Below are 72,089 nucleotides of genomic sequence, written 5' to 3'. Positions count from 1 at the left end.
GACCCTAATAATTCACAGTACTGCCCTTGCCTGATTGTTTGTTCTTCTCCCTCTATCACTCTCTCTTTCCCCATATTATTATTATTTTTGGCAATTTTTGGTGAATTAAATTCAGGGATTAGTATTCAGGAGTACTAGTCACAAAAGCAGAGAATCTTAGCTCACCAAAGGAAGAAAATAGAGAAAAAGTATAAATTATATGAATACACACACATACACACATGTGCCAACTATATGCTGCACTTCTCCAAAATCTATTCAGTATCTGCACATTTACTGTATATTAGCAGTAAGACCAGAAATGAGCGTAACGCTCTGTTTACAAGGCACAGCAAACAGACCCAAATATGGAAATTACTAGCAATGAGAATGGGGAAGAAAGACTACAACAAGGAATGTAGATGATATTTTTGTTTCCTAGCTATGATGCCAAATATTGAACTTTCAACATGAGACAAGGAGGCCATAAAAAGTTGTATTAGTTTCCTAGAGCTGCCATGACAAAGTACCAGAGACTGAGGAGGTTAAACAACAGAAATTTACTCACTCACAGGTCTAGAGGCTAGAAATCTGACATAAGGTGTCAGCAGGATTGATTTCTTCTCAAGTATCTCTTCTTGCTTTGTAGATGCCATGTTTTCCTTTTGTCTTCACATGGTCTTCTCTCTGTGCATGTCTGTGTCCTAATATTTTCTTTTTATAAGGACACCAGTCATATTGGATTAAAGCCCACCCATTTGACCTCATTTGACCTCAGTTACCTATTTAAGGGCCTTATCTCCAAATACAGTCATATTAACAGGTATTGGGGGTTAAGACTTCCACATATTAACTTGAGCAGGACACAATTCAGCTGATAATAGAAGATAAGAGTAATTTAAGCAAGTGAGTAACTATTGTTTACAGTGAGTTGCTTAAGGATATGAATTTACTCAAGAAAAACAGGAAGAAATTACATAACACTGTACGTTATACAAAGATATTAAATTAATCATCATAACATCCTGTGAGATGGGCGTTAAATCAGACTAAGCAAGATGAAGCAACTTATCCAGAATTGTATAGTTGGTACTTTCCAGAATTTAAACCAGGTATTTTCCCAGTTCCATTCTACGTTATATATTCATTTCATTATTTGAAATGAATTTTGAGTCTTCATTTTGCTTAGTTTCTGAAGTTACATGGGGATAGAATGGAGTTGGATATTTTCAGTGACATTCACACATGGGGAAGGAAATTGAGTCCAGAAGCTTCAGCAATGTTTCCATGGAGAACACTAACAACAGAACCAGAAACACCGTTATCCTTTTGGTTCAGTGATCTTTCCTGAAGCACTACAAGAATCAATTTTAAGAAGCCCAGTGTTTTCCAAACTTTCACCAATGGGCTCTGTAGGGTCCTCTAACAGTATCTAAGAGACTAACTAGTTTCACATCCCAAGCCACTTAAGACAAGGAGTTCTGATTGTTCTCTGTGAGGAAATCAAGTGACAATCATAGCTGGTGATTTAGGATAGTTTCTTCAGGGCCCAGGCAAAACCTAATACACAGTAATAATCAGTTAACTGCATCTTTGACAAGGATTAATCAGGTATCAAAGAGGTCTATAAATTGGGAGAAGTTATGATCAAAGAGAAACATAGACCACAGATATTTAATTAATGCTCAATTTTTTATGAGTTTAACTTTGGTTAACCTAATTTTCCTTCTTCTAGACAACTTCCAATTCGTCTCCACAAAGAGACCAGAATAATCACCTTCCAATACACGATTTATTGTGTTGCTTTAATTTAAAGCATACAGTGACTTCTACATTCACTCCACCAAGTTTTGCCAGGAGAGAAAAGGAGACGTGATATTTTGTCTTGAATTAGATATGCCACCATACTTGACTTAGCTCATCCTACTGGAAGCTCTTTGAGGGCAGATTCTACAGTCTTGTCTTACATCCTCTACGGAATCAAGCCAAGGGAATCACACACAGTTACAGCTGGAAAAACATTTGTTCTGGGTTAATACTTTTAGCCTTTACCACCAAGACTTTATCACCAAGACCTATCTTTACAGTCTCGAAACAGGAGACCTTCTTGCCTTCCCTTTTCATATTGACTAGGAAGGTAAAGGGAAGAACTGAGAAGTACCCAAAGTCAGCTAGCAGCCAGCACAGATAAATCATCTGTGGAGATAGTGTTTCTTTCAAAAGATATAAACATAAGAGGAAGTCCTAGTGTTTGAAACAACTGTGCATAATAAAATTCCATGAAAACCTAGAAATCCAGATGCAGATCAGTAACATATTGGTTAAATAAGCTGTTATGTTCATGCAATGGACAAGTGTACATACATTAAGAAGAACGAGATACTCTTTTCTATGAGATTCTCTTTTCACTGAACTCATCAGTGCTGCAAACACAATGTTACATAATACTTCTTCTTTAACATTACATCAGGCATCCTCATCTTGTCCTGCATTTATTGCCAGTGTTACTAAAGTCTATCACTTACCTCTTTCTCTTTTAGACATATAATTTCTTCTTATTTTGGAAGCATTCATCAATCCCTATTTTACTGTTTCTTTTAAATTACAAATGAATATTGAATTTTATAAAATATCTTTTGGGGGATATTTCAAGTGATTGTATACTTTTGCTCTCCTTTGACCTTGTTATATGGTAAATTATATTTTCTTATTTTATATTATGCTATTTATTATATATTGTATTCTGTTTACTAATGACATTTATTATATTATAATTACATTATTTTTAAGGTAGCATTTTGTTTTAGATAGACAAAACAACCAGTGGAATAGGAAGCATCTTAAAATTAGATGCAAGAGTATAAGGGAATTGAGATTAAAATAAAATTCACATTTTGGATCAGTAGCAAAAATTATTCAACAAAAGTGGGAAAATATGGCTATCATAGGATTACTAAATTCTAGATACAGCAACCAGTTAAAAGTTAAAAAATAATGAAAGTATAAAAGTATCAGAAACCCGGGAGACTTGAAATAAATTATTCATGAGGAATACCTTTCTAAGATACAAAGAAAAAAGGATACATTTAATTATATAAGAATTAAAATTTTCCTCATGGCAAAATGCACTATAAAGGTCAGAAAACAAGCAAAAGAAATTGGGAAATATATTTAGAAATGGATATGCCTTCTTTACGACTTTTGAGAGAAGCACATGTTTCTTTTTCCTTTAACCTGTTATGTGGGTATTAATCTATAATGTAAGTGCATGGTTCCTTTCCTTTAACCTGTAATGTGAGATTTAATCTATATGTAAGTGCATGGTTCCTTTCCTTTCATCTGTAATGCGAGTGTCAACATGGGGCACTGCTTCCAAGCACAGACTTTGGATGTTCCTGTACTGGTCCCGTCACTGACCATCCACAAAAACTTACAAATGTTGCTTTAGTTTCCTGGGGGTTAGCGTCTTAGCTAAGAAATGGAAGCAAAATAGAACTTTTCCCCAGGGATGATAGAAGGTTTAAAGGAGTAAATATGTAAGTGACTTGGCACAGTGCCTAGTACAAGAGAGATCAATATAAGTACTTACCAATTTGTTAAAGAGACACATGAAAGAAATAAAATGTGGTGATTTCAATCTATTGATATATATTCTTGACATTAAACTACATTGGATGACCTAACTTGCTCGTGCTTTTTCTTACTCTAGTGAACTTGGGTAGCTAATATCATAGTTTAAAATTTTTCCTTTTATATTTACAAGTAAATTTGACCTGTAAATTTCTTTTTCCTTACAGTCCTAATCTATTTTCAGTATTAGGATTATATAGACTTCATAAGATGAATAAAGGAGCATTCTTCCTTTGCTACTCCCTAGAAGTTTTTCTTTGTTAATATTGATGTTATCTGTTTAACAGAAGTTTGATAGAATTCACCTCCCAAATGATCTGGCCGGGTCTGGTATTTTCTTGGTGAAAGCTTGTAAACTATTGACTTAATTCCTTTACTGGTGTAAGAACTCCAGCTACAAATTTCCGCTTGTGTCAGTTTTGGTAAACTTCAGGAGCTAGGAAATTGTCCACTTTACAGAAATGTTCAAATTTACTGGCATTTCATATATTCTCTGTTTGTACTCTCTGCTATAACATTGTCCTGATTCTTTCTGTATATTGTTTACTTACGTTTTTGTTTTGCTTAATCAAAGTTTGTTTTTTTAAATCTTTTCAAAGAATATTCTTTTGACTTACTAAATCACCTCAATTTTATACTTTTTTCTGTTTTATTAAGTTCTGCTCATATCTTTATTGTCTCTTTTTCTATGTTCTCAGGGTTTATTGTTTTACTCTTCTGATGTCAATTAAAACACTTGGTTATTAATTTTAATAAATCTTTTGACTTATAAACAGTTGAACTTTTTGAAGGTTCCAGCTTAGTTGTACGTATCTAAGGGTCAGCTCCTCCTCATAGTTGCTGGCCTAAGGCTTAGTTCACCCTATAGCCATGTATATATTGACATTTTTTCCCCTCGACTTTCTGTGTTTTGCTACTTCTCACTTCTCTTTGCAGAGAAGCCCTTTGAAATACCCTTAACTTATTTTACAGCCAATAAGTCTTTAAAATACTGTGTATTTTTTAAGATAAATCAACTTATATAATTAGGCAGGAAATCTGACCTGCCATATTTTTAAAAACAGCATAATTTCACTCTTCTCCACGATTAATCTGCTGTATTACACGACCTTCGAGTTTTTAGCTTTAACAATGACATGTACTCTAAAAATGTTTGAAAGATCCTACCCAGTCTTTTAAAACATCCTTGCTCCTTGTTTCAGTTCTAGTTTTATGTATATTTTCTGCCTGGCACCTGATTATTCCAACATCTGATGGATGGCCTTGGGAATCTAATTCTGCTATTGATTGTTTTTGCTGATTCTCTCCACTTGTAGCTGATTTCTTCATTATTGTGTAAATTTAGATCATGAGCTCACGTTTAGCTAAACTTTATCTGTGGGAACGCTATAGGCCTGTGTTGAAGGTCTACCTCTCCAGAAAGGGTTTAGTTTTGTGTTTGGAATACCACCGATTTGGGAGCATTGTAAGTTAATTTCTTAGCTTCTGTTTGCAAGACCGCAAATAAATTTGCAACCCAAACACTGTGAACACAGATCTGCGGTTCAGAATTCTCAAGATTTCCTACCTGTTTCCTACCCAGAGCAGAGGCCAAGAGAATTTGCTCTTAGTCTCCCTTTGCCAGCAGATATTTTTTTCTCCTGGCACACCCTTTCATTAAAGGTGAAGCCAGGGATAGATAGCTTTAGTTCTAACTTCCCATCTAGTAGGGATGGAGTCTTACCTCCTGCCTCCCATGTGGTCATGGCCATTTAAAAACAAGTCTCTATACCAGGTGTGTCATTCAACTATGGCCTGTATTCCAAATCCAGACAGCTGCCTATTTTTTATGGCCTATGAGCTATGAATAATTTTCACGTTTTAACTGGTAGCATTTTAAATGGTTACCTAAGTACCTAAATAATATCCTCAATTTGGCCTCTTTGGTCTACAAAGCCTAAAATATTTGCCATTTGGCTCCATAAAAACAGGAGTTCCAGCTTCTGTTCTAAGCTATCAAGATCTTCAATCCACTCTTAATAGAGCTATCACTCTCACACATGGACCACCCTTCCTTCATGGGTCCTGGACATTTCGACTGCACACTTCCAAAATCAACCACGCACTTAAAAATAAGTTGTGTACATTTAACCTAGCATACCTAACCCTTTTCTTTTAGGAGAGTTTTTCAAGTAATCTTGCCCACCATATTTTTCAGAACTTCATTAATAATGGCAAAAAACTGGGCTTACCTGGTGGCGCAGTGGTTGAGAGTCTGCCTGCCGATGCAGGGGACACGGGTTCGTGCCCCGGTCCAGGAAGATCCCACATGCCGTGGAGCGGCTGGGCCCGTGAGCCATGGCCGCTGAGCCTGTGCGTCCGGAGCCTGTGCTCTTCAACGGGAGAGGCCACAACAGTGAGAGGCCTACGTACCAAAAAAACAAACAAACAAAAAACAAAAAAAGGCCAAAAATTAAAACAACTTAACATTCAACAAAAATGGGAAATGTTCATAACAATTATAGAAGCACATACAGTAGAAAACTATAAACTGTTATTGAAAGAGTGAGACATAACCTTTTATTCTTGGAGAACTATGTTTATTTAGGTCCCTTTTGTTTAAATATTTCTGTGTATGTATGTATACAGTCATGTATTTATATACACATACATTATTTGTACATTTATATAAACATATGAAATACATACCTATACACATACCTTTGATTTATATTTGTATACATACACAGGAATATAATTATATATTATATATTTATATACATTGAACTGAAAACTGGTAGTATACATATATATCATGTATAAACGTGTGTCTATGTGCATGTGTAGAAAAGCAGGTTGAGAGATATGGAAGCATGAGTTAGACAGGGTTCAAGATTTTAAAAGTAGTTATGTGTAGGTAGTGAGGTTAAGGCCCATTTGATTGAAAATATTGCATATTTTTACATCAATTGTTATGATGACCAGATTCCTATGTAAATAAAATTATAAATAGCTATACATACTCGTATGTGTAATGTATAACCAAAAGATATATAGTTTTATATATGTATTATATTTATATTATATAATACAATTATACTAATACATTATATATTGTGCTATATAGAATATATTAACTATAATGTATTATATCAGATAATAATAATTATATATTTATATATTATGATATAATTGTTTTATAATCAATATTACAGGATATATCATATTAATATTATGAACATATTAACCATAGAAATACATTTCATTACTCATATATTTTGTCTATAATATATGCTAGGCAAAAATATATATTAATATAATACATAATTGTTATACACTAATATAAATATTAGTATATTACATTTATACATCAATATAATATTTAATATTGGTATATTTATATTATTTTTAATATATACATAGCTAATGCTCTTTAAAGCCATCTGCTACAAGTAGAATAAGACCAGGAGTATGGCCAAAGCAAATTGTAAAAATATTAGATTCTTTATATTCATTTATATGTCATTCTCCTAGAATCTGCATCTGGCTATTAGAGAGGACACACAGCAAAATCAACAAAAAGTGCCCAGGACATAGGATCCTTTCTTCATTGGAACCTCAAAGGAAACACAGTGCTATTTAGTCCCCCTTCAAAGAGCCAAGAGCAAACCTTGAAGCACCCAGTAAAAGCCAATTCAAACAAAAAAGCTTTTCCACTTAAACTGGAAAACGTTAAGTTCCCAAGAGGCCCCCTACATCAACCACTGAAGCTCATTTGGCAGTAAAAACAATAATGTTCACCGAACAACAAGAAACGCAAAACAATAGGTGTTTTACCAAAAACACAAAAAAGCAGCTAATTGGTGTCTTTCCTGTTTGAGAGAAGGGGGTGAGAAGTGGGCAGAAGACCTGATAGGAAAGATAAAAAGAAAAGGAAAAGGAAAATAACAGTTTCCAGTTTGACACTCAAGCTGTCTTCTGCATCCATTTCGTCAAGACCACCAAGGCAATGTGGAGGCTTTTTCCGCCTTCCCTTTTCTTTTCATGAGACCGATCACAACCAGCACTGCAGATTCCATCCAATTAAGGAATGCTGTTGCCTACAGGTGTGAATGAGCTGTGAGTAAAGTACTGAAGTAGAGGACACCTAAAGTGAAACGATTTCATGAATGTCCACGTGGCTGAGCAGCAAGTTAACCTTCCATAGATGTGCTAAAGAAGAAGAGTTGGGTTTTATTTTATTTACTTTTCCCTGGACTGTGTTGAATGACTATCATCGACAAGTTCAGGCTACTTTTTGCTGAGGATTAATGCACTGGGAGAGCTGAGAGAACACTCAACAGTAGAGCTGTCTTTTTCTTGACCAGTTCACCTTAGTTTCCCAAACTCTAAGTCTTTCCCTAATTCTTTCTCCTTTTTATTGTAGTAAAATGAACATAACACAAAATCCACCATTTTGATCATTTTACAATTCACTGTACCATTCAGTGGAATTTACTACTGTCACAATGTTGTGCAACTATCACCACTGTCCAACTACAAAACATTTTCATCACCCCAAGAGGAAACATACACCCATTTTGAGGAGTCATTCCCTATTTCCCTCTCTTCCAAACCCCTGGAAACCACTAATGTATAATATTTTCCGTGTGTATGGATTTGCCACTGCTGGACATTTCATATAAATGGAACCATACAATATAGAGCCTTTCGTGCCTGACTTCTTTCACTTAGTTGCATCCATGATGTAGCATGTATCAGTAATCCATTCACTTTTATGGCTGAATTCCCTGATCCTGTTTTCTTCATACTGTTTGAATACAAAATTTAAAATAAGTTGAGAGTGAAGCTCTGTTTGAAGGGCACATCTACGAGGCCAACTCTTTTAAAAAAGGTGAAAAGGGAGATATTGTTGTGAAATGATAATCGTTGAGAAGCCTCAGCCAATTTGATAATGAAAAGTTTGGGAAATGTTGCAAAAAATTATCTGCTTTATATTAAAAGCCTTTTAAGCAAGGATTCAGGAGATTGTCTGTTTCTTGCAGGTAACTTAAATGAGTCAGAAGGAAATAACTGCGCTTTAAAACAGATTTTGAAAGGATTCTATTTATTCTTAATAGACAAATGGGAGTACAGGTAGTTCACATCCAATATGGACTCCCTGTGCAAACACTGTTTATCGTTTTAGCCACCACTATCAAATTATATTTCTTGAGAGTAAGGCAGCTCAATTCCTGCATATTACTTTTTTTCCTGCATATTACTTTTTAAAATTCATCTATCAAATTATCAGATTCATCAATCCATTAATACAGTATAAACAAGAGATGTTCATGTTTCAGTGCAGTTCAAATATCAGGTATAAAGAACCACCAGCAAGAAAAAGAATCCTATATCTCTTGCCAGAATGTGGTCAGTTCTGGGGTGCTTTGCTAGCTGAAACACACTTTCATTGTTAAGAGGATAGAGGCTGTTTAAGAGGGATGAGAGCCAAAAAATGTTAACTACGTGTATGTGTTAAGAACAGTGCTAGGTTATCTCATATTCTATATCAGCCAAGGCTCACCATTTTACATATGTGAAAAGCGAAGTTAAAAGTGTTTTAGTAGGGCTTCCCTGGTGGTGCAGTGGTTAAGAATCTGCCTGCCAGTGCAGGGGACGCGGGTTTGAGCCCTGGTCCGGGAAGCTCCCACATGCCACGGAGCAACTAAGAGCATGCGCCACAACTACTGAGCCTGAACTCTAGAGCCCGTGAACCACAACTACTGAAGCCCACACACCTAGACCCCGTGCTCAGCAACAAAGAGAAGCCACCACAATGAGAAGCCCGCGCACCGTAACAAACAGTAGCCCCCGCTCACCGCAACTAGAGAAAGCCCGCGCATGTCAAGGAAGAGCCAACGCAGCCAAAAATAAATAAATAAATCTATTTTTTTTTTAAAAAGTGTTTTAGTAACTTACTAAAAGGCACGCAATCAGTAAATCTGAGCAAGAATTCAATCCCAAATCTGTCACACTGAAGTTTAAGCTAATACATGAGATTAATAAAAACAGCATTAAATTAAAAGTTCAGAGATATTTTTAATTTCATACTCTTTCACTAACGCTCTTTGGAGATAAATCATTTCTTTTATATGGGCCTTAGTTTTCACAACTATCATAGTTGGAAGCTTGACTAGATGATCTGTATGTAGTCTTCCAATTCTAAAATGTTCCACTCATTTGGATTCCTACAATAATTGCCCTTGCAATACATGCATGCTGCCACCAAGTAGCCGTAGAGACTATTACTTCCTTTTATATCCCTAGTGGGGAGTGCATTTTGACATCAGACTTACCAGTCAATAGTACAACCTGTTACTATAACTATAAAATAACAAAATAATCTGGTATTATTTCCTGTAAAGCAGAAGCTTTACATTGTCTGTGCATCATATCAGAATCACCTGTAGGTTTGTTTGGTTGTGTTTTAACATCTTTATTGGAGTATAATTGCTTTACAATGGTGTGTTAGTTTCTGCTTTATAACACCTGTAGGTTTTTAAACATAGAGGAAATCCATAACCCATTGAATGAGAATCTTCAGAGACAGGACATGGGCATCTGGATTTTTGGGCTCCCATCATCCGTTTATTTTATTTTATTTTATTTTTTGCCTATGTACAATATTTGTCACATCCTCTTGAATCTTTAAATGTTTCTTTTTGTTTTAAAATTTTAGAATATTCCATAATCTTCACCTACTTTTCATAAGGTGTTATCTGTTATGTTTATTCGATCTTCTGCTTCTCCTGGTTGTCTTCTTTTTTTCCTTTTTTTTTTGGCGGGGGGGGGGGGCCTGCCTCATGGCTTGCAGGATCTTAGTTCCCTGACCGGGAATTGGACCCCAGGGCCCCAGCAGTGAAAGCGCCAAGTTCTAACCACTGGACCACCAGGGAAGTCCCAAGACTTCTGTTTTAAATGACTTTTTTTCCCACTCTAATTCATTCTTGCGATCAGTTTCATGTTTGAACATTAAACCAACCTTGCATTACTAGAATAAAGCTACTTTGATTGTGATATATGATTGTTTTACATACCATGGATACAGTTTGTGCTTCTGTTTACACATTTTGCATGCATGTTCAAAAGAGAAACTGGCCTGTGATTCTATTCTTGTAATATTCTTTTTAGTTTTGATCTGAAGCTTATGTTGGCCTTATAAATATTTGAGCAATATATACTTTTCTGTCTCCTGGAAGATTTTTATGTAAGATTACCAATATTTCTTCCCTAAATATTTGGAAGAATTTACTTGGAAAGCCATTTATCCCTGGCAATCATTTTCTGTAAAGGTACTTAATTATACAAACAACTTTTGCAGTAGATATAGGTTTTTGAGATATGTTTTCTTTCTTGGGTTAGTCTTGTTAGCTTGCATTTTTAAAGAATTTGTCATTTTCGATGAATTTTCAAATTTATAAATATAAAATTGTCATAATTTTAACAGCTTTATTGGGATGTTATTTAAATACCATAATTTCAACACTTTAATGTATACAATTCAGTGGTTCTGAGTGTAACCACTAAAAGACTTGGGTAAGCATCACAACAATCCAATTTTAGATTTCTGTCCCCCCACAAAAAACCCATTACACATTAACAAGCTTTTTTCAATCTCCTCAACCCTCTCAGCCCTAGGCAACCACTCATCTACTTCCTGTCTCTACAGATTTGCTATTCTGGGCATTTCATATAAATGGGACCGTACAATATTATCTTCTGTGAGTGGCTGCTTTTACTTTACATAATGCTTTCATGGTTCATCCATGTTGTAACATGGATCAATAGATCATTCCTTTCTATAGCTGAATGCTATTCTATTGTATGGATATTCCACATTTTGTTTATTCATTTATCCAGTTGTCATTTGAATTATTTCCACCTTTTGTTTTTAGAAATATGCTTCTATGAACATTCACATACAAGCTTTCGTGCAGACATAAGTTTTTATTTCTCTTAGGTATATATTTAGTAGTGGAACTGCTGGGTCATAGGGTAACTCTATGTTTAACACTTGCAGGAACTCTCAAGCTGTTTTGTAACATGGCCGCACCATTTAACATTCCCACCAGCAATGTATGTGGGTTTCAATCTCTTCTTTTACAGCCTAGCATGTCATCTATGCTGGAAAACGTTTCACATGTAGTTGAGCAGGATGAGTATTTTACTCTTTGGTTGAGTGTTCTGTAAACATTTATTAGGTCTTGTTAATTCATAGTCTTGTCCAAGTCTTCTATATCGTTGTTGATCTTCTGCCTAACTGTTCTATCCATTATTGACTGTGGAGTACTGAAGCCTCTACCCAATGTTGTGCAATTATCTATTTTTTCCTTCAATTCTTCATGGATTTTGGTATTTTCTTCTTCGTGTATTTTGGTTTTACCTTATTCAGGGCAAATAGGGTAAAGATTTTTGTATCTTCCCTTTCTTTATCATAAAATGTCCCTTTTCATATCTAGTAACTTTTTTGTTTGTTTTAAAGTCTATTTTTTCTGGTATTAGTATAGCCACTTCAGCAATGCTTACGGTTGCTATTTGCATGATGTATATTTTTTCATCCTTTTACTTTGTACACATTAGACTTTTGAATCCAAGGAGTGTCTCCTATAGAAAACATTTTTTAATACCCAGTTCGACAATATATGCCTTTTGATTATACTGTTTAATTCATTAACATTTAGTTTTTATTATTGATATGGTAGGATTTATTTATGTCTATCATTTTACCTTTGGTTTTCTACATGCCTCATGTTTTTGCTTTTTTGTTATTGTTCCTCCAGTTTCCTTTTATAGTAAGTAGATATTTTCTACCGTAACATGTAATTCCTTTAATGATTTTTAACCACATTGTTTGAGTAATGGCTGCACTAGGGCTTATGTAATACGTCTCAGAATCTCTTCAGATTTTTGCTAGGTTCATTCCAGATAGAAACAGATACTGTACTTTTATAGAGATGTATGCCTTCCCCTCTTTTTTGTTTTTATTACATTTATATATGTTACATACTTAACAACATATTATTATAATAATTACTTCTCACAAGCTTATTTTTTCAAAGAGCTTAGAGAAGAAAGTTGAGCAAATAAATATTTTTGAGTTTGTCGGGTTAATCTATTTACCATTTCTGGTTCTCTTCCTTTCTTCCTGCGGATTCAGCTTATGATCTACTGTCATTTTTATTCTAACACAGCTTTGTTCTCACTGCCTTCGTTGTGCCATATCATCAAATATATGATTTTTTTATGTTATATAGAGAACAATCCAAATATAGTCATATTGTTTAGACACTTACTTTTTAAATTAGTTAAGAGAAGAAAGGAGAAGAAATTTGAAATTACAGTATCTTTTATAATTCTCTCCACAACTGCTCTAGTCAGCATTCTTTGTTTTGTTTGTATGGCTTGAGTTACTGTCTGCTATCATTTGAAGAACTTCCACTAGTATTGCTTGTGAAGCCCGTCTGCTAACAATGAACTCACTCAGTTTCTGTTTCTGAGTTATGGTGAAGTATTGATGATAAGTTGTGGAGTGGTAGGAAAAACTAAAATGCGATGTGCTGTATGATGTATGTTTCACTGAAGTGTCTTGGTCAAATTCTAATGATTTATGATAGAAATCACATAAAGCAAGCATCACAATTCTCCAGGAATGTTCTGTAGAATGCTAATGTTAATGATGAATATGTGATCCCAAATCTTTCACTTGTATTGACCTTATCTCAATAATTCTTCTCCCAACACTGCCGTAACTAGAGTTGAGTTCTAAAGTGTACCTTCCTCTTTTCCAATAGAAATGGTCCCACAATTTCAGAAAGTTCTCAAAGGTGAAAAAGTGCACACGGCGTTTATCACGTTTGCAAATGCCAATGAAAATGCTAAGGTAACACTGTCCAAAATGCAATATTCTTCTGTGAGGGCACCCAACTTTAAACAAATACACATATTCTAAATACAGCTTAGATCTGTGACATGTTTTGGCCAAAGAAGTGTGAGCAGACATGATGGCCTTCAATGAGCAGCAGAGGCCTTAAATGGGCTTGTGCACTTGGGCTCACCTCTTATGTTTCAGTGAACTTTGTGAGAAGACAGGGCCTGGGAGCTGCGGCCTCACAGTTGGGCTCCAGAGGAAGATGTGTGTTACAGACCTCAAACTGACCCAAAACACGGAGCAAAACCAGCCATCTAGAGGTCTAAATAAGAGACACTGCAGCTAGCCAATAGGTCCAAGAAAAATAAATTCTTGTTTATGGAACTGAGTTTTGGGTCGATTTGTTCCAAAGCATTATCACAGCAAGAGCTGACTAACACAACATCCTCCAAATCATTGTTATGTAAATGGCTGCCACCATGCCTACAAGTAAGGCAATTGTGTACTCAAATTGTGAGAGTTCTTGAACTCTTGGTGCCTCTCCAACACAATGTACATGGCTAAATTTCCACAAATAAGTTCACTAATATACCACAAAGATCTCCCTAAGCTTTTATTAAATGTAATGCAAAGTTCTTTCTTTTCATTTTCTGCTTCTACGTAGTTAAGGTGCTTTTTATCAATGTAAAATGGCTCTTACCTTTTGGCTTCTGTCGTGAGAGTCTTTTGAACTCTGAAACACTGTAGGATATCACCTATAAATGGAATCTAAAACATACAACAATTGAACGAATATAACAAAAAAGAAGGAGAGTCACCGATATAGAGAACAAACTAATGGTTGCCAGTGCGGAGGGGGAGGAGGGGGCAATACAGGGGTGGGGAAGTGAGAGATGTAAACTACTGGGTGTACGACAGGCTCAAGGATGTATTGTAGAACACAGGGAATATAGCCAATATTTGGTAATAACTGTAAATGTAAAGTAACCTTTAAAAAGGATATAAAAATTTTTTAAAAAAGAAATCATACTTAAAATTCGAAACAATTTAAATGTCCATCAACAGGAAAATGCACATATAAATTATTGGATTTCCCTACATGGGAATCCTACGTAGCGAGGAAAGTACATGAACTAGACAGATCTTTACGTGTCAGCATGGATGAACCTAGCAAAGATAACGCTAAATAAAGCAAGTAACAAGAGAAAACAAAATAGAATACGATATGCAGTTTAAGAATACTTAAACATGTAGCCTACATAGAAAGACATCCATGCCACTGATGGAGACCAAGTTCAGAAGAGTGGTTACCCAGGATCAGCTGGGGAGTGGTTGTGTTTGGGAAAGTGGTCACACCAGAGACTCTTCAACAGGAATGGTAATGTTTCACTTCACACGCTGGCTGGAGGACGGAGGAGTGTCTGCGATGTTATAATGTGAGCACGCTACATGTAAAAGCCATTGCTGACCACATCTAGGGGAACTGATGCGTGGGAGCTGGTAGTGGGTGGAGGCATCCAGAAGGTGGTGGTAGAAGAGGAACGTTGTACACGTAACGCCTAAGGCCTGACCAGAGGACGACCACCGCTCTAGAAACTGGACACAAATCCAACTTCTACGGCCAATCTTAGAAGACAAACTGAGGCATATTTAAAATTTTAACACTTTATGTGCGCAAAAATAGATTCAATTCACGCACCACAAAGCGGAAGAGGTGAGGAGCACTCCAGCCACAGGAGCTGCAGAGATGTTTATTTTAAAAGGGCAGAAGCAAAGCAAGGAAACGAGTGATTTGCTATGGCTTTAACGCCTAGTTGGTGGTTTGTGACTGGGTGTCCTCAGCGGTGTTCGTCACCCTGAGGCGCTGACAGGCTTCGATTTGGGTTGGTTTAAGTAGGCGGCCGCATCGCTAGAGCCACCGCAGGCTAACGGCCTCCTTGCAGGGTTAATTTACTAACACCAGTTGTCTGAGTCCTTCCTCTTACTCAGTCACTTCACTTCCTACGCCTCACTTTCTCTTCTGCAAAGTGGATATTCAGTAGTAAATTCTCTGTGGAGGTGTCAGTACAAAACAAAGTGATTATTAGGAACCACGATCATGTCCTGAATGCACGGAACACGTCACCGTTTGCCAACCACCGTGTCAAGTCAGCAGAAACGACAGAAATTAAGAGCTCTCCGCAGAAATTCACACACCTGTGCACCAGGTAAGGGACCACAGGCAGACGTTCACTCAGCCTTTCCTGTGTCCCTCACGGAGTTCAAGCTCTCTCCTGGGCGGGGCAAGCACAGACACTTAGCGGGAGTTTAACTACTTTTAAAATGTGCTGATACAACCAGTCTCACTTTTGTTTGGATCAATCAGCAAACGCTTTTTGGAAACCCAAATTCTCCACACCTCCTACCTTTCGCGCTGCTATAGGCTCAAAGCTGCCGACACCGCTCCTCAGGCCGCGTCGGCAGGGGAGGCGGGTCTGCGTGCTGCTCCTCAAGCCGCGTCGTCAAGGGAGGCGGGTCTGCGTGCGGAAGCACGGCGAGCTCGCAGAAGTCCTCGAGCCCCGCCCCCACGGGCCCGCCGGGAGGCTTAAACCGCAACCGCGCGGCTCGGGAGGGCGTTGATGCCCGCGCCAACACCAGGCCGCGCGTGGGCTCCGGAGCGAGGCATGGAGGGCCCGGCCTAGCTTGGGCCCGTGGCCCTATATCTTCGGGCCGCAGCCGCTGGGCGGTGGGCGCCCGAGGGGCCGGGAGGCGAGCCGGGGCCCCCAGGCGGGTGTGGGCATCCTGTCTGCAGCCAGCGTCCCCGAGGCCGCGCTCAGGCCGTGAACACTCGGTGAAGCTGCGCCCGGACAGCGCGGCCGACTCCTTCTCGCGCTCTGAGGACCTGTGCGCGCTGCAGGACTCGGTGCCTCTGCCCTCCGTGCGGGCTTCCCTGAGGGAGGGCCTGCTGGACTTAACGCCTTCTGCCTCCGCGGGTAGACTGGGCGCCGCTCCTGAGCACCCTCTGCCCCTGATCTGTATCCAGAGCTTCTTCCAGCCACGGCTTGTCGAGACAGGTTTGTACTTCCCGCTTCCAGGGGCCGTCGTGTGGGCGCTGAGAAGCGGGGTTTTAAATGGTTAACGGTGGAGGGTGGGCACTAGAACCGGTGCCCAGTGACCGGGTGTACGTGCACTGGACGGGGCGTGCGGCCTCGGACTCCTGCCAGCTCGGTGACCCCGGCCGAGTGCCTTAAGGCTTCAAGGTCTCAGTGTTCTCATCTGTAGCATGGGCTTCACAGGACCCAGCCTCTGTGGCGGTTACAAGGATGCACTGTGTTAATGCTTCTAGACTCTACAAAGTAGAACACTTAGCACAGTTTGGAGTATCGTTAATTGTTGCACAGATGTTACCTGGTCTGTTGAATGACTTTGCCTGGTACACACCAAAGCGGTTAGGAAATGGATATATCCCAGCTTCATTTCGTTTCCATTCAAACAGGGCTCAGGAAAAAAAAAATTTTTCCAATAGGTGTATCATATATAGTGGAAAGAGCACCGGTGTCAAGGCAGCTTAGGGTTTGAATTCCAGGGCTTATGCTCTCTGTGGCCTGGACAGGTTTCTTTTGCACTACAATCCCCACACTTGTAAAATGACATTAAAAACCACTCTTTCTGTGGGTTCTTAGAATTAATTAAGCAGGTTATGTGTGTAAAGTATCCTGGCACTTGAATGAGATGTCAGAACCAAGGGCTGCTGGAGACGATGCTTCTGCCCTAGGTAATCTTCCCTTCTGCTGGGCAGCAAGTAAACACAAGCACAGGAGTCAGTGCTCTGGAAGAAGTGAGTTCTGCTGCTACAGAGCACAGAATCTCTTTTTTCTTTGATTTAATTTTTATTCTATATTGGAGGATAGTTGATTTACAATATTGTGTTACTTTCAGGTGTACAGTAAAGTGATTCAGTTATACATATATCCATTCCTTTTCAGATTCTTTTCCCGTACAGTTTGTTACAGGATATGGAGTAGAGGTCCCTGTGCTATGCAGTAGGTCCTTGTTGATGATTTTATATATAGTCGTGTGTATATGTTAATGCCAAACTCCTAATGTATCCCTCCCCGCCATCTTTCCCCTTTGCAGAGCACAGAAACTTGGAAGGGAAAGTTCAGGGTAGGATTCTTGGAGGAAGGGCTGTCCTCTCTAAGGATATGTAGAAGCTCCTGGGGTGGCAGGAGAAAGCAGTGTGTGTTGAAGTTTGAGAAATGTAAGAAAATATGGCAAAACTAATGTACAGGGCTGGAACTCAGGGTTTGGGAAAAAAATGAGAGTTAATACTGAAAACTTAGTGGGGCCCAACAGAAAGGCGCCTTGTTTGTCCTGTCAGAAGTTTGGATGTTTATCCTGAAGGCTGCAGGAAACACCAAAGAACAGTGAAATGGAATTCTGGTTTAGAGACTCACTTGGACCTCCATGTGGAAGGCAGTTGATTGGGTGCAGGGTGAATTGTAATCTAAGGGTCCCACTTAAGTTATAAAAGGTGGGACCGGGTTTTGCAGATCTGAGAGAGAATGGGTGAGGCCTGGTGACCAGTTAGAAAAGGGAGGGCAGCAAGCGTGGGTGACAGTTCACAGCTGCATCTTTTTGAGAGATACAGAGCACAGTAGAAAGGGATTGGGGGTGGTGAGAGGATCTTCCTTCATCTTCAGTGCTTTAGAGGGGCCTGGTAGACAGGTCTGGGCCCAAGGTACAGATGTGGGCTTTTGGGAGGACAGGTGTTTGAAAGCATGGTAGAGACTTAGGTTAACCACAAGAATATCCAAAGGATCATAGGTCTGAGAGTTTTTTTAAGTGAGTATATTTGAGGATGTTTATAAGCTGAGAGAAAGTAGCCAACAGAGGAAGGGTGTAAAGATCTAGGAGAGGAAGTGATTGTTCATTTGTTTTTGAAAAGCTGAACACTTGTCGTGTGCCTGGCCCGTTTCTAGGATGTGGGGTTCACACCATCTGTTATCTCTTCTGCAAGGACAGTTCAATTCATGCCCTGGTGAACAGAAGTCAGATTATTCTTTGCATCCCATCCAGGTGTAAGAACTGTTTTGTACCTCGGAAGGGAAGCAAGCTCTATCCTTTGGTCACCTGCTGATGATAATAGCATTGGCTGAGACCTGACCATTTACAACGAAGGCACTTCTGTAGGTAATAAGTTCCAGGAGGGCCCGAACTGAGTATGTCTGTTTCAGCATTTAGCATGGTTTAGCATCTGAGAGGCCGGTACATTATTGGCATATAGTATACTTAAAAATGAATATTTGTGGATTGTCTGAATGAGTGGATGTGTGTGATTCACCTCCTATTTGCAGGTCCTATGCCCTGCAATGGATTTTCAGTGTCAGGTTGTGACAGTATTTATGACGGGGATTGGCATTGTTCCCTATCTAATGGATAAAGATTACACATGAAAGGACTTTACAGTGACATCTCAAAAGCCTCATAGGAATTACTTAACAAAAAAATAAAATTGGATTCTGTATAATTTTTAATTTGTAAGCTGGCCAGAACACTGGTATTTCAGCCAGTCCTCTGGTAGTTCCGATGACGTCCCCATGATCACCCAGGCATAATCAGAATGGCTTTAGGATTTGAGAGCCAAAATGTTCCTCAGTATTTACGGCTTTGCTCGTCCATTTAAGAAAATGGACTATTGAAAAAATAGCTTCAGACACAATATGGCATTTTATGATTTAGCATGAAATCTGAGAAATATAGAGGTTATCTGAAGCCTGCAATGGTAAAGTTCCCTCTGCTATTGAAGTTATTGTCTTTAAACAAAGATTCTACATCACTAATGCTATATATATATTTTTTATGATATTCAGGTTAATTTCCTGTTCTCTCTAAGGAAGTAATTGGTTGCTTGGTATGAGAGATGGTGTGGCTTCCAAAGGTGAAAAGTATTATTTTGTTGTAATTTCTGGCTACCTAAGGATGGGAGAGGCCCAGGACACTGCAGTCAGTATATTATGTGGAGCAGGTTATATTGTGGTTTATTTATGAACTTTTACATGTTTATTTTCTTCTTTGCGGTACGCGGGCCTCTCACTGTTGCGGCCTCTCCCGTTGAGGAGCACAGGCTCCGGACGCGCAGGCTCAGCGGCCATGGCTCACGGGCCTAGCCACTCCGCGGCATGTGGGATCTTCCCAGACTGGGGCACGAACCCGTGTCCCCTGCATCGGCAGGCAGACTCTCAACCACTGCGCCACAAGGGAAGCCCACATGTTTATTTTCTATGCAAGTTTGTGTGCTCCTTTTTGAGTTTTGGTAGATAAGTGTTTTGTAACTTTGGAATACTTGGAGTTTTATATATATATATAACTTATATATATATATTTTTTTAACGTAGTAGTTAAAGCCGTGGAGAGTGTACTAGTCTACCTAGGTTCAAATTCTGGCTTTACCCTATGAATTCCCTGTGGCTTCCTCTGCTCACCTATTAAAATGGAGGATAATAAGACTGCTGTGGTGAGTTACTTACTAAATGCTATTTAAGCATTTGCTATAATGATCCTGTATACTCGAAGGCAAGGAACTTGCCCCTTGATTGTCTCTGTATTCCTAGTGCTTAAGAATTCCTAGTGCTTTCCTAGTGCATTGTCTTAGGATAGAGATAGCTCAGTATAGTTCTTCTCACTATAAAGTACTGTTACGTTGAAAGTCTTTGCTTATGTACTAATAATCTATGACATATCTGCTGAGGACAAGGAAAGGAATAGTTTTAAAACTGCAATGGATAACAAAAGATTATATGATGTAATGCCTTTATTATGTAATTATAAAACTAACAAATGATCATGGTAGAAAATTTGAAAACTCCTAAACAAAAGAGAGGTCAACAAAATTTGGAGTAACTTTCAGAGTGTAGAGTTGTCCATGAATATTAGTGCTTTCATTTTTTCTAGGACTTTAAGTCGACTGCTTCTTAAGAATGTATTCCTGATATTTTACTTTAATGATGTTTTCATCATGGGGACACACACACACACAGAAATCTGTCAAAAAAAAAAAGGCATGTAAATCACTGATGTTTCAGATAGCCACATGAAATAAAGTGAGAAAGGTCAACAAGCTGAAAGAATGTGGAGTAGCATCTCCTTAATTGCTTACATAATTCTGATAATTACCTCTTTGTGGATAAAGTAATTAATGGGGAATCTAATTCAAGAAAAATGTATGAACTTCAAGCCTTCTCAAAGCCAAGTATTTCTTTCCACAAAAGGTTACTTTCCACGGCCGTGCTTCCTTATTACCAGACAGGGAAAGAGTATTGTATGGCAAAGGATCTTCCTGAAGGAGGGTGCTTCCCACACTGATTGTCATAAATGACTTCGGAATTACTGTTGCTGTATTACCAAAATCTTAAACTAGGATATTTTTGACAAATGCGGTCCTTAGTTAATTTTTAGAGCTACAAACTGTCAGATGGCTCTGAAATAACAATTGTCTGGCTATTCTTCAGGGTGATCACAATATGGTAATGACCTTGAGGTATCATTAAAAAGCAGGAAGGTGTGAGTCTTCCTTTGGTGCCAGAGTGAAATGCGAGTTGGAGTTGGAAAAGAGGCCCACAACCAAGTGATAGAGAAGGAAATGTGAGGTCATTAGTGAAAAACCAGGTTGAAGTTAAGGGGAAGAGGCATGAGGAAATGGTCAACTGTTACAGTATTACAAAGATCATCAAGGAGCATATCCATGAATGTGGTTTGTATTGCAATCTGCTGAAAAAGAGACAAATATCCTGGCCTGGCCTTCATGGAGATTATATTTTGTTGATTCTGATAATAGATTATTGTTGAAAAGGGCCTCCTATAAATTATAACCATGCAAAGGCAGCAAGATAAATTTATTTTTCTTTATGTATGTGTTTCTCATTCCTACTCACTTCTCTCTTAGGTGAAGAGAAAATCACACACACAAAAAATGTCAAGTCTCAGGTATTCCTTTTCAAAATAATTTTTTTCCAAATTCCAGTGGAGGCAATAGGTTAACTGTTAAGATTTGTAAGCCTCAAAAAGCTAGATTTTTACAAAGTGTAGCAAAATTTTATTACATAAATAATAGATTTGGAAAGAATATATGATGAAGAAAATTTGGCAAAAGCTGGCTTTTCTTCCGTGAATGACTTCACTGTGTTGGGAGAAGAGGCAGAGAAGAAATCAAAGTAATTAAACATGGGGTGAGTTTTCCTGATAGGGGACTCTAGTGCTTTAAAATAGACTAGATAATCCTAGAGATAATCTGAGGGTAGAACAGACCAATGCCTCATTTCCAATGTGGTACCCTGGAAGAAAACAGTATATTTTCTTTGAGGTCTTGAGAGGTTTTTCTTCTGTTTTGTTTTGGTTTTGGTTCATTTTGTAATCAACCTTATTAAGGTATCATTTACATACAATAAAATGCAGACATTTTTAGTCAACGGTTCAGTGACTTTTAATTAATGTATACATTTGTTTAACTACCACCCCCATAAAGATAGATAACAATCCTAAAACCCTAGAAAGTTTCCTCCTAGGCTTTTGCAAAAGTATCCCCATCTCCCACCCCAAGGCCACCACGGATCTGTTTTTTATCTTTAGAGATGACTTTTGCCCAGTTTAGAATTTCATGTAAGTTGAATAATACAGTCGGTGCCCTTCTGATCTGGCTTCACTTGCTCAGCATATGGTTTTTGAGATTTATTCATGTTGGGATGTTTTAAACCAGGACTTTAGCCTGGGTGGCTGATGTTGTCTGAAGGCACCTATAGGTACATCTGAGTCTCTGGCATTGTCACTGTCTGTTCTTGGCTCCGTATTTTCAACTTTACTAAAAAGCACAAGGTTGAAGTAAGGAAGATCATTGTCAGTATAATGGAGGTGAAGTGGGTTCTGTTATATAATATTCTCAGCATAAATTGACCTGCTTGGAATCATTGTGTTGGTAATCAACAAGGATACTCTTCCTCCAAAAGCCTTGATACTATAAAACTTCTAAAGGACGCTGTCGTAGGACTCTTTTAGTTTTCATTTTTTGGGAAACATTTCTGGAAAAATCAACTGCTCGCAACCTGAAAGAAGCAATTATTCACCTGAAGGCTAACTCTGCTAAAGTTGAGTTGTCCGACCTCTACATGCTGATAGAACCCAAATAGCCTTGCAAAACAATGCTCTCTTATTGGATATAAGCATATAGATTGTTTAAGATGGACGTGTATATGCAGTAAAGTGAAAAAACAAAGAATCTTTGAGTTTCCCTTGCTGGTTTTTTTTATTTTTTCATTTAAGTTTCTATAGCGTATGCTAATAGTTCAGGGAAACCTCAATTTAGTTTTAGGTCCACTCTACATAAATGTTGAAGTACTCCATACCCACCTTTTTTCTACCTTCCTTCTTTTCTTCCATCTTTCCTTTCTAACTTCTTATAATCCATTATACTTAATCCTGCATTTGCTGAGGTGGCAATTAGTGTAGGAAAATTGAAAGCACTGTGAAATTTTGCTGTTCAGAACGCATGTTGACCAAATTCTATATTGAGAAAAGGTCTGAATTTACCCAGAGTAACCCTTTCTCAGCGTCTTTGAATAAAGGCCATAGAAAGTGGGCTATATATAATATCCTGACAGGTATGTAGAACTCATAGCAATTGCCCTAAAGAGCTTACCTAGCGTAGATGCATATGAATGCATTTAATGATTGCTTTATTGGCAGCAGTGCCAACCTACACAGTCTGTTTGGTTTTATATCATTCTCATTACCTGCTGTTTACCACTGTATACATTGCTAATGGCGTGGTTTCTATGGCTTGTGAATTTCACGGCCAAATAATATGTAATTTATTGCACACTTCAGTGTAGAAGATGGAGACTCCATAACTTTTCATGTGCTCTTTGCCACTTTGGAATGTATTACGCTGAGATCAGGCAAAGTAATAAATTTATTTCAAATGTGCGTGATAGCTAAACATCAATTAGGACTGATGGGCAATATTTCTGCTTCCAGCAACATAACGGTTTTTAAAGACTAAGCCATTGAAGGTGGAGTTACTGAACATGGGACTCAGTTCACTGGGATCCTTCTTAGAAAAATAAAGGACAACTTGGATTGGATATGTGTGGCTTATTCAAGTAGTAACTAATCAGCTACATCTTGGTGAACTTAATTTGTCACAATCGTTTGGTATTTTATTAACTCACTTCCCCTTCTTCCCCCGACTCTCACGAGAACGGATCATGAGTATCTTAAAACATACTAAGTCGTCTTCCATCCCTGTTAATCTAACTACAGAAGCACACTTTCCTTATCGAATGCAACTTACTGTCTTTTAGAGTAGCTGTGGTTTTAATTCTCTACAAAATTAAAACCAGCAAAGAGAAACATTTTCAAGGAGCCACAGATTGTAGAGCTTTAGAAAGAAGACTTTAGAATTAAGGGCAAATATATCGATTTATAGCTAAAGCACCTGAGGCCTAAAGTAGGCAGGTAACCATCAAGGTCAGGGAAGGGGTTGAATATCAGGTTTCAAGCTGAGAAAGAGTCTACAGGGCCTCAATCTGAGCAGGTCAAAAACCGAAAGGAGATCACGAATGTTCTGGGAAGGCTGGCATCTGGCCTCCAGTGTGGGATTCAGATGGGGAGTGGGTCCTCGGGGAACTGAGCTTCTGCAGTAGGCAGAGAAGTCCACCTCCCCTCCAGAAAGTGCCACTGACATCAGGGAGTTGAGGGGAAAGAGCAATGAATTCCAGTCCACCTGAGAAAGCAGGCCAGACTGATTAACTCTGAATTTAGGCTTATTTCAGATACTTCTTGAGAAAGAACTTGGACAAGAGCAAGCCCCACGCAGCCTCTTTTAAATCCATGCCCAGTATTTTCTGGTGGAGCTGCTTAAACCCTCCAAGTGACTCCAGTATTTTAATTTCACTCTGTATTTAATTCCGACAGTCCTATGATTGATTATTTAATGGGAAAATAAATAGGGTCACAAAAGAGTGTGAATGTATTTTACAGGATGAGGATGGGCGGAGTGGAGCAGTCTGGAACAGGACACCAATAAAAAGGGATCTTGGTAAAGAAGAACGTCTATTAGAAATGGAGAGGAATTCGCAAGGAAATTAGTGCCTGACACCACGCCCTTCTCTCTGCATGTTTAGAAGCTAGTTTCTAATTTTATTTTCATAGGAGATGTCCCTGTGATGAATTGTCTTTTACCTCCACACTATTTATCACATGGACATATTGTGAAGTTTGTGTGAGAGAAAGCAAGTATTAGAATTTGTCTTGCAAGCAGCTATAAGCACTGCCTGGAACAATCTAGGGTAGAAGGAAAAGGAAAGGAAGGTGGAAACAAAGGAGAAAGACAGCTAATGATGCTGGAGTCTCTCGCTAGGATTTGTGGTATCTCGTTTTGAAACTAAGTACAGAAAGTCAGAACTTGACTGATTGTTTCTTGATCACGGTTTGTTTTCATTTTTGCTTTTCTCTTGCTCTCTCATCAGTTATTCCAGCCAGTGCCATGTCATTTTCAGTTTCAGTAAGCATGCCTGTCTTGTTTCCATTTGTATTATTCATGCAAACGTTGATTAAACTGATGACCCCGAGTTATCACGGAAACATTAGATGCACTTGTGGATACATTTCTTAATTTTAGAAAAAAATTCCCGAGTGAAGGTTAAAATAACTCCTCTTCAATTTGTCAGTTAAAAAAACTTCTCCTAACATACAATACCTCATTGCCTAACAATGCCAGATAAATGAAGAATTCCTATGTATTCATGAATGCAGGCTAGTCTGTATATCTTTTGGCAGGTATGACCGTTACCGAGGGTAATGGCCTTGTTTGCTGGCCATGTCCTGTCTCCTAGAAAGTTGTACTTTCTGTTGTCTTTCAGTTGGTCCATTGGATATCAGAGGTGAATTTATAAAACTATACTTCCCTTTACACTTACTTTGTTTTGTTTTGTTTTGTTTTACTTGAAGTATAGTTGATTGACAATGTTGTGTTTCAGGTGTACCGCCAAGAGATTCAGATATATATATTTCTTTTTCAGATCTATTTCCTTTATAGGTTATTACAAGGTATTGAATATAGTTGCCTGTGCTATACAGCAGGACCTCGTAGTTTATCTACTTTATACATAGTATACACTTACTTTGTGTGATCCACGCTGGTCAGACCACATAATTATTTTCACATCTGATATAATTTTTTCAGGTCCAACCTCAAATCTTTGATGAGAAGATATTTTAAAATAAGTTTAGCATGTGTGTGCTCTAAATCCAACAGTAGTTATTAGAGATATGATTTTGCACTAGGTATTCCTCTCTTTTTTGTCCTTGGCCAACCCATTGAAAATTAGTTTTTATTTTCTGGTTGGTTTGCTAGATGTTTATGACTATAATAAACGTGTTAAATTTTCTCTTATATCTTAAAGCACAATCTGAATTAGCAATGGATATTGTGCTATACATAGGGGCTGTGATATAAATATAGTTTCTAACTTCAAAAACATATAGCCTAGAAGGGAACACAGACACATATGCAGCAATTATGACAACTGCATTTGTTTACTAAGTGAAATAGTACTGAGATGGATAAAGTGCTAGCAAGCCTTGAACAGGCAAATCAGCTTCAAAAATAGATGCGCAGTTCTTTAAAAATATTTTTAACATTTTTCTGGCTACATGTAGAATATAACTTAGCATAAAAACGGTATGGGTTTGAGGATATGGGGAGGAGGAGGGTTAAGCTGTGACAAAGTGAGAGAGTGGCATGGACACATATACACTACCAAACATGAAATAGCTAGCTAGTGGGAAGAAGCCGCTTAGCACAGGGAGATCAGCTTGGTGCTTTGTGACCACCTGGATGGGTGGGATAGGGAGGGTGGGAGGGAGACAAAAGAGGGAGGGGTTATGGGGATGTATGTATATGTATAGCTGATTCACTTTGTTATATAGCAGAAACTAACACACCATTGTAAAGCAATTATACTCCAATAAGGACATTTAAAATAAATAAATAAGTAAAAGAAGACTGACTCATGCAATTAAAAAAAAAAAAAATTCTCTTGTCCTGGATTCAAGAGAAGGGATGAAGTAAAAGGATGAGGAAGAACAAGAAGAGGAAATGTGAGTGTGGAGAGGGTAGGAGGAAGAGCAGAAGGCAAATAAGTGTATGTGCTTCCCTTGCCATCCCTGACTTTTTTTTTTTTTTTTTTTTTTGCGCTTCAGGAAACCCAAAAGCCAGAGAAGAGCACGGAGGTGGTCACCACTGCATGTGAACAAAAAGGTGGAGAGAAGAGAATGGTGGTAATCTGCGCAGGCAACTGGAGGGTGACCTGAGTGCATCTCACCAGGGAAGAATCCCGGTTCCGTAGAACCCCTGAAGATGCCAGGCTCTTATGTTTAGATGGGGGGCCGAAGGCATCTGTGGGGTCACCACATACATCACTCCTGGAGGTGTTGTTCACATTGTGTTCTTTGTAAAGAGTGTCCCTGGTGAGGTTCAACATCTCCCTCTGCAGGACCCAGCCTTGCCCTCCCAACCCGCCGAGGTCAGCAGGCAACATCCCCAGTAAATCACCAGGTGTGGTGAGATATCTGAAGTGGCCCTGGTACCCCCCAGTTCAGGCGTCCTGGGGAAAGGGTGAGGAGGACAGAGGCACCGGGGCTTCTTCTCACGCAAGCAGACAGCTCACCTGGCCCAGCGCTGCTGCATCCCTGTGGGCACGCGGTAGCCCTGGCATCCGGTAGGGGACACTGCAGGATCCACACCTGGCTGGGATTTGCCCACCCCCTGGGGACCCCTCAGCCTCTGTGGAGCCCCACTGAAGGGCCTGGGTCACCTCATGGCACCATTTCTCAACCTGAGGTTCTATAGATTTTCCATAGATGTGTAAAAATTGAATACAACACACACACAAAATGAAGGCAATTCAAAGCAATGCTAATTTAGGATGAGTTAAAGGGCCAGGATTCCAAGTTAATTATGACCTTAAAATTAGATAACAAATACATCTGGTTTTATTACACGCTGAAAAGCAGTGTCTTCTACAAACTTTTCATGTTGGGATACAGCAAAGCTATAGAATTTATGATTCTATGACCACAGCATCAGGATATTTTTAAATTAAAAAGCACAGGCAAGTTTGGCTGGGGTGTTAAAGAAAGAAAAATGATTCTTAGGGGAAAAGGGAACATTGCGGTTCTCTGCCCACTTCCACTGTGCTGGTCTCATGATGGGCCGTGTTGCGTGTGGGCTGGAGGGACAGGGTCACTACTCTCACCTGTGTCATCAGACCTCCCACTCCTCACAGCGCCCAGGTGGGAGGGACCCACACTTTTTACCCTGGAGCCCCAGAGCCTCCCCTTTCCTCTGCATCACTTTCACTGTTCAGGGGACCAGTCACTTGAACGCCGCCCGGCCAAATGCCCAGGTTAAATCGCCCCTGTAGGACAGGTCTCTCTGCTACCAGAACACACTTGGCAAAGAGCAGCAAAGAGGCCCCAGTGCCCTGGGGATGTGAGCCCTGGGGATGTCAGGGCCCAAAGTCACTTGCAGGGTCTGAGTAGCCCCCCTGGGTCCCACACACCGACCCCAGGGAGCCCACCTCTCCACTGACTCCAGTCCCTGCCTTTGTGTGGCAGGTTCTGGTCTGACACCTGTGAGGACTGTGACCTGGAGGCCTCAGCCTGAGACTCAGAGTGGATGGAGCTTGTGCAGTGTCTGGCAGCTTAAATGAGACACGAGGCCAAGGAAGGAGGGCCGCCTCTCTGCTCCCCCTCCGCTCCTGAGTGAGCTAGCGAGTGCCGGTTACTTCCTGTCGGAGCTGTACAGATTTAGCATAAATTTTAGATACATGTCTTACTTTTAACAGTGAAAGGCTGTTACATCAAGCAAAATTGATCTCCTCCTCGGTTTTTTCTTTTTAAACATTTCTATGTAAGATAACACACAAGTATAGAAAAGCACCCTCCGCAAAGGGAGGGCTCAGTGAATTACAGTGGGCGCTCCACTCTGGGGAGCAGTAGTTTTTCCCTCTGTGAAAGCCCAGATGCTTCTGAGAAGCTCCTCTCAGCTTCCTTACTCTGGCCCGACCTCCACAGCGGAAATCCCAAAGGGACTGGATTCTCCCAGCCCTCCAGCACCCTCCACTACTTTCTGATTGTGCTGCCACACTCATTTTGAGTTATTTGTGTGTAAATCACTGCACTTGGAATATACGTGGAGTAACTGATTTCATTCTTATAACCGAATAAGTTAGCACTTATTCTTCTCCCCTTCTACAGGGGGCAGCCAGGGTGCTGGGGACGTCCTGTATATTGAACTGGGTGTTGGTAACAGATGTGTTTATATTTACAAGAAACCATAAAGCTCTACGCTTAAGATCTGTGCCCTGTACAATACACCAAGGAAACTTCAATTAGAAAGAGATGCCAAAAAAATTTCCCCACAAAACAAACTTCAGGGCCCGGTGGCTTCCTCTGATTTCTACCAAACATTTAAGACAGAAACAATGCCCGTCTCCTACACACTCTTCCAGAGAACAGATACAGAGGGAACACACCCACACTGCTTTCATCGGACCAGGAGAATACTGATGTCATACCAGTAGCAGATATTACAGGACAGGAGAAATTACAGGCTAAACACTTCTGAATGTCGATGTCAAAATCCAAAAGCAAATATTAGCAGTCTAAATCTAGAGGTTTTCAGAAAGGAAGGAAACTGGGATTTCGTGGCGGTATTTCCAGTGGTTGATGTGAACAGGATCACTGGGTGTTTGGGCGCTGCCTGGGAACGTGGAGAGAAGGGACAATGCCATGGGGTTAGTGGAATGAACATTTGGTGACAGAGATTAGGAGGGCCTGGGTCATCCTCAGAGACAGTCCTGGGATGGGGTCTCTAGGCTGTGGCTATGGAGGGGTCCCTCTAGAAGGGCATGGGCCTCTCTCCTGTGCCACTGCAGGGTCTAGGGATGGATGAGGAGTTTGTAGGGGCTGGATTTTGATGAGGAAGGATGAGCAGGGAAGGTGCGCCCTCAGAGCCAGTGCAGCCACGGCCCCTCCCCAGCCAGGCCGTAGCCCAGGCTACTCCGACAGTTGCTCACATCAATAGTCAGGCGACAGTGGGGCACGCCAGCTTCACCCACTAAACCACCAAGCACAGCCCAGCAGGCCACTGTCCTCATTAATCAGCACTACCTGTGCATCCAGGGCTGGTTGTTGAAGACCAAGCTAATTTGTTAGAGACGTGCCATGTGGGCAACTGGCTTGGAGAGACCAGGGCTCTGAGCCACGTGGAGACAAGCCGACCACTGGTCAGACCACCAGGAGGCTCACCCAGTGTGTGAAGACGCTGAGGGAGGAGGGACGTAGATGGGACCCCCTGATCCTTCAAGGGACCTTCTTTCAGGGATATTTAAGAGCTGTGGGGTCAGGGATCAACATGTAAGGGAGGCAGCGGGTCAGGCATGGGCCCTCCTGTTGGCTCAGACCCCTCCTGTCGTTGGAGCAACCATGGGGCAGGCAGGAGGATTGGGGTCATGGAGGGAGGAGAGCCCTGGGCTCAGGGGTCCAGAGCACCATCTAGAGGATTCAGGAGTTCAGGGATTTCTGTCCCAGGGAACCAACTACATTCCTGTCCCACATCCATCTGTCATCAGCTTTGCGACTCCGGGAAAGTCACTTAAAATCTCAACATTTTCGTGCCATGTACCATAAAATATGGTTCACAGCACCTGCCATGAGTTCCCCACGGGGCTGATGTGGGGATCACAGGAGGTGATGACAGATATTCTTCACAAGCTCTAAAGCATCACACCCATAACCTTCCCCACTCCCCTGCCCTGTGGCATCCAGGTCCCCTCTCTGGAGGCAGCACTACCACATTTCTTGCTTATTCTTCCAGACATTTAATATTTGCACACTTAGGTAGCATTTATGAAGTAACCATCATTTTTCATCAGGGTCTACCTGATTTGCTGTATTAAGCTTCATCATGTAATACTAATAAGTGGGCCCTATTGACATTTCCATTATCACAGAACAAGGAACTGAGGACACAGGGTCTGCATAACTTTCCCAGGTTCATGTGGCTTCTGGTATGATTTGAATCCAGACCATCAGGCACCAGCCCCCACTCTGTCGGTCACTATGCTGTGCTCCCTTTCTGTATTATCTCACTAAATAAAGTCATGTCCCCGTGCAGTCAGCCTGCTGGCTATTTTAAGTGCACACCACATTGCAACACCCTCTTCTCAGCCCAGCTTCGATTCACTTGACTCCCCTAGACTCCCCTAGGAGGCTGGTGAACAAAGAGAAGAGATATGTGACCTGGGAATGAATTGACACCTCTGCATGGTCTTCTCCCAGCAACTTATCATTAGTTCTCTCAGTTTTTGTTGTGTTTTCCTGGATCATGACTCGGGTACCAAGAAGAAAAGGAAGATTATAAAGGAGTCAAACACAGGATGCACAAGAATATCATCTGCGATCAAGATAATCTGCTGGCCATCTGCAGCGGTGGTTCAGGCACATCAGAATCAGCATCTGGCCAAACAACAGGGTAGGGACACAAATAGCACCCCCACTAACCACTCCATTGAAGGTACTGTGGAAATAATACCAGCAAGTAGATTCAGGAGCAATGGCTGTAGTTTGTACAGCAGAGCCTGGATCTGGTTGAGGGAGGATTGGGCAGGGAAGGTGCCCACTCAGAGCCGGTGCAGCCACTGCCCGCTCTTAGGCAGGCCTTAGTCCAAGCTGCTCAGATGATTGGTCAGTTTCTAGTCAGTGAGACCCTGGGGGCCTGTAAACCTCATCTGTTAAGCCACCAAAACACCAGCCCAGTAGACCCTGTTCCCAGCTAATGAATATTAACTGCTCATCATCCAGGTTTGATCAGTTGAAGATGATGCTAATTCTCTGTGCAACTGTCATGTGGGCAGTTGGTTTGGACTGTCCTGGGTTTTGAGTCAGTTAGGGAGTCAAGTAGACTACTGGTCATTCAGGGTGGTCACCTGACCACCAGGAAGTCTCACTGCAAATCAGCTGCTAGAATCAAGTGCTGAGGGGGAAGGGAGGGGAGATGCACACATATTTGGATACCCCGGTCCATCAGGGGGTCTGCATTTGGGGGAAAGACATTGTATTTGGGATCAGGGATTGAAACGTAGAGCCAGGAGGTAGGTCCAGATTTGAGCCATTCTCTTGGGCCAGGCACCTCCTCCGAGTACCAGCTGTCTCCCTGCAGCATCCTTGGGGCAGGAGGATGTGGGAAAGGGAGCGAGGAGAGCTCTTGGTTTGTGTATCCAGGGCATGATCTCATGTCCATGTGTTCAGGAATCTCTATCCCTCCCCTGCCTCAGACCCATCACTCATCAGTGTTGTGACTCTCGGCAAGTTACTCAATCTGTCTAAATTTCAGTGCCCTGAACCATAAAATATGGGTCACAGCCCCTACTCTGCCCACCCCACAGTGCATCACAAGAAATAATATTCTTTCCATGAGCTCTAAAACTTCTTACTCATGTCATCAATGTGAAAAAGTAGGCTCTATCCTCCTGTTTGTAGCCTCCTAGGTGCCCTTTCAGGAGACGACCTACTTATTCTTCCAGGCATTTAATACTTGAACATTTATGTAGGTAGCACTTATGAAGTACCCATCATTTTTCTTCAGGCTTTGTATTTACTAATTTTTAGCCTCAGAACATAATACGAATAAGCAGGTCCTACTAATATTTCCATATCCCTGGCCAGGGAACTGAGAAACAGAAGGACTAAGTAACTAACCTTCCTAGGTATACGTGGCGTTCAAATAGTCTTTCTATCTATCTATCTATCTATCTATATCTGGATATGTCACATTTTCTTTATCCATTCACCTGTTGGACACTTAGTTGTTTCCTAGTCTTGCTTTGCCTATTTTATTTTATTTTTTTACACACACTGCATGACATGCGGGCCTTAATTCCCTGACCAGGGATCAAACCCATGCCCCCTGCAGTGGAAGTGTGGAGTCTTAACCACTGCACCACCAGGGAAGTCCCCTGCTTTGCCTATTTTAGAATCAGATTATTTGTTTTTGTTTGTTTGTTTGTTATTTGCTATGGAGTTGTTTGAATTCCTTATAGATTTTGGATATTAACCTCTTATCATACATGTGGTTAGCAAATATTTTTTCCCATTCCTAGGTTGCCTTTTCATTTTGTTGATTGTTTCTTTTGCTCTCCAGGAGCTTTTTAGTTTGATGTAGTCCCATTGGTTGCTTTTTGTTTTTGTTGCTTGTGGTTTTGTTGTCATATCCAAAAAATCATCACCAAGACCAATGTTAAGGAGCTTTCTCTTTATGTTCTCTTCTAGGAGTTTTACACTTTCAGGTCTTACATTTAAGTCTTTAATTCATTTCAAGTTAATTTTTACAAATGGTGTAAGATAGGGGTCCACTTTCTTTGTTTTGCATGTGGGTATCCAGTTTTGCCAACACCATTTACTGAAGAGACTATCTTTTCCCTGTTGAGTATTCTTGGATCCCTGTCAATTAGTTGCCTGTATGTGTGTGGATTTATTTCTCGGCTCTTGATTCTGTTGCATGGTGTATGTGTCTGTTTTCATGCCAGTACCATACTATTTTGATTACTCTAGCTTTGTAGTATAATTTGAAATCAGGAAAAGTGTTGCCTCCAGCTTTGTTCTTCTTTCTCAGGGTTGCTGTGGCTTTTGAAGTCTATTGCAGTTCCATACGAATTTTAGGATTGTTCTTTCTATTTATGTAAAAAATGTCATTGGAATTTTGATAGGGATTGCACTGGATCTGTAGATTGTTTTAGGTTGTATGGACATATACTCTCTGAGTGAGATGTGCATGTAAATGATTTGCCTAAGACTTATTAAAGCAAAACAAAAAAAGTCAAAGAAACTGATACATTAGAAAATACTAAACGTGTAGAGTATGGGCGGCTGGTGTGTGCTCGGGATGACCCAGCCCCCTCCAGGCCAGAGAAGTGGGTGGGAAGTAGCAATTACAACAGACAAGGATGACCCTCCCTGTTTACCCCTCCCTCTGGGCCCATTTTATTCCAGGCTGCATCGTTTAAACTCAAAACACACTTTTAATATAGGGCCCTTGTAGCCATCTTGTTGTGCTACTCTTCACAACCCATGAGCAGGGTCACAGGAAACTGTCAACAGGTCTGGCTTTCCATGTTACCACTCATACAAGCCAGTGCTTTTCCACACTTGATCTACAGATCACAGACACGTGAGGATTATGCAAAAGAACAAGAACAAAGCTTTATTGTAAGTTTCACATCGAAACAGGGTCCACACGAGGCCCAGCCTGGGAGGAGGTGGACACTGATGGCCTCACCCCAAAGTTATTGGCTCAGGCCAACTTCCTCCTCTTAAACCCCAAGGTAATGAATCGCGACCTGGAGGAGAATGACTTGGTCGATGGCCCAGTGGTTTTTTGTCCAGCCAAGCCCTGGGCAGGTGATGAGGGGGCCCTAAGAGCAAGGCTGCACCTTGCTGTGCCCACTGCGGAGCTGAGGCTGATAGGAGTAGAGGCTGGATCCGACACACCCCTAAAGTCAGCCTTGGCTGGGCATGGGCTGCGCCCTCTGCTGGAAGTAGGGGGGCCCTGCCTGGGTGGGCCCCCAGGGATGTGATGTAAGATGGGGGCAGTAGTGCCTCCAAACCTAGGCTGCTTCTTAGGGCTAGGTCCCATGGTCACCGTGGGGTGGCTCTGGTGAGGCGGGCCCCAGGAGTTCAGGCCCATGCTGCCCCCATTGCTGTGTGTGGTGCTCGGGGGCCCCCTCTTTCTTGCCGTAACTCTGAGAGCTGCAAACATGCAGCTCAGATCTGCGGGGCCGCCCAAAGCTGGGGGGCTTGGAGCAGAGGCAAAGGCTGGAGCTTTCCGTTTCCTGGGGAAGAGCTGGGGAGAGCTGCCCAGGTCCCCGATGGCATAGGTCTCATCCCGCAGCGCACTGTTGATGCGCCGGAACGCTGCTTCCTTCTCCGAGTCTAGGTCTTCGGCGGTGACCCGGAAACCCGGCTCAGGGGCTGGGGGCAGCCTCAGAGGCTCCCCTCGCCTGTGCGGCAGCAGAGGAATCCTGCGTTTTCGGGGCCTGGGACTGTCAGATGTGCAGGAGCCCTTCCTCCAGGGCCCTTTCTGCCCTCTTGCTGCCTCTGCATTTTTGTCAGGCTGGCTTTTCCTCTGGTAAACCACCGGAGCTGCAGAGGGCGATGGAGGGCCCTCCTCGCCCCCTGTCTTCGCAGACTTCTGGGGCAGCCCTTGCGGTATGGCGGGACCCCTCCTTCTTTCCACTAGCGGGAAACCTCGGGTGGAGCTATATGAGCTCGTGATGGCGTTTCTTTGGGGGCAGGAACTCACACAAGAGGTCTGCTGTTTCCTGGCGGATCTGTCCTCTGCCCACTTGGCGTGGAGGTCTCTCTGCAGAGGTCCAGGCCTGGGCACGAAGAAAGAGCCCCCCAGGGGCGTAAATGCAGATCGTGCGCCCCCGGTGTCATCGGGGCCGCTTCTCTGGTCTTCGTTCCTCCCTGTGATTGTGGGGACTTCCTCCTGCTCGGCCATCCCTTGCCCGCTCTCCTCCAGGGCCCTCAACACCGTCTTCTCTGTGCTGTAGTTGTAGTTCGGGACACAGCTGGGTGTCGTGGCCGGCACTGGCTGCCCCTGCGCCACACTGACAGTGACTGTGTCCACTGCGGACACTGAGCTGCGGGACGTCGTGGAGGTGCGAGCACCCATCTCTGCCTTCTTCCGATGGCCTCGCCTGAAGATGGAGATAAGGATCCCCATAAGGAGTGCAGCGTCTGCGGGATGGTAGAATGGGGTCTCAGAGACTCTGTGGCAAAGCGTAGATGCAGAGTCACTGGACACTTGTGGGCTGGCCTGCGAGTGGATAGCCGGCCATAGACAGCTGGGTGACCCGGGCCGGCCACGGGAAGTCGGTGGGCGCGGGGAGCGGGCTGGGGGCAGCCGAGCCCTCCTGGCAGGTGCTGGTCCCCCAGTGCCCGGTGTGAGGGTGAGGGGCAGGGCCTACCTAAGTAACTGCTCCTAGAGAACATGGGTGAGGTCGGTCCGTGGATAGAGAGGTGGGCTCCGAGCACTCTCCTTCAGCTGCCAACTCGGCCAAAAGCGGAGTGCGCTCTCTTTGGCCTGTTGCCTTTTTATACTCTGAAACCTGTGAGCGAACAATGGGCGTGCGTTGGCGGGGCGCAAAAGTTTAGGGAGGGGTGGCGCATGTGCAGAGTACACGTCAGGCCCTGGGGCGCACAGGTGAGGATGCGCGCCCCTGGACCGTCTAGCGCTTCTGAATCTCCCCGGGGGTCTGAGGGCTGGAGGTGTTTGCCTTGAGGGTGATGAGCTTCTTGGCAGGACAGCTGGCCCTTCTCCCCTGGCCGTGCCCCAGTGCTGTCGGGGTAACTAACTGTACTGGACGGGATCCCCGCCCAGCAAAGTGGGGCAAGGTCGCTGGCTGTGCAGCTCCCACAAGAGGCGGCAGCTTTGGCAGCAGCGCCTCTGCGTCCTCCTGCCCTTTCCCCTGGCGGCACTGGAGGGGAGAGCCGCTAAGAACGGAAGTGCCCACACCATCCAGATCCTGCTGGGGTGACACCTGAAGTGGTGACCAGGGCTGGCTGAGAGGGCCATACTTACCATATGACCCAAAAACCCACTCCTAGGCAATTAACCAAGAGAAAAACTTTTCACAAAACACATATGTGAATGTTTTAGCTATCTTGTCCACAATTCCTAAATATAGGACTATTGAGGTTATCCAATTTTCTTGAGTTTGTCATTTTTTAATTGTTCTTGGAATAACACTATGTATACGTATTGTTTCACAGTCTAGAGTTAATATTTTACCAATTAAATAAAATTCAGAAGGCTTACATCCATATAGATTCTTTTACCTTCCACTCTTTGTTATAGCTGTCATATGTGTCACATTTATATGACGTCAACGCCACCCTCTGAGACTGTGGTATCCTTTTTTCATACATATACAGGGAATTCCCTGGTGGTCCAGTGGTTAGGACTCAGCACTTTCACTGCTGGGGCCCCGGGTTCAGTCCCTGGTAGGGGAACTAAGATCCCGCAGGCCACGCAGGCGTGGCCAAAAAAAAAAAAAAAAAGTCATACATATACAAAATAATGTAAGAGGATAATTTTTCCAGATACTTGCCATTTTTGTTGCCCTTCCTTTGTTCCTGAAGTTGCAAGCTTACTTCTTTCTTGTGTCATTTCACTTCAGCCTGAAGAAGTTCCTTTCATGTAATATTGTTATAGCAAATTGTCTGGTGATGAATTCTCTTAGTTTTCTCTCATCTCCATCAGACTTCATTTTGGCTTTTGTTTGACTTTCAGTCTTTAAGGATATCCTTGCTTTAAGGATATCATATCCTGGTTGGTCTTTTCCTTTAATACTTTAAAGATGTTATTCCATTCTTTTCTGGTCTCTGTTTTCTGATGAGAAATCACAGTCCTTCAAGTTGACATTCTGTGATGTATAACAGGTCGGTTATACAAGATTATTCTTCACCTTGGCTTTTTTATCAGGTTGTGTGTCAGGGTGAAGCTTTCTGAGCTTAGGTCTGTGTCTTGAAATCAGTGACGTTTTCAACTATTCTTTTCCTCATATATTTTCTTCTGCACCTTTCCTTCAGACCCTCCAACGGCACAAAAGTTAGAACTTGCAATATTGTTTCACATGTCTCTGAGACTTAATTTTTGTTCAGTCATTTATCCCCCTTCAATTGTCACCCAAGCAGGATCTGGTTGGCTTGGGCACTTCTGGGTTTTTTTTTTTGTTTTTTTTTTGCACTTCTGTTCTTAGCGGCTCTCTCCTCCAATGTCACCAGGTGGGAGGGCAGGCGGACGCACAGCCGCTGATGCCAAATCTGCCACCTCGGGCGGCGGCTGCTGAGCCAGGTACCCTGCTCTCCAGCTTTCCTGCTCTGGTGGCCGGGGACCCATCCTGTACAGTTAGAGCCGGCCGGGGGAGAAGGGGCAGCTGCCCTGCCAAGAAGCTCATCACCCTCAAGGCAAACACCTCCAGCCCTCAGACCCCCGGGGAGATTCAGAAGCGCTAGACGGTCCAGGGGCGCGCATCCTCACCTGTGCGCCCCAGGGCCTGACGTGTACTCTGCGCATGCGCCACCCCTCCCTAAACTTTTGCGCCCCGCCAACGCACGCCCATTGTTCGCTCACAGGTTTCAGAGCTGCATCCCAGCAACAGGCCAAAGAGAGCGCACTCCGCTTTTGGCCGAGTTGGCAGCTGAAGGAGAGTGCTCGGAGCCCAGCTCTCTAACCAAGGACCAACCTCACCCAAGTTCTCTAGGGGCAGTTACTTAGGTAGGCCCTGCCCCTCACCCTCACACCGGGCACTGGGGGACCAGCACCTGCCAGGAGGGTTCGGCTGCCCCCAGCCCGCTCCCCGCGCCCACCGACTTCCCGTGGCCGGCCCGGGTCACCCAGCTGTCTATGGCCGGCTATCCACTCGCAGGCCAGCCCACAAGTGTCCAGTGACTCTGCATCTACGCTTTGCCACAGAGTCTCTGAGACCCCATTCTACCATCCCGCAGACGCTGCACTCCTTATGGGGATCCTTATCTCCATCTTCAGGCGAGGCCATCAGAAGAAGGCAGAGATGGGTGCTCGCACCTCCACGACGTCCCGCAGCTCAGTGTCCGCAGTGGACACAGTCACTGTCAGTGTGGCGCAGGGGCAGCCAGTGCCGGCCACGACACCCAGCTGTGTCCCGAACTACAACTACAGCACAGAGAAGACGGTGTTGAGGGCCCTGGAGGAGAGCGGGCAAGGGATGGCCGAGCAGGAGGAAGTCCCCACAGTCACAGGGAGGAACGAAGACCAGAGAAGCGGCCCCGATGACACCGGGGGCGCACGATCTGCATTTAGGCCCCCTGGGGGGCTCTTTCTTCGTGCCCAGGCCTGGACCTCTGCAGAGAGACCTCCACGCCAAGTGGGCAGAAGACAGATCCACCAGGAAACTGTAGACCACTTGTATGAGCTCCTGCCCCCAAAGAAACGCCATCACGAGCTCATATAGCTCCACCCGAGGATTCCCGCCAGTGAAGAGAAGGAGGGGTCCCACCATACCGCAAGGGCTGCCCCAGAAGTCTGCAAAGAAAGGGAGCAAGGAGGGCCCTCCATCGCCCTCTGCAGCTCCGGTGGTTTCCCAGAGGAAAAACCAGCCTGACAAAGATGCAGAGACAAGAGTGCAGAAAGGGCCCTGGAGGAATGGCTCCCGCACATCTGACAGTCCCAGGCCCCGAAAACGCAGGATTCCTCTGCTGCCGCACCAGCAAGGGGAGCCTCTGAGGCTGCCCCCAGGCCCTGAGCTGGGTTTCCCTGTTGCCGCTGAAGACCTGGACTCCGAGAAGGAAGCACCGTTCCGGCGCATCAACAGTGCGCTGCGGGGTGAGACCTAGGCCACTGGTGGCCTGGGCGCCATGCAGCCTTCCTGTCCCTTTCTGCTGCCTGCTGCAGGGGCTGCTTCTCCGCAGAAAATGTTTCATAGTTATTTCTATTTTAATATGATCATGGTACATTAAAATGTATTAGTGCTTGCCTGTGAACACTAAGGTCACTTGACTTGTAATTTTCTATATTGTTCTATATTTTTGTGACTAAAGGCATTACTTGGGGTAATTAAAAGAATATCTTGAAGCGATTTTGGCTTTTGATCTGCCACTAATTGCTATTTAACCTTAATTCAGGGGTCGGATTCTTTGACCCAAGGAAACAGAATAGTATAAAAAGAAAGAATGTGAGTGTCAGATGATGGCAGTGATTAAGTATAGCAAGAGACGCCTTTGCAAAAGTTAGTGTTGGTCCCAGAAGACTCTCACTTAGCTGTGTGACCCTGGGCAAGTCACTTCACCTAAATCTCTGAATTATAGGGCTGTACTGATGATTTAAAAGTGACTGAGCACGGTGGACACTCGGAAATCCTGGGTTCTCAATAAAGCCACTGCCCTGCTCTTTGGTCCTTTGGAATTACTAGATTAGTAAAATTTATACTTGACAGTAATTTTCGCTTAAAGTTTATTTTGTCTATTTCATCTCAGCCTTTTGGCTAAGATCAAGTGTAGTATCTGTTCTTGTCAATTTAAATAGCAAGAGAAAAGAAAGGAAAATAACGGGCATGCCCCCACACTTTTCAGACAATAGGAGCCTCTTAACCTGTTCCTTTGTCCAGAGACACAGGCCATTTCTCAGTGAAGGCCTCTGCCATCACTGAGGTTGCAGGGGAGATGTGGTAACTGGGAAGAAAAAGACCAATGGGGATGACCCCCTCACTCCTCAACATCCAAGCCCCCCACTTTCTCACTTGTCTGGCTAGAAATAAAAGGTTGATCCCATGGTTTTAACTTTCAGCTGTTGCTGGACTTTGGGTGCCTTGCGTAAACTGGGAGACAGAGACAGGAAAAAACCCCACCATAATCAACCTGTTATGGGCTGTTATTCAACTTTGGACTTCCAGGCCCCATCTGCCTGTTAGCGTTCACTTCTTAGAGTTTCAAGTGCATGCTGTTTGTCCTCTATCTTGCCCCATGCGGCTCTCAAGCCCTCGTAATATGACCACATTTCTCGTGCCACATGTAAGAATTCTAACACTTTGCAGATACTGAATTAAAAATCTATTATTTACATTGACTTCACCATTTTCATTTTCCTGGTGTGTTCATTAGAAAATTCAAAATTACATAAGTGCCTGGCATTATGTATTTTTTGGTGAGCAGTGATCCAGAGGATGGAAATGTATGCCTCCTTCGACTCCTTAAACTTAACCCCACTCTGGGGCAATGTCCCAGCCAGGCAGAAACTGCAGTGTGTCTTGGAGAAGGTCTTTTGCATTGAGATAGTAGGATGCACTTTTAGCTTCAAGAACTTGGATGTTGTTGAGTTTAACCTGGTATAAATTCAAATTAGAGTGTTTTAATTTTAGGATATTAAAGGTAATCCCCATGGTAAACACAAAGAAAATAGCTATAGAATAGTCCCAAAAGGAAGTGAGAAAGTAATTTAAATATTTTATTGTAAGAAATCAGCTAAACACACACAACGAAAGATAGGAATGCAGGAAATGAGGGGCAAAAAAGCTTTGGGCAGATGGAAAAGAAACAGCACAATAGCAGAAATAAGTCTTTTTTTTGTCAGCAGTTACTTTAAATATAAATGGATTAAACACTCCAATCAAAATACAGAGATTGGCGGAATAGGTAAAAACATATGATCCAACTATATGCTGTCTACAAGAGACTTAATTGAGATCAAAAGACTCAAGCAGGTTGAAAGTTAAAGGATAGAAAAAGGAATTCCAACCTCAGTGAGAAAACTCAAATAGTAACCAAAAGAGAGCTGGAGTGTCTATACCAATATCAGACAAAATAGACTTTGAATTTAAAATGGATGAAAGAGTTAAATATAAGAGTTAAACTATACAAAGTTCTGAAGAAAAAAAGAGGTAAATCTTCATAGTCTTGGATTTGGCAATGAACTCTTAAATATGATAGCAAAAGCACAGGCAACAAAAGGAAAAAGAAATTGGACTTTATCAAAATTAAAATCCTTTGTGTTTCAAAGAACACCATCAAGAAAGACATAATACAACCTTCAGAATGAAGGAAAATGTTTGCAAGTCATATATCAGATAAAGCCTAGTATTCAGAATATGTAAAGAACACTGGCAACTCAATAAAATGTCAAATAACCAAATTTTAAGAATGAGAAAAAGAATCTGCATAGATACTGCTCCAAAGAAGAGACACAAATTGCCAATAAGCACATGAAAACATGTCCAAAATTATTAGTCAAAATCATGCAAACTGAAACCACAGTGAGATACCACTTCATACCCAGTATTGTGCCATATAATTTTTTTAAAAACAAGGGTTGGCAATGATGTGGGGAAATTGGCACTTTCAAGCATCGCTGGTGCAAATATGAAAAAGAAAATAGTTTGGCCATTCCTCAAAAAGTTCAACACAGAGATACAGTATGGCCCAGGAACTCCACTCCCAGGTATATGTCCAGGAGAAATAAAAAACATATGTTCACACAAAAACTTGTACATGAGTGTTACATTGTCGTATCATTATTCATAATAGTCAAAAAGTGGAAACAACCCAACTATTCACCAACTGAGGAATGGAAAAATAAAATGTGTTATATCCATACAATGAATATTATTCAGCCATTAAAAGGGTGAAGGACAGATACATGCTACAACCTGGATGCACCTTGAATACATTTTGCTTACTGCAAAAGTCAGACACAGAAGTCCGCACATTGTGTGGTTCTTTTCATATGAAATGTCCAGCATAGGAAAATCAATAGGGACAGAAAGACCCAGGGCTGGGGTGAAAGGGGAGGACAGAATGAGAATGACTGATACTAGGTATGAGGTTTCTCTTGGGGATGATGAAAATGTACTGGAATTAGAGATGTTGATTGCAAAACCTGAGTACACTAAAAGCAGCCGAATCACACAGTTAATAAAAAATGTGGGGCTTCCCTGGTGACGCAGTGGTTGAGAGTCCGCCTGCCGGTGCAGGGGACGCGGGTTCATACCCTGGTCCGGGAAGATCCCACATGTCGCGTAAGCGGCTGGGCCCATGGGCCATGGCCACTGAGCCTGCGCGTCCGGAGCCTGTGCTCCGCAACGGGAGAGGCCACAGCAGTGAGAGGCCCGTGTACCGCCAAAAATATATATATATATGAATTGATGGAATATGGATTATATCTCAATCAAAAGATAATATGACAACATTTTTATAGTCATTACTCTTGATCAGTTTCAGGATGGAATTCCCACAGTGACTTCAATGGAGTGGCTTGTATGGGATGATATTTGAGGCTCAACCCTTTGGGACTAGATGTTCATTTTGAGCTGTTGAATGACGGTGAGGGCCAGCCAGTATATTTTCTTCACGGAGGATCAATCCCCATATGTATCCTTGGTTTGAATCCTTGTCTTTTTCTCTTCATATTCCTGAAACAAGTTCCTAGGAAATACATTCACAATAGTGAGAGGTGTTGACATCTTCCTGGCAAAAGCCTTAACTTATTCACAGGTGAAACTTCAGATCTCCTTATTACTAGCTGCCCGGGGAGTCCCCTGAAGCAAAGTAGGGCTTATGAAGATGGACCTTGCATTTGAGCGTGCACTTAAAATACCCAACAGGCTGATCACATGGGGAAAATAACTTTATTTACATGAGACAAGTACAAAGTCAGCACAACACAAAGAGGGAGAGTATGGGTGCTGGTGCCTGATGGCCTGAAATCAAATCCTATTTGAACGCCACGTGTACCTGGGAAGGTTAGTAACTTAGCCCTTCTGTTTCTCAGTTCCCTGGCCAGGGATATGGAAATATTAGTAGGACCTGCTTATTCGTATTATGTTCTGAGGCTAAAAATTAGTAAATACAAAGCCTGAAGAAAAATGATGGGTACTTCATAAGTGCTACCTACATAAATGTTCAAGTATTAAATGCCTGGAAGAATAAGTAGGTCGTCTCCAGAAAGGGCACCTAGGAGGCTACAAACAGGAGGATAGAGCCTACTTTTTCACATTGATGACATGAGTAAGAAGTTTTAGAGCTCATGGAAAGAATATTATTTCTTGTGATGCACTGTGGGGTGGGCAGAGTAGGGGCTGTGACCCATATTTTATGGTTCAGGGCACTGAAATTTAGACAGATTGAGTAACTTGCCCAGAGTCACAACACTGATGAGTGATGGGTCTGAGGCAGGGGAGGGATAGAGATTCCTGAACACATGGACATGAGATCATGCCCTGGATACACAAACCAAGAGCTCTCCTCGCTCCCTTTCCCACATCCTCCTGCCCCAAGGATGCTGCAGGGAGACAGCTGGTACTCGGAGGAGGTGCCTGGCCCAAGAGAATGGCTCAAATCTGGACCCACCTCCTGGCTCTACGTTTCAATCCCTGACCCCAAATACAATGTCTTTCCCCCAAATGCAGACCCCCTGATGGACCGGGGTATCCAAATATGTGTGCATCTCCCCTCCCTTCCCCCTCAGCACTTGATTCTAGCAGCTGATTTGCAGTGAGACTTCCTGGTGGTCAGGTGACCACCCTGAATGACCAGTAGTCTACTTGACTCCCTAACTGACTCAAAACCCAGGACAGTCCAAACCAACTGCCCACATGACAGTTGCACAGAGAATTAGCATCATCTTCAACTGATCAAACCTGGATGATGAGCAGTTAATATTCATTAGCTGGGAACAGGGTCTACTGGGCTGGTGTTTTGGTGGCTTAACAGATGAGGTTTACATGCCCGCACGGTCTCACTGACTAGAAACTGACCAATCGTCTGAGCAGCTTGGACTAAGGCCTGCCTAAGAGCGGGCAGTGGCTGCACCGGCTCTGAGTGGGCACCTTCCCTGCCCAATCCTCCCTCAGCCAGATCCAGGCTCTGCTGTACAAACTACAGCCATTGCTCCTGAATCTACTTGCTGGTATTATTTCCACAGTACCTTCAATGGAGTGGTTAGTGGGGGTGCTATTTGTGTCCCTACCTTGTTGTTTGGCCAGATGCTGATTCTGATGTGCCTGAACCACTGCTGCAGATGGCCAGCAGATTATCTTGATTGCAGATGATATTCTTGTGCATCCTGTGTTTGACTCCTTTATAATCTTCCTTTTCTTCTTGGTACCCGAGTCATGATCCTGGAAAACACGACAGAAACTGAGAGAACTATTGATATGTTGCTGGGAGAAGACCATGCAGAGGTGTCAATTCATTCCCAGGTCACACGTCTGTTCTCTTTGTTCACCAGCCTCCTAGGGGAGTCTAGGGGAGTCAAGTGAATCGAAGCTGGGCTGAGAAGAGGGTGTTGCAATGTGGTGTGCACTTAAAATAGCCAGCAGGCTGACTGCACGGGGACATGACTTTATTTAGTGAGATAATACAGAAAGGGAGCACGGCACAGTGACCGACAGAGTGGGGGCTGGTGCCTGATGGTCTGGATTCAAATCATACCAGAAGCCACATGAACCTGGGAAAGTTATGCAGACCCTCTGTCCTCAGTTCCTTGTTCTGTGATAATGGAAACGTTAATAGGGCCCACTTATTAGTATTACATGATGAAGCTTAATACAGCAAATCAGGTAGACCCTGATGAAAAATGATGGTTACTTCATAAGTTCTACCTAAGTGTGCAAATATTAAATGTCTGGAAGAATAAGCAAGAAATGTGGTAGTGCTGCCTCCAGAGAGGGGACCTGGATGCCACAGGGCAGGGGAGTGGGGAAGGTTATGGGTGTGATGCTTTAGAGCTTGTGAAGAATATCTGTCATCACCTCCTGTGATCCCCACATCAGCCCCGTGGGGAACTCATGGCAGGTGCTGTGAACCATATTTTATGGTACATGGCACGAAAATGTTGAGATTTTAAGTGACTTTCCCGGAGTCGCAAAGCTGATGACAGATGGATGTGGGACAGGAATGTAGTTGGTTCCCTGGGACAGAAATCCCTGAACCCCTGAATCCTCTAGATGGTGCTCTGGACCCCTGAGCCCAGGGCTCTCCTCCCTCCATGACCCCAATCCTCCTGCCTGCCCCATGGTTGCTCCAAGGACAGGAGGGGTCTGAGCCAACAGGAGGGCCCATGCCTGACCCGCTGCCTCCCTTACATGTTGATCCCTGACCCCACAGCTCTTAAATATCCCTGAAAGAAGGTCCCTTGAAGGATCAGGGGGTCCCATCTACGTCCCTCCTCCCTCAGCGTCTTCACACACTGGGTGAGCCTCCTGGTGGTCTGACCAGTGGTCGGCTTGTCTCCACGTGGCTCAGAGCCCTGGTCTCTCCAAGCCAGTTGCCCACATGGCACGTCTCTAACAAATTAGCTTGGTCTTCAACAACCAGCCCTGGATGCACAGGTAGTGCTGATTAATGAGGACAGTGGCCTGCTGGGCTGTGCTTGGTGGTTTAGTGGGTGAAGCTGGCGTGCCCCACTGTCGCCTGACTATTGATGTGAGCAACTGTCGGAGTAGCCTGGGCTACGGCCTGGCTGGGGAGGGGCCGTGGCTGCACTGGCTCTGAGGGCGCACCTTCCCTGCTCATCCTTCCTCATCAAAATCCAGCCCCTACAAACTCCTCATCCATCCCTAGACCCTGCAGTGGCACAGGAGAGAGGCCCATGCCCTTCTAGAGGGACCCCTCCATAGCCACAGCCTAGAGACCCCATCCCAGGACTGTCTCTGAGGATGACCCAGGCCCTCCTAATCTCTGTCACCAAATGTTCATTCCACTAACCCCATGGCATTGTCCCTTCTCTCCACATTCCCAGGCAGCGCCCAAACACCCAGTGATCCTGTTCACATCAACCACTGGAAATACCGCCACGAAATCCCAGTTTCCTTCCTTTCTGAAAACCTCTAGATTTAGACTGCTAATATTTGCTTTTGGATTTTGACATCGACATTCAGAAGTGTTTAGCCTGTAATTTCTCCTGTCCTGTAATATCTGCTACTGGTATGACATCAGTATTCTCCTGGTCCGATGAAAGCAGTGTGGGTGTGTTCCCTCTGTATCTGTTCTCTGGAAGAGTGTGTAGGAGACGGGCATCGTTTCTGTCTTAAATGTTTGGTAGAAATCAGAGGAAGCCACCGGGCCCTGAAGTTTGTTTTGTGGGGAAATTTTTTTGGCATCTCTTTCTAATTGAAGTTTCCTTGGTGTATTGTACAGGGCACAGATCTTAAGCGTAGAGCTTTATGGTTTCTTGTAAATATAAACACATCTGTTACCAACACCCAGTTCAATATACAGGACGTCCCCAGCACCCTGGCTGCCCCCTGTAGAAGGGGAGAAGAATAAGTGCTAACTTATTCAGTTATAAGAATGAAATCAGTTACTCCACGTATATTCCAAGTGCAGTGATTTACACACAAATAACTCAAAATGAGTGTGGCAGCACAATCAGAAAGTAGTGGAGGGTGCTGGAGGGCTGGGAGAATCCAGTCCCTTTGGGATTTCCGCTGTGGAGGTCGGGCCAGAGTAAGGAAGCTGAGAGGAGCTTCTCAGAAGCATCTGGGCTTTCACAGAGGGAAAAACTACTGCTCCCCAGAGTGGAGCGCCCACTGTAATTCACTGAGCCCTCCCTTTGCGGAGGGTGCTTTTCTATACTTGTGTGTTATCTTACATAGAAATGTTTAAAAAGAAAAAACCGAGGAGGAGATCAATTTTGCTTGATGTAACAGCCTTTCACTGTTAAAAGTAAGACATGTATCTAAAATTTATGCTAAATCTGTACAGCTCCGACAGGAAGTAACCGGCACTCGCTAGCTGACTCAGGAGCGGAGGGGGAGCAGAGAGGCGGCCCTCCTTCCTTGGCCTCGTGTCTCATTTAAGCTGCCAGACACTGCACAAGCTCCATCCACTCTGAGCCTCAGGCTGAGGCCTCCAGGTCACAGTCCTCACAGGTGTCAGACCAGAACCTGCCACACAAAGGCAGGGACTGGAGTCAGTGGAGAGGTGGGCTCCCTGGGGTCGGTGTGTGGGACCCAGGGGGGCTACTCAGACCCTGCAAGTGACTTTGGGCCCTGACATCCCCAGGGCTCACATCCCCAGGGCACTGGGGCCTCTTTGCTGCTCTTTGCCAAGTGTGTTCTGGTAGCAGAGAGACCTGTCCTACAGGGGCGATTTAACCTGGGCATTTGGCCGGGCGGCGTTCAAGTGACTGGTCCCCTGAACAGTGAAAGTGATGCAGAGGAAAGGGGAGGCTCTGGGGCTCCAGGGTAAAAAGTGTGGGTCCCTCCCACCTGGGCGCTGTGAGGAGTGGGAGGTCTGATGACACAGGTGAGAGTAGTGACCCTGTCCCTCCAGCCCACACGCAACACGGCCCATCATGAGACCAGCACAGTGGAAGTGGGCAGAGAACCGCAATGTTCCCTTTTCCCCTAAGAATCATTTTTCTTTCTTTAACACCCCAGCCAAACTTGCCTGTGCTTTTTAATTTAAAAATATCCTGATGCTGTGGTCATAGAATCATAAATTCTATAGCTTTGCTGTATCCCAACATGAAAAGTTTGTAGAAGACACTGCTTTTCAGCGTGTAATAAAACCAGATGTATTTGTTATCTAATTTTAAGGTCATAATTAACTTGGAATCCTGGCCCTTTAACTCATCCTAAATTAGCATTGCTTTGAATTGCCTTCATTTTGTGTGTGTGTTGTATTCAATTTTTACACATCTATGGAAAATCTATAGAACCTCAGGTTGAGAAATGGTGCCATGAGGTGACCCAGGCCCTTCAGTGGGGCTCCACAGAGGCTGCGGGGTCCCCAGGGGGTGGGCAAATCCCAGCCAGGTGTGGATCCTGCAGTGTCCCCTACCGGATGCCAGGGCTACCGCGTGCCCACAGGGATGCAGCAGCGCTGGGCCAGGTGAGCTGTCTGCTTGCGTGAGAAGAAGCCCCGGTGCCTCTGTCCTCCTCACCCTTTCCCCAGGACGCCTGAACTGGGGGGTACCAGGGCCACTTCAGATATCTCACCACACCTGGTGATTTACTGGGGATGTTGCCTGCTGACCTCGGCGGGTTGGGAGGGCAAGGCTGGGTCCTGCAGAGGGAGATGTTGAACCTCACCAGGGACACTCTTTACAAAGAACACAATGTGAACAACACCTCCAGGAGTGATGTATGTGGTGACCCCACAGATGCCTTCGGCCCCCCATCTAAACATAAGAGCCTGGCATCTTCAGGGGTTCTACGGAACCGGGATTCTTCCCTGGTGAGATGCACTCAGGTCACCCTCCAGTTGCCTGCGCAGATTACCACCATTCTCTTCTCTCCACCTTTTTGTTCACATGCAGTGGTGACCACCTCCGTGCTCTTCTCTGGCTTTTGGGTTTCCTGAAGCGCAAAAAAAAAAAAAAAAAAAAAAAGTCAGGGATGGCAAGGGAAGCACATACACTTATTTGCCTTCTGCTCTTCCTCCTACCCTCTCCACACTCACATTTCCTCTTCTTGTTCTTCCTCATCCTTTTACTTCATCCCTTCTCTTGAATCCAGGACAAGAGAATTTTTTTTTTTTTTTAATTGCATGAGTCAGTCTTCTTTTACTTATTTATTTATTTTAAATGTCCTTATTGGAGTATAATTGCTTTACAATGGTGTGTTAGTTTCTGCTATATAACAAAGTGAATCAGCTATACATATACATACATCCCCATAACCCCTCCCTCTTTTGTCTCCCTCCCACCCTCCCTATCCCACCCATCCAGGTGGTCACAAAGCACCAAGCTGATCTCCCTGTGCTAAGCGGCTGCTTCCCACTAGCTATCTATTTTATGTTTGGTAGTGTATATATGTCCATGCCACTCTCTCACTTTGTCACAGCTTAACCCTCCTCCTCCCCATATCCTCAAACCCATACCGTTTTTATGCTAAGTCATATTCTACATGTAGCCAGAAAAATGTTAAAAATATTTTTAAAGAACTGCGCATCTATTTTTGAAGCTGATTTGCCTGTTCAAGGCTTGCTAGCACTTTATCCATCTCAGTACTATTTCACTTAGTAAACAAATGCAGTTGTCATAATTGCTGCATATGTGTCTGTGTTCCCTTCTAGGCTATATGTTTTTGAAGTTAGAAACTATATTTATATCACAGCCCCTATGTATAGCACAATATCCATTGCTAATTCAGATTGTGCTTTAAGATATAAGAGAAAATTTAACACGTTTATTATAGTCATAAACATCTAGCAAACCAACCAGAAAATAAAAACTAATTTTCAATGGGTTGGCCAAGAACAAAAAAGAGAGGAATACCTAGTGCAAAATCATATCTCTAATAACTACTGTTGGATTTAGAGCACACACATGCTAAACTTATTTTAAAATATCTTCTCATCAAAGATTTGAGGTTGGACCTGAAAAAATTATATCAGATGTGAAAATAATTATGTGGTCTGACCAGCGTGGATCACACAAAGTAAGTGTATACTATGTATAAAGTAGATAAACTACGAGGTCCTGCTGTATAGCACAGGCAACTATATTCAATACCTTGTAATAACCTATAAAGGAAATAGATCTGAAAAAGAAATATATATATCTGAATCTCTTGGCGGTACACCTGAAACACAACATTGTCAATCAACTATACTTCAAGTAAAACAAAACAAAACAAAACAAAGTAAGTGTAAAGGGAAGTATAGTTTTATAAATTCACCTCTGATATCCAATGGACCAACTGAAAGACAACAGAAAGTACAACTTTCTAGGAGACAGGACATGGCCAGCAAACAAGGCCATTACCCTCGGTAACGGTCATACCTGCCAAAAGATATACAGACTAGCCTGCATTCATGAATACATAGGAATTCTTCATTTATCTGGCATTGTTAGGCAATGAGGTATTGTATGTTAGGAGAAGTTTTTTTAACTGACAAATTGAAGAGGAGTTATTTTAACCTTCACTCGGTAATTTTTTTCTAAAATTAAGAAATGTATCCACTGGTGTATCTAATGTTTCCCGTGATAACTCGGGGTCATCAGTTCAATCAACGTTTGCATGAATCATGCAAATGGAAACAAGGCAGGCATGCTTACTGAAACTGAAAATGACATGGCACTGGCTGGAATAACTGATGAGAGAGCAAGAGAAAAACAAAAATGAAAACAAACCGTGATCAAGAAACAATCAGTCAAGTTCTGACTTTCTGTACTTAGTTTCAAAAAGAGATACCACAAATCCCAGCGAGAGACTCCAGCATCATTAGCTGTCTTTCTCCTTTGTTTCCACCTTCCTTTCCTTTTCCTTCTACCCTATATTGTTCCAGGAAGTGATTATAGCTCCTTGCAAAACAATTTCTAATACTTGCTTTCTCTCACACAAACTTCACAATATGTCCATGTGATAAATAGTGTGGAGGTAAAAGACAATTCATCACAGGGACATCTCCTATGAAAATAAAATTAGAAACTAGCTTCTAAACATGCAGAGAGAAGGGCGTGGTGTCAGGCACTAATTTCCTTGTGAATTCCTCTTCATTTCAAATAGACGTTCTTCTTTACCAAGATCCCTTTTTATTGGTGTCGTGTTCCAGACTGCTCCACTCCACCCATCCTCATCCTGTAAAATACATTCACACTCTTTTGTGACCCTATTTATTTTCCCATTAAATAATCAATCATAGAACTGTCGGAATTAAATACAGAGTGAAATTAAAATACTGGAGTCACTTGGAGGGTTTAAGCAGCTCTACCAGAAAATACTGGGCATGGATTTAAAAGAGGCTGCGTGGGACTTGCTCTTGTGCAAGTTCTTTCTCAAGAAGTATCTGAAATAAGCCTAAATTCAGAGTTAATCAGTCTGGCCTGCTTTCTCAGGTGGACTGGAATTCATTGCTCTTTCCCCTCAACTCCCTGATGTCAGTGGCACTTTCCGGAGGGGAGGTGGACTTCTCTGCCTACTGCAGAAGCGCAGTTCCCCCAGGCCCACTCCCTGTCTGAATCCCACACTTGAGGCCAGATGCCAGCCTTCCCAGAACATTTGTGGTTTCCTTTCAGTTTCCGACCTGCTCAGATTGAGTCCCTGTAGACTCTTCCTCAGCTTGAAACCTGATCTTCAACCCCTTCCCTGACCTTGATGGTTACCTTCCTACTTTAGGCCTCAGGTGCTTTAGCTATAAAATGATATAGTTGCCCTTAATTCTAAAGTTTTCTTTCTAAAGCGCTAAAATGTGGTGGCTCTTGAAAATGTTTCTCTTTGCTGGTTTAAATTTTGTAGAGAATTAAAACCCCAGCCACTCTAAAAGACAGTAAGTTACATTGGATAAGGAAAGTGTGCTTTTGTAGTTAGATTAACAGAGATGGAAGATGACTTAATATGTTTCAAGATACTCATGATCCGTTCTCGTGAGAGTCGGGGGAAGAAGGGGAAGAGAGTTAATAAAATACCAAACGATTGTGACAAATTAAGTTCACCAAGATGTAGCTGATTAGTTACTACTTGAATAAGCCACACATATCCAATCCAAGTTGTCCTTTATTTTTCTAAGAAGGATCCCAGTGAACTGAGTCCCATGTTCAGTGACTCCACGTTCAGTGGCTTAGTCTTTAAAAACTGTTATGTTGCTGGAAGAAGAAATATTGCCCATCAGTCCTAACTGATGTTTAGCTATCATGCACATTTCAAATAAATTTATAACATTGCCTGATCTCAGTGTAATACATTCCAAAGGGGCAAAGAGCACACGAAAAGTTATGGAGTCTCCATCGTCTACACTGAAGTGTGCAATAAATTACATATTATTTGGCCGTGAAATTCACAAGCCATAGAAACCACGCCATTAGCAATGTATACAGTGGTAAACAGCAGGTAATGAGAATGATATAAAACAAAACAAACTGTGTATGTTGGCGCTGCTGCCAATAAAACAATCATTAAATGCATTCATATGCATCTACGCTAGGTAAGCTCTTTAGGGCAATTGCTATGAGTTCTACATACCTGTCAGGATATTATATATAGCCCACTTTCTATGGCGTTTATTCAAAGACGCTGAGAAAGGGTTACTCTGGGTAAATTCAGACCTTTTCTCAATATAGAATTTGGTCAACATGCATTCTGAACAGCAAAATTTCACAGTATTTTCCTACAGTAATTGCCACCTCAGCAAATGCAGGATTAAGTATAATGGATTATAAGAAGTTAGAAAAGAAAGATGGAAGACAAGAAGGAAGGTAGAAAAAAGGTGGGTATGGAATACTTCAACATTTATGTAGAGTGGAGCTAAAACTAAACTGAGGTTTCCCTGAACTATTAGCATACGCTATAGAAACTTAAATGAAAAAATAAAAAAAAACCAGCAAGGGAAACTCAAAGATTCTTTGTTTCTTCACTTTAATGCATATACACGTCCACCTTAAACAATCTATATGCTTATATCCAATAAGAGAGCATTGTTTTGCAAGGCTATTTGGGTTCTATCAGCATGTAAAGGTCGGACAACTCAACTTTAGCAGAGTTAGCCTTCAGGTGAATAATTGCTTCTTTCAGGTTGCGAGCATTTGAATTTTCCAGAAATGTTTCCCAAAAAATGAAAACTAAAAGAAGGGTCCTAGCACAGTGTCCTTTAGAAGTCTTATAGTATCAAGGCTTTTGGAGGAAGAGAATCCTTGTCGATTATCAACACAGTGATTCCAAGCAGGTCAATTTTTGCTGAGAATATTATATAACAGAACCCACTTCACCTCCATTATACTGACAATGATCTTTCTTACTTCAACCTTGTGGTTTTTAGTAAAGTTGAAAATACGGAGCCAAGAACAGACAGTGACAATGCCAGAGACTCAGATGTACCTATAGGTGCCTTCAGACAACATCAGCCACCCAGGCTAAAGTCCTGGTTTAAAACATCCCAACATGAATAAATCTCAAAAACCATATGCTGAGCAAGTGAAGCCAGATCAGAAGGGCACCGACTGTATTATTCAACTTACATGAAATTCTAAACTGGGCAAAAGTTATCTCTAAAGATAAAAAACAGATCCGTGGTTGCCTTGGGGTGGGAGATGGGGATACTTTTGCAAAAGCCTAGGAGGAAACTTTCTAGGGTTTTAGGATTGTTATCTATCTTTATGGGGGTGCTAGTTAAACAAATGTATACATTAATTAAAAGTCACTGAACCGTTGACTAAAAATGTCTGCATTTTATTGTATGTAAATGATACCTTAATAAGGTTGATTACAAAATGAACCAAAACCAAAACAAAACAGAAGAAAAACCTCTCAAGACCTCAAAGGAAATACACTGTTTTCTTCCAGGGTACCAGACTGGAAATGAGGCATTGGTCTGTTCTACCCTCAGATTATCCCTAGGATTATCTAGTCTATTTTAAAGCACTAGAGTCCCCTATCAGGAAAACTCACCCCATGTTTAATTACTTTGATTTCTTCTCTGCCTCTTCTCCCAAGACAGTGAAGCCATTCACGGAAGAAAAGCCAGCTTTTTCCAACTTTGCATCACCACATATTCTTTCCAAAGCTATTATTTATGGAATGAAATTTGGCTACACTTTGTAAAAATCTAGCTTTTTGAGCCTTACAAATCTTAACAGTTAACCTATTGCCTCCACTGGAATTTGGAAAAAAATTATTTTGAAAAGGAATACCTGAGACTTGACATTTTTTGTGTGTGTGATTTTCTCCTCCCCTAAGAGAGAAGTGAGTAGAAATGAGAAACACATACATAAAGAAAAATAAATTATCTTGCTGCCTTTGCATGGTTATAACTTATAGGAGGCCCTTTTCAACAATAATCTATTATCAGAATCAATAAAATATAATCTCCATGAAGGCCAGGCCAGGATATTTGTCTCTTTTTCAGCAGATTGCAATACAAACTACATTCATGGATATGCTTCTTGATGATCTTTGTAATACTGTAACAGTTGACCATTTCCTCATGCCTCTTCCCCTTAACTTCAACCTGGTTTTTCACCAATGACCTCACATTTCCTTCTCTATCACTTGGTTGTGGGCCTCTTTTCCAACTCCAACTCCAACTTGCATTTCACTCTGGCACCAAAGGAAGACTCACACCTTCCTGCTTTTTAGTGATACCTCAAGGTCATTACCATATTGTGATCACCCTGAAGAATAGCCAGATAATTGTTATTTCAGAGCCATCTGACAGTTTGTAGCTCTAAAAATTAACTAAGGACCGCATTTGTTAAAAATACCCTAGTTTAAGATTTTGGTAATACAGCGACAGTAATTCCGAAGTCATTTATGACAATCAGTGTGGGAAGCACCCTCCTTCAGGAAGATCCTTTGCCATACAATACTCTTTCCCTGTCTGGTAATAAGGAAGCACGGCCGTGGAAAGTAACCTTTTGTGGAAAGAAATACTTGGCTTTGAGAAGGCTTGAAGTTCATACATTTTTCTTGAATTAGATTCCCCATTAATTACTTTATCCACAAAGAGGTAATTATCAGAGTTATGTAAGCAATTAAGGAGATGCTACTCCACATTCTTTCAGCTTGTTGACCTTTCTCACTTTATTTCATGTGGCTATCTGAAACATCAGTGATTTACATGCCTTTTTTTTTTGACAGATTTCTGTGTGTGTGTGTACCCATGATGAAAACATCATTAAAGTAAAATATCATGAATAGACTCTTAAGAAGCAGAGTCTACTTAAAGTCCTGGAAAATATGAAAGCACTAATATTAATGGACAACTCTACACTCTGAAAGTTACTCCAAATTTTGTTAACCTCTCTTTTGTCTAGGAGTTTTTCAAATTTTCTACCACGATCATTTGTTAGTTTTATAATTACATAATAAAGGCATTACATCATACAATCTTTTGTTATCCATTGCAGTTTTAAAACTATTCCTTTCCTTTCCTCAGCAGATATGTCATAGATTATTAGTACACAAGCAAAGACTTTCAACGTAACAGTACTTTATAGTGAGAAGAACTATACTGAGCTATCTCTATCCTAAGACAATGCACTAGGAAAGCACTAGGAATTCTTAAGCACTAGGAATACAGAGACAATCACGGGGCAAGTTCCTTGCCTTCAAGTATACATAATCATTATAGCAAATGCTTAAATAGCACTTAGTACGTAACTCACCACAGCAGTCTTATTATCCTCCTTTTTAATAGGTGAGCAGAGGAATCCACAGGGAAGTCATAGGGTAAAGCCAGAATTTGAACCTAGGTAGACTAGTACACTCTCCACGGCTTTAACTACTACATTAAATATATATATATATATATATATATAAGTTTCATATATATATATATATATATATGTATATAACTCCAAGTATTCCAAAGTTACAAAACACTTATCTACCAAAACTCAAAAAGGAGCACACAAACTTGCATAGAAAATAAACATGTGGGCTTCCCTTGTGGCGCAGTGGTTGAGAGTCTGCCTGCCGATGCAGGGGACACGGGTTCGTGCCCCAGTCCGGGAAGATCCCACATGCCGCGGAGTGGCTAGGCCCGTGAGCCATGGCCGCTGAGCTGTGCGTCCGGAGCCTGTGTTCCTCAAAGGGAGAGGCCGCAAAAGTGAGAGGCCCGCGTACCGCAAAAAAGAAAATAAACATGTAAAACTTCAAAAATAAACCACAGTATAACCTGCTCCACATAATATACTGACTGCAGTGTCCAGGGCCTCTCCCATCCTTAGGTAGCCAGAAATTACAACAAAATAATACTTTTCACCTTTGGAAGCCACATAATCTCTCATACCAACCAACCAATTACTTCCTTAGAATTGGAAATTAACCTGAATATCATAAAATATATGTATATAGCATTAGTAATATAGAACCTTTGTTTAAACACAATAACTTCAATAGCAGAGGAAACTTTACCATTGCAGGCTTCAGATAACCTCTATATTTCTCAGATTTCATGCTAAATCATAAAATGCCATATTGTGTCTGAAGCTATTTTTTCAATAGTCCATTTTCTTAAATGGACGAGCAAAGCCGTAAATACTGAGGAACATTTTGGCTCTCAAATCCTAAAGCCATTCTGATTATGCCTGGGTGATCATGGGGACGTCATCGGAACTACCAGAGGACTGGCTGAAATACCAGTGCTCTGGCCAGCTTACAAATTAAAAATTATACAGAATCCAATTTTATTTTTTTGTTAAGTAATTCCTATGAGGCTTTTAGGATGTCAGTGTAAAGTCCTTTCATGTGTAATCTTTATCCATTAGATAGGGAACAATGCCAATCCCCATCATAAATACTTTCACAACCTGACACTGAAAATCCATTGCAGGGCATAGGACCTGCAAATAGGATGTGAATCACACACATCCACTCATTCAGACAATCCACAAATGTTCATTTTTAAGTCTACTATATGCCAATAATGTACCGGCCTCTCAGATGCTAAACCATGCTAAATGCTGAAACAGACATACTCAGTTCGGGCCCTCCTGGAACTTATTACCTACAGAAGTGCCTTCGTTGTAAACGGTCAGGTCTCAGCCAATGCTATTATCATCAGCAGGTGACCAAAGGATAGAGCTTGCTTCCCTTCAGAGGTACAAAACAGTTCTTACACCTGAATGGGATGCAAAGAATAATGTGACTTCTGTTCACCAGGGCATGAATTGAACTGTCCTTGCAGAAGAGATAACAGATGGTGTGAACCCCACATCCTAGAAACGGGCCAGGCACACGACAAGTGTTCAGCTTTTCAAAAACAAATGAACAATCACTTCCTCTCCTAGATCTTTACACCCTTCCTCTGTTGGCTACTTTCTCTCAGCTTATAAACATCCTCAAATATACTCACTTAAAAAAACTCTCAGACCTATGATTCTTTGGATATTCTTGTGGATAACCTAAGTCTCTACCATGCCTTCAAACACCTGTCCTCCCAAAAGCCCACATCTGTACCTTGGGCCCAGACCTGTCTACCAGGCCCCTCTAAAGCACTGAAGATGAAGGAAGATCCTCTCGCCACCCCCAATCCCTTTCTACTGTGCTCTGTATCTCTCAAAAAGATGCAGCTGTAAACTGTCACCCACGCTTGCTGCCCTCCCTTTTCTAACTGGTCACCAGCCCTCACCCATTCTCTCTCAGATCTGCAAAACCCAGTCCCACCTTTTATAACTTAAGTGGGACCCTTAGATTACAATTCACCCTGCACCCAATCAACTGCCTTCCACATGGAGGTCCAAGTGAGCCTCTAAACCAGAATTCCATTTCACTGTTCTTTGGTGTTTCCCGCAGCCTTCAGGATAAACATCCAAACTTCTGACAGGACAAACAAGGCGCCTTTCTGTTGGGCCCCACTAAGTTTTCAGTATCGACTCTCATTTCTTTCCCAAACCCTGAGTTCCAGTCCTGTACATTAGTTTTGCCATATTTTCTTACATTTCTCAAACTTCAACACACACTGCTCTCTCCTGCCACCCCAGGAGCTTCTACATATCCTTAGAAAGGATGGCACTTCCTCCAAGAATCCTACCCTGAACTTTCCCTTCCAAGTTTCTGTGCTCTGCAAAGGGGAAAGATGGTGGGGAGGGATACATTAGGAGTTTAGCATTAACATATACACACGACTATATATAAAATCATCAACAAGGACCTACTGCATAGCACAGGGACCTCTACTCCATATCCTGTAACAAACTGTACGGGAAAAGAATCTGAAAAGGAATGGATATATGTATAACTGAATCACTTTACTGTACACCTGAAAGTAACACAATATTGTAAATCAACTATCCTCCAATATAGAATAAAAATTAAATCAAAGAAAAAAGAGATTCTGTGCTCTGTAGCAGCAGAACTCACTTCTTCCAGAGCACTGACTCCTGTGCTTGTGTTTACTTGCTGCCCAGTAGAAGGGACGATTACCTAGGGCAGAAGCATCGTCTCCAGCAGCCCTTGGTTCTGACAACTCATTCAAGTGCCAGGATACTTTACACACATAACCTGCTTCATTAATTCTACGAACCCACAGAAAGAGTGGTTTTTAATGTCATTTTACAAGTGTGGGGATTGTGCAAAAGAAACCTGTCCAGGCCACAGAGAGCATAAGCCCTGGAATTCAAACCCTAAGCTGCCTTGACACCGGTGCTCTTTCCACTATATATGATACACCTATTGGAAAAAATTTTTTTTTCCTGAGCCCTGTTTGAATGGAAACGAAATGAAGCTGGGATATATCCATTTCCTAACCGCTTTGGTGTGTACCAGGCAAAGTCATTCAACAGACCAGGTAACATCTGTGCAACAATTAACGATGCTCCAAACTGTGCTAAGTGTTCTACTTTGTAGAGTCTAGAAGCATTAACACAGTGCATCCTTGTAACCGCCACAGAGGCTGGGTCCTGTGAAGCCCATGCTACAGATGAGAACACTGAGACCTTGAAGCCTTAAGGCACTCGGCCGGGGTCACCGAGCTGGCAGGAGTCCTAGGCCGCACGCCCCGTCCAGTGCACGTACACCCGGTCACTGGGCACCGGTTCTAGTGCCCACCCTCCACCGTTAACCATTTAAAACCCCGCTTCTCAGCGCCCACACGACGGCCCCTGGAAGCGGGAAGTACAAACCTGTCTCGACAAGCCGTGGCTGGAAGAAGCTCTGGATACAGATCAGGGGCAGAGGGTGCTCAGGAGCGGCGCCCAGTCTACCCGCGGAGGCAGAAGGCGTTAAGTCCAGCAGGCCCTCCCTCAGGGAAGCCCGCACGGAGGGCAGAGGCACCGAGTCCTGCAGCGCGCACAGGTCCTCAGAGCGCGAGAAGGAGTCGGCTGCGCTGTCCGGGCGCAGCTTCACCGAGTGTTCATGGTCTGAGCGCGGCCTCGGGGACGCTGGCTGCAGACAGGATGCCCACACCCTCCTGTGGGTCCTGGCTCGCCTCCCGGCCCCTCGGGCGCCCACCGCCCGGCGGCTGCGGCCCGAAGACACAGGGCCACGGGCCCCAGCTAGGCCGGGCCCTCCATGCCTCGCTCCGGAGCCCACGCGCGGCCTGGCGTTGGCGCGGGCATCAACGCCCTCCCGAGCCGCTGGGTTGCGGTTTAAGCCTCCGGGCGGGCCCGTGGGGGCGGGGCTCGAGGACTTCTGCGAGCTCGCCGTGCGTCCGCACGCAGACCCGCCTCTCCAGACGACGCGGCCTGAGGAGCGGTGTCGGCAGCTTCGAGACTAGGGGAGCGTGAAAGGTAGGAGGTGTGGAGAATTTGGGGTTTCCAAAAAGCGTTTGCTGACTGATCCAAACAAAAGTGAGACATGGTTGTATCAGCGCATTTTAAAAGTAGTTAAACTCCCGCAAAGTGTCTGTGCTCGCCCCGCCCAGAAGAGAGCGTGAACTCCGTGAGGGACACAGGAACGGCTGAGTGAACGTCTGCCTGTGGTCCCTTACCTGGTGCACGGGTGTGTGAATTTCTGCGGAGAGCTCTTAATTTCTGTCGTTTCTGCTGGCTTGACACGGTGGTTGGCAAACGGTGACGTGTTCCGTGCATTCAGGACATGATCGTGGTTCCTAATAATCACTTTTTTTGTACTGACACCTCCACAGAGAATTTACTACTGAATATCCACTTTGCAGAAGAGAAAGTGAGGCGTAGGAAGTGAAGTGACTGAGTAAGAGGAAGGACTCAGACAATTGGTGTTAGTAAATTAACCCTGCAAGGAGGCCGTTAGCCTGCGGTGGCTCTAGCGATGCGGTCGCCCACTTAAACCAACCCAAATCTAAGCCTGTCAGCGCCTCAGGGTGACGAACACCGCTGAGGACACCCAGTCACAAACCACCAACTAGGCGTTAAAGCCATAGCAAATCACTCGTTTCCTTGCTTTGCTTCTGCCCTTTTAAAATAAACATCTCTGCAGCTCCTGTGGCTGGAGTGCTCCTCACCTCTTCCGCTTTGTGGTGCGTGAATTGAATCTATTTTTGCGCACATAAAGTGTTAAAATTTTAAATATGCCTCAGTTTGTCTTCTAAGATTGGCCGTAGAAGTTGGATTTGTGTCCAGTTTCTAGAGCAATGGTCGTCCTCTGGTCAGGCCTTAGGCGTTACGTGTACAGTGTTCCTCTTCTACCACCACCTTCTGGATGCCTCCACCCACTACCAGCTCCCACGCATCAGTTCCCCTAGATGTGGTCAGCAATGGCTTTTACATGCAGCGTGCTCACATTATAACATCGCAGACACTCCTCCGTCCTCCAGCCAGTGTGTGAAGTGAAACATTACCATTCCTGTTGAAGAGTCTCTGGTGTGACCACTTTCCCAAACACAGCCACTCCCCAGCTGACCCTGGGTAACCACTCTTCTGAACTTGGTCTCCATCACTGGCATGGATGTCTTTCTATGTAGGCTACATGTTTAAGTATTCTTAAACTGCATATCGTATTCTATTTTGTTTTCTCTTGTTACTTGCTTTATTTAGCGTTATCTTTGCTAGGTTCATCCATGCTGACACGTAAAGATCTGTCTAGATCATGTACTTTCCTCGCTACGTAGGATTCCCATGTAGGGAAATCCAATAATTTATATGTGCATTTTCCTGTTGATGGACATTTAAATTGTTTCGAATTTTAAGTAAGATTTCTTTTTTAAAAAAATTTTATATCTTTTTTAAAGGTTACTTTACATTTACAGTTATTACCAAATATTGGCTATATTCCCTGTGTTCTACAATACATCCTTGAGCCTGTCGTACACCCAGTAGTTTACATCTCTCACTTCCCCACCCCTGTATTGCCCCCTCCTCCCCCTCCGCACTGGCAACCATTAGTTTGTTCTCTATATCGGTGACTCTCCTTCTTTTTTGTTATATTCGTTCAATTGTTGTATGTTTTAGATTCCATTTATAGGTGATATCCTACAGTGTTTCAGAGTTCAAAAGACTCTCACGACAGAAGCCAAAAGGTAAGAGCCATTTTACATTGACAAAAAGCATTTTAACTATGTAGAAGCAGAAAATGAAAAGAATAAACTTTGCATTACATTTAATAAAAGCTTAGGGAGATCTCTGTGGTATATTAGTGAACTTATTTGTGGAAATTTAGCCATGTACATTGTGTTGGAGAGGCACCAAGAGTTCAAGAACTCTCACAATTTGAGTACACAATTGCCTTACTTGTAGGCATGGTGGCAGCCATTTACATAACAATGATTTGGAGGATGTTGTGCTAGTCAGCTCTTGCTGTGATAATGCTTTGGAACAAATCGACCCAAAACTCAGTTCCATAAACAAGAATTTATTTTTCTTGGACCTATTGGCTAGCTGCAGTGACCCTCTTTTAGACCTCTAGATGGCTGGTTTTGCTCCGTGTTTTGGGTCAGTTTGAGGTCTGTAACACACATCTTCCTCTGGAGCCCAACTGTGAGGCCGCAGCTCCCAGGCCCTGTCTTCTCACAAAGTTCACTGAAACATAAGAGGTGAGCCCAAGTGCACAAGCCCATTTAAGGCCTCTGCTGCTCATTGAAGGCCATCATGTCTGCTCACACTTCATTGGCCAAAACATGTCACAGATCTAAGCTGTATTTAGAATATGTGTATTTGTTTAAAGTTGGGTGCCCTCACAGAAGAATATTGCATTTTGGACAGTGTTACCTTAGCATTTTCATTGGCATTTGCAAACGTGATAAACGCCGTGTGCACTTTTTCACCTTTGAGAACTTTTTGAAATTGTGGGACCATTTCTATTGGAAAAGAGGAAGGTACACTTTAGAACTCAACTCTAGTTATGGCATTGTTGGGAGAAGAATTAATGAGATAAGGGCAATACAAGTGAAAGATTTGGGATCACATATTCATCATTAACATTAGCATTCTACAGAACATTCCTGGAGAATTGTGATGCTTGCTTTATGTGATTTCTATCATAAATCATTAGAATTTGACCAAGACACTTCAGTGAAACATACATCATACAGCACATCACATTTTAGTTTTTCCCACCACTCCACAACTTATCATCAATACTTCACCATAACTCAGAAACAGAAACAGAAACTGAGTGAGTTCATTGTTAGCAGACGGGCTTCACAAGCAATACTAGTGGAAGTTCTTCAAATGATAGCAGACAGTAACTCAAGCCATACAAACAAAACAAAGAATGCTGACTAGAGCAGTTGTGGAGAGAATTATAAAAGATACTGTAATTTCAAATTTCTTCTCCTTTCTTCTCTTAACTAATTTAAAAAGTAAGTGTCTAAACAATATGACTATATTTGGATTGTTCTCTATATAACATAAAAAAATCATATATTTGATGATATGGCACAACAAAGGCAGTGAGAACAAAGCTGTGTTAGAATAAAAATGACAGTAGATCATAAGCTGAATCCGCAGGAAGAAAGGAAGAGAACCAGAAATGGTAAATAGATTAACCCGACAAACTCAAAAATATTTATTTGCTCAACTTTCTTCTCTAAGCTCTTTGAAAAAATAAGCTTGTGAGAAGTAATTATTATAATAATATGTTGTTAAGTATGTAACATATATAAATGTAATAAAAACAAAAAAGAGGGGAAGGCATACAGCTCTATAAAAGTACAGTTTCTGTTTCTATCTGGAATGAACCTAGCAAAAATCTGAAGAGATTCTGAGATGTATTACATAAGCCCTAGTGCAGCCATTACTCAAACAATGTGGTTAAAAATCATTAAAGGAATTACATGTTACAGTAGAAAATATCTACTTACTATAAAAGGAAAATGGAGGAACAATAACAAAAAAGCAAAAACATGAGACATGTAGAAAACCAAAGGTAGAATGATAGACATAAATAAATCCTACCATATCAATAATAAAAACTAAATGTTAATGAATTAAACAGTATAATCAAAAGGCATATATTGTCGAACTGGGTATTAAAAAATGTTTTCTATAGGAGACACTCCTTGGATTCAAAAGTCTAATGTGTACAAAGTAAAAGGATGAAAAAATATACATCATGCAAATAGCAACCGTAAGCATTGCTGAAGTGGCTATACTAATACCAGAAAAAATAGACTTTAAAACAAACAAAAAAGTTACTAGATATGAAAAGGGACATTTTATGATAAAGAAAGGGAAGATACAAAAATCTTTACCCTATTTGCCCTGAATAAGGTAAAACCAAAATACACGAAGAAGAAAATACCAAAATCCATGAAGAATTGAAGGAAAAAATAGATAATTGCACAACATTGGGTAGAGGCTTCAGTACTCCACAGTCAATAATGGATAGAACAGTTAGGCAGAAGATCAACAACGATATAGAAGACTTGGACAAGACTATGAATTAACAAGACCTAATAAATGTTTACAGAACACTCAACCAAAGAGTAAAATACTCATCCTGCTCAACTACATGTGAAACGTTTCCAGCATAGATGACATGCTAGGCTGTAAGAGAAGAGATTGAAACGCACATACATTGCTGGTGGGAATGTAAAATGGTGCGGCCATTTTACAAAACAGCTTGAGAGTTCCTGCAAGTGTTAAACATAGAGTTACCCTATGACCCAGCAGTTCCACTACTAAATATATACCTAAGAGAAATAAAAACTTATGTCTGCACAAAAGCTTGTACGTGAATGTTCATAGAAGCATATTTCTAAAAAACAAAAGGTGGAAATAATTCAAATGACAACTGGATAAATGAATAAACAAAATGTGGAATATCCATACAATAGAATAGCATTCAGCTATAGAAAGGAACGATCTATTGATCCATGTTACAACATGGATGAACCATGAAAGCATTATGTAAAGTAAAAGCAGCCACTCACAAAAGATCACATATTGTACGGTCCCATTTATATGAAATGCCCAGAATAGCAAATCTGTAGAGACAGGAAGTAGATGAGTGGTTGCCTAGGGCTGAGAGGGTTGAGGAGATTGAAAAAAGCTTGTTAATGTGTAATGGGTTTTTTGTGGGGGGACAGAAATCTAAAATTGGATTGTTGTGATGCTTACCCAAGTCTTTTAGTGGTTACACTCAGAACCACTGAATTGTATACATTAAAGTGTTGAAATTATGGTATGTAAATTCCATCCCAATAAAGCTGTTTAAATTATGATAATTTTATATTTATAAATTTGAAAATTCATCGAAAATGACAAATTCTTTAAAAATGCAAGCTAACAAGACTAACCCAAGAAAGAAAACATATCTCAAAAACCTATATCTACTGCAAAAGTTGTTTGTATAATTAAGTACCTTTACAGAAAATGATTTCCAGGGATAAATGGCTTTCCAAGTAAATTCTCCAAATATTTAGGGAAGAAATATTGGTAATCTTACATAAAAATCTTCCAGGAGACAGAAAAGTATATATTGCTCAAATATTTATAAGGCCAACATAAGCTTCAGATCAAAACTAAAAAGAATATTACAAGAATAGAATCACAGGCCAGTTTCTCTTTTGAACATGCATGCAAAATGTGTAAACAGAAGCACAAACTGTATCCATGGTATGTAAAACAATCATATATCACAATCAAAGTAGCTTTATTCTAGTAATGCAAGGTTGGTTTAATGTTCAAACATGAAACTGATCGCAAGAATGAATTAGAGTGGGAAAAAAAGTCATTTAAAACAGAAGTCTTGGGACTTCCCTGGTGGTCCAGTGGTTAGAACTTGGTGCTTTCACTGCTGGGGCACTGGGGTCCCATTCCCTGTCAGGGAACTAAGATCCTGCAAGCCATGAGGCGAGCCCCCCCCACGCCAAAAAAAAAAGGAAAACAAGAAGACAACCAGGAGAAGAACAAGATCGAATAAACATTAACAGATAACACCTTATGAAAAGTAGGTGAAGATTATGGAATATTCAAAAATTTTCAAACAAAAACATTTAAAGATTCAAGAGGATGTGACAAATATTGTACATAGGCAAAAAATAAATAAAATAAAATAAACGGATGATGGGAGCCCAAAAATCCAGATCCAGATGCCCATGTCCTGTCTCTGAAGATTCTCATTCAATGGGTTATGGATTTCCTCTATGTTTAAAAACCTACAGGTGTTATAAAGCAGAAACTAACACACCATTGTAAAGCAATTATACTCCAATAAAGATGTTAAAACACAACCAAACAAACCTACAGGTGATTCTGATATGATGCACAGACAATGTAAAGCTTCTGCTTTACAGGAAATAATACCAGATTATTTTGTTATTTTATAGTTATAGTAAAAGTTTGTACTATTGACTGGTAAGTCTGATGTCAAAATGCACTCCCCACTAGGGATATAAAAGGAAGTAATAGTCTCTACGGCTACTTGGTGGCAGCATGCATGTATTGCAAGGGCAATTATTGTAGGAATCCAAATGAGTGGAACATTTTAGAATTGGAAGACTACATACAGATCATCTAGTCAAGCTTCCAACTATGATAGTTGTGAAAACTAAGGCCCATATAAAAGAAATGATTTATCTCCAAAGAGCGTTAGTGAAAGAGTATGAAATTAAAAATATCTCTGAACTTTTAATTTAATGCTGTTTTTATTAATCTCATGTATTAGCTTAAACTTCAGTGTGACAGATTTGGGATTGAATTCTTGCTCAGATTTACTGATTGCGTGCCTTTTAGTAAGTTACTAAAACACTTTTTTAAAAAAAATAGACTTATTTATTTATTTATTTTTGGCTGCGTTGGCTCTTCCTTGCCATGCGCGGGCTTTCTCTAGTTGTTGGTGAGCGGGGGCTACTCTTTGTTACGGTGCGCGGGCTTCTCATTGTGGTGGCTTCTCTTTGTTGCTGAGCACGGGGTCTAGGTGTGTGGGCTTCAGTAGTTGTGGTTCACGGGCTCTAGAGTTCAGGCTCAGTAGTTGTGGCGCATGCTCTTAGTTGCTCCGTGGCATGTGGGAGCTTCCCGGACCAGGGCTCAAACCCGCGTCCCCTGCACTGGCAGGCAGATTCTTAACCACTGCACCACCAGGGAAGCCCTACTAAAACACTTTTAACTTCGCTTTTCACATATGTAAAATGGTGAGCCTTGGCTGATATAGAATATGAGATAACCTAGCACTGTTCTTAACACATACACGTAGTTAACATTTTTTGGCTCTCATCCCTCTTAAACAGCCTCTATCCTCTTAACAATGAAAGTGTGTTTCAGCTAGCAAAGCACCCCAGAGCTGACCACATTCTGGCAAGAGATGTAGGATTCTTTTTCTTGCTGGTGGTTCTTTATACCTGATATTTGAACTGCACTGAAACATGAACATCTCTTGTTTATACTATATTAATGGATTTGATAGATGAATTTTAAAAAGTAATATGCAGGAAAAAAAAGTAATATGCAGGAATTGAGCTGCCTTACTCTCAAGAAATATAATTCGATAGTGGTGGCTAAAACGATAAACAGTGTTTGCACAGGGAGTCCATATTGGATGTGAACTACCTGTACTCCCATTCGTCTATTAAGAATAAATAGAATCCTTTCAAAATCTGTTTTAAAGCGCAGTTATTTCCTTCTGACTCATTTAAGTTACCTGCAAGAAAAAGACAATCTCCTGAATCCTTGCTTAAAAGGCTTTTAATATAAAGCAGATAATTTTTTGCAACATTTCCCAAACTTTTCATTATCAAATGGCTGAGGCTTCTCAACGATTATCATTTCACAACAATATCTCCCTTTTCACCTTTTTTTAAAAGAGTTGGCCTCGTAGATGTGCCCTTCAAACAGAGCTTCACTCTCAACTTATTTTAAATTTTGTATTCAAACAGTATGAAGAAAACAGGATCAGGGAATTCAGCCATAAAAGTGAATGGATTACTGATACATGCTACATCATGGATGCAACTAAGTGAAAGAAGTCAGGCACGAAAGGCTCTCTATTGTATGGTTCCATTTATATGAAATGTCCAGCAGTGGCAAATCCATACACACGGAAAATATTATACATTAGTGGTTTCCAGGGTTTGGAAGAGAGGGAAATAGGGAATGACTCCTCAAAATGGGTGTATGTTTCCTCTTGGGGTGATGAAAATGTTTTTGTAGTTGGACAGTGGTGATAGTTTGCACAACATTGTGACAGTAGTAAATTCCACTGAATGGTACAGTGAATTGTAAAATGATCAAAATGGTGGATTTTGTGTTATGTTCATTTTACTACAATAAAAAGGAGAAAGAATTAGGGAAAGACTTAGAGTTTGGGAAACTAAGGTGAACTGGTCAAGAAAAAGACAGCTCTACTGTTGAGTGTTCTCTCAGCTCTCCCAGTGCATTAATCCTCAGCAAAAAGTAGGCCTGAACTTGTCGATGATAGTCATTCAACCACAGTCCAGGGAAAAGTAAATAAAATAAAACCCAACTCTTCTTCTTTAGCACATCTATGGAAGGTTAACTTGCTGCTCAGCCACGTGGACATTCATGAAATCGTTTCACTTTAGGTGTCCTCTACTTCAGTACTTTACTCACAGCTCATTCACACCTGTAGGCAAACAGCATTCCTTAATTGGATGGAATCTGCAGTGCTGGTTTGTGATCGGTCTCATGAAAAGAAAAGGGAAGGCGGAAAAAAGCCTCCACATTGCCTTGGTGGTCTTGACGAAAGGATGCAGAAGACAGCTTGAGTGTCAAACTGGAAACTGTTATTTTCCTTTTCCTTTTCTTTTTATCTTCCTATCAGGTCTTCTGCCCACTTATCACCCCCTTCTCTCAAACAGGAAAGACACCAATTAGCTGCTTTTTTGTGTTTTGGTAAAACACCTTTGTTTTGCGTTTCTTGTTGTTCGGTGAACATTATTGTTTTTACTGCCAAATGAGCTTCAGTGGGTGATGTAGGCGGTCTCTTGGGACTTAACGTTTTCCAGTTTAAGTGGAAAAGCTTTGTTGTTTGAATTGGCTTTTATGGGTGCTTCAAGGTTTGCTCTTGGCTCTTTGAAGGGGGACTAAATAGCACTGTGTTTCCTTTGAGGTTCCAATGAAGAAAGGATCCTATGTCCTGGGCACTTTTTGTTGATTTTGCTGTGTGTCCTCTCTAATAGCCAGATGCAGATTCTAGGAGAATGACATATAAATGAATATAAGTAATCTAATATTTTTACAATTTGCTTTGGCCATACTCCTGGTCTTATTCTACTTGTAGCAGATGGCTTTAAAGAGCATTAGCTATGTATATATTAAAAATAATATAAATATACCAATATTAAATATTATATTGATGTATAAATGTAATATACTAATATTTATATTAGTGTATAACAATTATGTATTATATTAAAATATATTTTTTGCCTAGCATATATTATAGACAAAATATATGAGTAATGAAATGTATTTCTATGTAATATGTTCATAATATTAATATGATATATCCTGTAATATTGATTATAAAACAATTATATCATAATATATAAATATATAAATATATTATCTGATATAATACACTATAGTTAATATATTCTATATAGCACAATATATAATGTATTAGTATAATTGTATATATAATATAAATATAATACATATAAAAACTATATATCTTTTGGTTATACATTACACATACGAGTATGTATAGCTATTTATAATTTTATTTAATAGGAATCTGGTAATCATAACAATTGATGTAAAAAATATGCAATATTTCAATCAAATGGGCCTTAACCTCACTACCTACACATAACTACTTTTAAAATCTTGAACCCTGTCTAACTCATGCTTCCATATCTCTCAACTGCTTTTCTACACATGCACATAGACACACGTTTATAATGGTATATATGTATACTACCAGTTTTCAGTTCAATGTATATAAATATATTAATATATAATTATATTCCTGTGTATGTATACAAATATAAATCAAAGGTATGTGTATAGGTATGTATTTCATATGTTTATATAAAGGTACAAATAATGTATGTGTATATAAATACATGACTGTATACATACATACACAGAAAATATTTAAACAAAAGGGACCTAAATAAACATAGTTCTCAAGAATAAAAGGTTATGTCTCACTCTTTCAATAACAGTTTATAGTTTTCTACTGTATGTGCTTCTATAATTGTTATGAAAATTTCCCATTTTTGTTGAATGTTAAGTTGTTTTATTTTTGGCCTTTTTTGTTTTTTGTTGTTTGTTTTTTTGGTACGTAGGCCTCTCACTGTTGTGGCCTCTCCCGTTGAAGAGCACAGGCTCGGACGCACAGGCTCAGCGGCCATGGCTCACGGGCCCAGCCGCTCCACGGCATGTGGGATCTTCCTGGACCGGGGCACGAAACCCGTGTCCCCTGCATCGGCAGGCGGACTCTCAACCACTGCGCCACCAGGTAAGCCCAGTTTTTTGCCATTATTAATGAAGTTCTGAAGAATACGGTGGGCAAGATTACTTGAAAAACTCTCCTAAAGAAAAGGGTTAGGTATGCTAGGTTAAATGTACACAACTTATTTTTAAGTGCGTGGTTGATTTTGGAAGTGTGCAGTCGAAATGTCCAGACCCATGAAGGAAGGGTGGTCCATGTGTGAGAGTGATAGCTCTATTAAGAGTGGATGAAGATCTTGGATAGCTTAGAACAGAAAGCTGGAAATCCTGTTTTATGGAGCCAAATGGCAAATATTTTAGGCTTTGTAGACCAAAGAGGCAAAATTGAGGATATATTTAGGTACTTAGGTAACCATTTAAAATGCTACCAGTAAAAACGTGAAAATTATTCATAGCTCATAGGCCATAAAAAATAGGCAGCTGTCTGGATTTGGAATACAGGCCGTAGTTGAATGACACACCTGGTATAGAGACTTGTTTTTAAATGGCCATGGATACATGGGAGGCAGGAGGTAAGACTCCATCCTACTAGATGGGAAGTTAGAATAAAGCTATCTATCCTGGCTCACTTTAATGAAAGGGTGTGCCAGGAGAAAAAAAATATCTGCTGGCAAAGGGAGACTAAGAGCAAATTCTCTGGGCCTCTGCTCTGGGTAGGAAACAGGTAGGAAATCTGAGAATCTGAACCGCAGATCTGTGTTCACAGTGTTTGGGTTGCAAATTTATTTGCGGTCTTGCAAAAGAAGCTAAGAAATTAACTTACAATGCTCCCAAATCGGTGGTATTTCCAAACACAAAACTAAACCCTTTCTGCGAGAGGTTAGACCTTCAACACAGGCCTATAGCGTTTCCCACAGATAAAGTTTAGCTAAACGTGAGCTCATGATCTAAATTTACACAATAATGAAGAAATCAGCTACAAGTGGAGAGAATCAGCAAAAACAGTAATAGCAGAATTAGATTCCAAGGCCATCCATCAGAGTTGGAATAATCAGGTGCCAGCAGAAAATACAATAAAATAGAACTGAAACAAGGAGCAAGGATGTTTTAAAAGACTGGTAGGATCTTTCAAAAATTTTTAGAGTAACATGTCATTTTAAAGCTAAAAACTCGAAGTCGTGTAATACAGGCAGATTAATCGTGGAGAAGAGTGAATTATGCTTTTTAAAATATGGCAGGTCAGATTTCCTGCCAATTATATAAGTTGATTTATCTTAAAAAAATACACAGTTATTTAAAGATTTATTGGCTGTAAATAGTTAAGGGGTATTTCAAAGGGCTTCTCTGCAAAGAGAAGTGAGAAGTAGCAAAACACAGAAAGTCGAGGGGAAAAAATGTCAATATATACATGGCTATAGGGTGAAACTAAGCCTTAGGCCAGCAACTATGAGGAGGAGCTGACCCTTAGATACGTACAACTAAGCTGAACCTTCAAAAAGTTCAACTATTTATAAGTCAAAAGATTATTAAAATTAATAACCAAGTGTTTTAATGACATCAGAAGAGTTAAAACAATAAAAACCCTGAGAACATAGAAAAAGAGACAATAAAGATATGAGCAGAACTTATAAAACAGAAAAAAGTATAAAATTGAGGTGATTTAGTAAGTCAAAAGAATATTCTTTGAAAAGATTTAAAAAAAACAAAACTTTGATTAAGCAAAACAAAAACGTAAGTAAAACAATATACAGAAAGAATCAGGACAATGTTATAGCAGAGAGTACAAACAGAGAATATATGAAATGCCAGTAAATTTGAACATTTCTGTAAAGTGGACAATTCCTAGCTCCTGAAGTTTACCAAAAATGACACAAGCGGAAATTTGTAGCTGAGTTATTACACCAGTAAAAGGAATTAAGTCAATAGTTTACAATCTTTCACCAAGAAAATACCCAGACCGGGCCAAATCATTTGGGAGGTGAATTCATAAAACTTCTGTTAAACAGATAACATCAATATTAACAAAGAAAAACTTCTAGGAGTAGCAAAGGAAGAATGCTCCTTATTCATCTTATGAAGTGATATAATCCTAATACTGAAAATAGATTAGGAATGTAAGGAAAAAGAAATTTACAGGTCAAATTTACTTCTAAATATAAAAAGGAAAAATTTTAAAACTATGATATTAGCTACCCAAGTTCAATAGAGTAAGAAAAAGCACGAGCAAGTTAGGTCATCCAATGTAGTTATGTCAAGAAGATATATCAATAGATGAAATCACACATTTTATTTCTTTCTTCTGTCTCTTTAAAAATTGGTAAGTATTATATTGATCTCTCGTGTTACTAGGCACTGTGCCAAGTCACTTACACATATTTACTCCTTAAACTTCTATAATCCTGGGGGAAAGTTCTATTTGCTTCCATTTTTAGCTAAGACTCTAACACCCAGGAAACAAAGCAACATTTGTAAGTTTTGTGGTGGTCAGTGACGGGACCAGTACAGGAACATCCAAAGTCTGTGCTTGGAAACAGTGCCCCATGTTGACACTCACATTACAGATGAAAGGAAAGGGAACCATGCACTAACATATAGATTAAATCTCACATTACAGGTAAAGAAAGGAACATGCACTTACATTATAGATTAATACCCACATAACATAAAGGAAAAAGGAAAAAGAAAACATGTGCTTCTATCAAAAGTTGTAAAGAAGGCATATCCTTCTAAATATATTCCCAATTCTTTTGCTTGTTTTCGGACCTTGTAGTGCATTTTGCCAGAGGAAAATTTATTTTCTTATATAATAAATGTAGCCTTTTTTTTCTTTGTATCTTAGAAAGGTATCCCCATGAATAATTTATT

The 72,089-nt window shown here is 41.6% G+C and overlaps 1 protein-coding gene and 1 pseudogene across 2 annotated transcripts; one reads left to right on the top strand and one right to left on the bottom strand.

The window, feature by feature from the left end:
• Positions 1–33,860: 33,860 nt before the first annotated feature.
• On the bottom strand, positions 33,861–35,655 carry LOC141277792 (nuclear envelope pore membrane protein POM 121-like). Of its 2 annotated transcripts, none has more exons than XM_073799846.1 (2): positions 35,566–35,655; positions 33,861–35,295 (listed from the first exon to the last, which is right to left on the bottom strand). In XM_073799846.1, exon 2 carries the CDS (start codon positions 35,268–35,270, stop codon positions 33,888–33,890), a length of 1,383 nt encoding a protein of 460 aa, XP_073655947.1. In that variant the 5' UTR covers positions 35,271–35,295; positions 35,566–35,655; the 3' UTR covers positions 33,861–33,887. The 2 variants fall into 2 exon arrangements, with proteins under 2 accessions (XP_073655947.1, XP_073655946.1); XM_073799845.1 differs by having other exon boundaries at positions 33,861–35,335; positions 35,566–35,654.
• Positions 35,656–39,601: 3,946 nt separating this feature from the next.
• Positions 39,602–39,705, top strand: LOC117310970 (U2 spliceosomal RNA; annotated as a pseudogene).
• Positions 39,706–72,089: the final 32,384 nt, after the last annotated feature.

The sequence above is a fragment of the Tursiops truncatus genome, unplaced genomic scaffold (assembly GCF_011762595.2).
Source record: "Tursiops truncatus isolate mTurTru1 unplaced genomic scaffold, mTurTru1.mat.Y mat_scaffold_82_arrow_ctg1, whole genome shotgun sequence".
Lineage (NCBI taxonomy): Eukaryota > Metazoa > Chordata > Mammalia > Artiodactyla > Delphinidae > Tursiops > Tursiops truncatus.
This window is presented reverse-complemented; position numbering and strand designations above follow the sequence as displayed.

Bases quoted from the DNA above. Each gene is read 5' to 3' on its own strand.
- LOC141277792 (XM_073799845.1), bottom strand. From the start codon at position 35,590: ATGTTCTCTAGGAGCAGTTACTTAG. The intron at 35,336-35,565 runs GTAGGCCCTGCC...ACCATCCCGCAG, and splicing joins CTCTAGGAGCAGTTACTTAG to ACGCTGCACTCCTTATGGGG.